This window comes from Globicephala melas, chromosome 3 (assembly GCF_963455315.2).
Source record: "Globicephala melas chromosome 3, mGloMel1.2, whole genome shotgun sequence".
In the NCBI taxonomy this organism is placed as follows: domain Eukaryota; kingdom Metazoa; phylum Chordata; class Mammalia; order Artiodactyla; family Delphinidae; genus Globicephala; species Globicephala melas.
Window position 1 is genome coordinate 20545256 of NC_083316.1, and position 72089 is coordinate 20617344.

A 72089-nucleotide genomic window follows, 5' to 3' on the forward strand; every position below is an offset into this window, starting at 1 on the left:
CTTAATTGTTTTGGGTTTGTTTTTGTAGGTCTTTTCCTTCTCTTGTGTTTCCTGACTAGAGAAGTTCCTTTAGAATTTGTTGTTAAGCTAGTTTGGTGGTGCTGAATTCTCTTACTTTTTCCTTGTCTATAAAGGTTTTCATTTCTCCATCAAATCTGAATGAGATCGTTGCTGGGTAGAGTAATCTTGGTTGTAGGTTTTTCCCTTTCATCATTTTAAATATGTCCTGCTGGTCCCTTCTGGCTTGCAGAGTTTCTGCTGAAAGATCAGCTGTTAACCTTATGGGGTTTCCCTTGTATGTCATTTGTTGCTTTTCCCTTGCTGCTTTTAATACATTTTATTTGAATTTAATTTTTGATAGTTTGATTAATAGGTGTCTTGGCATATTTCTCCTTTAATTTATCCTGAATGGGACTCTCTGTGCTTCCTGTACTTGACTGACTATTTTCTTTCCCATGTTAGGGAAGTTTTCAACTATAATCTCTTCAAATAGTTTCTCAGACCCTTTCTTTTTTCTTCTTCTTCTGGGACCCCTATAATTCGAATGTTGATGCACTTAATGTTGTCCCCAAGGTCTCTGAGACTGTCCTCAGTTCTTTTCATTCTTTTATCTTTATTGTGCTGTGAGGCAGTTATTTCCACTATTTTATCTTCCAGGTCACTTATCCGTTCTTCTGCTTCAGTTATTCTGCTATTGATTCCTTCCAGAGTATTTTTAATTTCATTTATGGTGTTGTTCATCATTGTTTCTTTGCTCTTTATTTCTTCTAGGTCCTTGTTAAACATTTCTAATATTTTCTCCAACATATTTCCTAGATTTTGGATCATATTTACTATCATTACTCTGAATTCTTTTTCAGGTAGACTACCTATTTCCTCTTCATTTGTTTGGTCTCATGGGTTTTTACCTTGCTCCTTCATCTGCTGAATATTTCTCTTTCTTCTCATTTTGTTTATCTTTCTGTGTTTGAATTCTCCTTTAGCAGGCTGCAGATTTGTAGTTCCCGTTATTTTTGGTGTCTCTCCCCAGTGGGTGAGGTTGGTTCAGTGGCTTGAGTAGGGTTCCTTGTGGAGGGGATGGTGCCTTTGTTCTGGTCAGTGGGACTGTATCTTATCCTTTTGGTGGGCAGGGCTGCATCCGGTGGTGTGTTTGGAGGGTCTTTGAACTCAGTATGACTTTAGGCAGCCTCTCTGCTAATGGGCGGGGTTGTGTTCCTGGCTTGTTAGTTGTTTGGCATGGAGAATCCAGTACTGAAGCCTGCTGGCCATTGGGTGGAGCTGGATCTTTGGTTTGAGATGAAGATATCTGGGAGCGCTCTCACTGATTGATATTACATGGGGCCAGGAGATTTCTGGTGGTCCAATGTCCTGGACTCAGCCCTCCCACCATGGAGTCTCAGGCCCTACACATAGCTGTAGCAAAAAGACCCTGCCAGACACACGGCTCAGAAGAAAAGGAAGAGAGAAAAACAAAAACAAAAACAAAAACAAAAAAATGAACAGACAGATCCCTAGGACAAACGGTAAAAGCAAACCTATACAGACAAAATCTCACAAAGAAGCATACAGGTACATACTCCAAAAATAGAAAAGCGGAAAAAAAAAAAAAATATATATATATATATATAAAGGAAGCAAGCAAAAAAACCAATAAACAAATTCATCAAAGATAATAAGTACTAAATACTAAACTAAGATAAACATAAAACCAGAATCAGATTAGACACAGAAAGCAAACCCCAAGTCTTCAGTTGCTCCCAAAGTCCACCACCTCAATTTTGGGAACATTCATTGTCTATTCAGGTACTCTTCAGATGCAGGGTTTAACAGGTTGATTATGGGAATTTAATCTGCTGCTCCTGAGGCTGCATGGAGAAATTCCCCTTTCTCTTCTTTTTTCACACATCTCCTGGGGTTCAGCTTTGGTTTTGGCCCTGCTTCTGTGTGTAGGCCACCTTCTGGTCTGTTCTGGTCAGAGTCTGTTCCCTTCCCCTGACAGGAAGGTGTTAAAACAGCAGCTGATTAGGGCTCTCTTGCTCTCAGGCCAGGGGGAGGGAGGGGTATGGTTGTTGTAAGTGGAATTTGAGGCGAGCCTGCAGGGGCAGAGGCTGGCATGACATTGCAACAGCCTGAAGTGTGCCATGTGTTCTCCTGGGGAACTTGTCCCTGGATCACGGGACCCTGGCAGTGGTGGTCTGCACAGGTTCCTGGGGTGGGTGTGGATAGTGACCTGTGCTTGCACACAGGATTCTTGGTGGCAGTGGCAGCAATGGTAGTGGTTCATGTCTGTCTCTGGGGTCTGAGCTGATAGCCATGGTTCACACCCATCTCTGGAGCTCACTTAGGTGGTGCTCTGCCTGCTGTGGGCACACTGGGAAGGAATCCCCTCTCCTCGAGCACCCCAAAACAAAGGTCTCTTGCCTCTCTGGCAGGTCCAGACTTTTTCCCGGACTTTATCCCGGCTAGCTATGGCACATTAGCCCCCTTCAGGCTGTGTTCACGCAGACAACCCCAGTCCTCTCCCTGGGGTCTGACCTCTGAAGCCTGAGCCTCAGCTCCCAGACCCTGCCCGCCCCAGCGGGTCAGCAGACAAGCCTCTCGGGCTGGTGAGTGCTGGTCGGCACCAATCCTCTGTGTGGGAATCTCTCCGCTTTGCCCTCTGCACCCCTGTGCTTTCTTTTGTGGCTCTGAAGCTTCCCCCCCACACACACACCCCATCCCCATCAGTGAAGGAACTCCCTAGGTTGTGGAAACTTTTCCTCTTCACAGCTTCGTCCCAGAGGTGTGGGTCCACTCCCTATTCTTTTATCTCTGTTTTTCCTTTTTTCTTTTGCCCTACCCACGTATGTGGGGATTTTCTTACATTTTGGGAAGTCTGAGGTCTTCTGCCAGCATTCAGCAGGTGTTCTGTAGGAGTTGTTCCACATGTAGATGTATATTTGATGTATTTATGGGGAGGAAGGTGATCTCCATGCCTTAATCCTCCACCTTCTTGAAGGTCCGATCTCATTTAATTTTTAACTCTTTATTCTTATTAAAAAGAAAATTTGTTTCTTACTGCCAAAAAATATTTTTAATTATATCAAAAAAGAAATCACTGTACTTTGAAAATTACTTTGGAACTTTGATGGATTCCTGATGATTTTTTTTTTTTTTTGCGGTATGCGGGCCTCTCACTCTTGTGGCCTCTCCCGTTGCGGAGCACAGGCTCCGGACGCACAGGCTCAGCGGCCATGGCTTACGGGCCTAGCCGCTCTGCAGTATGTGGGATCTTCCCGGACCAGGGCATGAACCCATGTCCCCTGCATCGGCAGGTGGACTCTCAACCACTGTGCCACCAGGGAAGCCCAATTTTGATGATTTTTGACAATATTTTACAGTATATAGGGTCATGGTCACTAGAATAAATATATCAGGGGAAAAATAAACTGTAATTTTGAGGTGCTCATTTTCTGCTTTTGCTTGTTTTACAAAGAAGTTGCACTTGCACAATTATTTGTAAATATTCACATTATCCATTCCCAACTTAAGATCTATTCATAATTTATATTTATGGCATTCTGAGGGCAATATTGATATTACCATTTTAATCAAAAGATTAAATTTAAATGAACATTTATTAATAAATTATCTAGTTTCTATGAATAGAAGACAAACCACGAGGCAGTAATAGCACTGAAAAAAATAAAGATTTAATACATAAAAAGCAACACAAACCATAATAGAGCATACTGTAATAAAAATTAAAGATAATGGAGAAATGACGTGACAATTTACACTTTGTTTATTCAAGGTTGACTGAGATCAATTGGCTAATGTTGTTCCTTTAGGAAATGCACATACTTTCAAGGTGTATTTTGAAGAATATTATAAAATGTCCAAGAGAATCAATAAAATTTTATTCCAATTATGTGAGATATACATGTGAAAAGTTAAATTATCACCTTTTCCTCTGACATCACCAAGGAGCCACTTGTAGATCATTGTCCTGTGGTCTGAGCAGCACTCACAGATAAAAACCATTAGCAATAAGCAGCAGAAAAATTTAGTTTGAGAAAATATTGTTCCATAAATATTATCTATCAGTCTATAACCTTTGTCTACGTCACAGAGCTTACAGAACTGGCTAATGTGGTACAAGTGTGACGTTGATGTTCCAGTAACAACATTTCCTGGTCTCTTTTTTTTCTTTAGATGCTTTAATGTTGATTTGAAATAAAAGTTAATCATTAGTATTGTTCTGTAATGCACATAGATAGAAGAGGATATCACTGAGCTATTATTAAAATATTATGTTATGAATCAGTCAAACATTACAATTACAGAATTTTTATTTTATCTTATATAATTTATGATAAGCATGGCAGATATCTAAGAAGCACTATAACCATTAAATAATGAGGGGTAAAAGATAGCTCTCTTTTGGAGTAAAATATTCAGAAAAATACATCAGGTGACATCTGTAGAAAACCATCATTGACTTAGTACTTGAAATTTTCATAAGTTTACAGTAGAAAGCATTCTTTTGAGAACTTAAATAACCGCAGAATGGAAGACATTCTTGTCATTCACAGAAGAGTATTTAAATTCAAAATGAATTTGATAGCTTCCTGACATACTCAGCATTTCTTAAATTAACAGAAAAAGATGCAATGAAGAAGAAAAACAAGCAAAAATCTGGCAAATAGTGTCTAGAAGCAAGGTCCTAAATATGAGTTATCAACATTAACTACGTTGTTAACTTTAAACAAAAATTATGGAAGATATATACTAATAATGTAGAAACAATTTGTGTAGGCAAGATTAGGGTATCAGAATTTTAGTCAGTAATTTTTGTCATTATACTAAATATCTCTATTTTGTTATAGTTCCTGCAACTTGGGATAAATCAGGATCATTTGGGCAAGTACAAAGGAGAATAATTAAAAGGTTTAAATATTAAAGTGCAAAATATGTATTTAGGATTAAGAGATTTCAGTATTCAGCCAGAAGATGAACAGTCTCTTGATAATGATGGAATGACTTATATCCTTTACAGAGAGAGAACTGAACCTCTGTGCAAACTTGAGCTTCTATGTCTGTTTATAACTAGTTTTGATTTTAGGACAGATTTCGCTCTAACTGAAGAATGGCAACAGCAGCAGCAGCTGCAACAACAACAAACAGAGAGAAACAACAATAACGAAATCTTGTTGCTCAAAACCCACACTATCTCCTGGTTGAGGTGTCCATGCCACCTACATCTGCACACTGCCGTATGTCCTCATTGAATCTGCTGGTACTCTGGCTTGTCCCACATAGCCACCAGGGAAACGCTGTCAAGTTCTGTCATATTCTGTCACTGAACACCTGTCCTGCATGACCATCAGTCTTTAAGTGCTCTAAGTTTTGCAGGCTCCTCTTTCAGACCTTAGGCATTTAATGTCTAGAGCTTGTTAACAACCACCCTATGTCTCTTTATCAGAGCCTTGGAACTCTGGTCACCCAGAGTGGACTCTGAGACAAAAACAGCATTTTATCATCCAAATAAGCATATTCCTTCTCTGACACAAGGCTCTCAGTCTGATGGCAAGCCTTTTGACACTAGCCTTCCCCATCTGAACTACAGAACAGTGGACATTGTTTGAGTGACTGTCCCTCAGGTGTCCCATGGATGGTACTAGTACCATATATTAGATGCATAGGAAGTTTTCGTTATACATAATGAACACCTTAAGACATTAAGGCTTAATTCTCTTTAGGTCCCTGGTGGGGAAATTCTAAGTTTCTAGGTCATGCTTGTACAACTTCTTTCAGGTAATTAATTCTCCATAATCATATGGAAATTGACTCTGAGAGTTGAAGGTGGTAGTGGAGGTGATGACTCTGAAATTAACTCTGCACCCTCCTTATTCTTTGCTTCCATTCTAAATAAGTGAGAGGAGTCAAACTTATTTTTCTTTGTTCTCTCTCTCTCTCTCTCTCTTTTTTTCCCAGAGATTTTTCTATCATGTTCTCTTTTCTGTGCCCGAAGAGGTAGGTTTGGGATGGACACCAAGCTCTGTTATCCTTCTAACTAGTGGAAATGGCTGTCTGCATGTTTTTTTAAAAATTCTATGGCTTTGAGTAAATCACACATGAATTCTGATAAAAGAGTTTTGGAATGATTAGGAATTACTGAAAATAAGAATATACTCGTTTAATACTGACTTGATTTTTTAGAAACATTAACCCTGTAAAGCAACAATCTGAATATAATTCTGAAGCATTCTGTAGCTTATCTAAATTTGTGAAACTCTGTATAAGAATTTACATGAATGTGTTGATGAGACCCCAACAAAATTCCATGCTGATTTTAAAACAGATCATGTTTTGTAAATATTTCCAAGAAACGGAGGACAAGTTTTCATGTATTATGTCACGTACAACCTGTGTGACCTTGACAAGGTGCCAATTCTCTTTGAGTTTTGTTTTTCTCTTCAGTCAAATAGGAATAATGACCTATTTGTCTCACAGTATATTAGAATCATAAGGCATGATTATTAAAAAAGAGATATTACAAAGTATAAATTACTTCTTAAAAAAATAACATCATTTTCCTTAAAACTCCAACTAAGGTAGAAAGTCTCCTCTTAAGCATGCTTGAACATTCAGTATCATTTTATATGGAGAAACCACCAGTAATTAGTTAAGATTTGGAATTCATTGTCACAGCTTGTACTTTCTCAGTTCTCACGCATATGAACTGCACTCATTTCCTCTGCACAGCTTGACCTTTTCTAAAATGCACAGGATTGCCTAACTGCAACTTGCATTGATGTGTTGTGCTTATAGGTAATTGAAAAAGTTCCAGCTCTATAAATTTCCAAACACCTGCATTGAAAAAAATATATCTTTAAAATTTTAGTTTATTGGATAGTACCCAAATTATTCTTAGTTCATTATTTCCTACATTTGAGAAGTGACTATTATGTAGTGTATTTCTTAATATTGCCAAGTCCATATTACATAAATAACTTTATTCTTTAAAATTATTTTTTAAAAAATTGCCATTGCATTTATTGTTTCCTAACAAATGAGAGTGAGTTATTTAAAATAACAAACTGACATAAATAAAAATTGGAGGGATGATCTACTAAAAAGGGAATATCTAAAAAAAATTTAAGTAATATATCTTAGGCATTTTCTTTCTTAATTTCTCTTATTAATACATCCTAAGTGTAGAACTCATCTTTTCTCTCATTACTCCACAGACCAGTAAAGGATAAGATTTAATTTTTAAAGAAAATTGATTGAAGGCTCAAAAGAAGATAAAACAGACCATAAACCACAATTACTATACAAGTTCAAGGAACTTTAGGGTCACTTATTGAACTACTTCTCTGGCTAGCTCCTAGCCTCATCCATCCTCCCACCCCCCAATATGTTGTGAGCCAGCCTGTGTGTTTCCACCACAGCCTTTCTGGCATCCCCTCCTAGAATTCAGATAAAAAATATTCAAGAACACCAAGTGAGCAAAAAACATAGACACGGCTCAGAAAATTTGTAAGTACCTGTTTCTTTTCTCTACCTTCTTATTACCAACCAAAATTACAATGGATGACTCAAGGAAACACACCAACTTTAAGCTATGACTTCTATTATTCCCTGGAACATCCATGTATGCAATTACATTTTAAGAAACAATTCAATAAATTAATCTCTTTTAAGTGGAAAAAAAATACCAGGTTGTAATATTAAGTTGCTATGAGCTGACACTTATCTTGCCCTTTCCACAGATAGGAGAGACATGCCCTGAGAAGAGGCAGGGAGGTAATTGCCTGCTATTTTAGATAAGATCAGCGAATTTCAAAATATACATGTTAGTACCATACATCTTATAAAAAGGGGAAACTGAAATTTCCATCCAACGTTCTTTTGAAATGGAAGAAAATGGTAATGGAACTTTAGATGGAGGGAGAAGGGAAGAATCAACTTATTTTTTGCATTTTAATTTTCAAAGCGTTAATGTTTGGGGAAAATGTTCACATTATACTTCTGAGGAAAAAGAAGCAGGTAATGAAACAGTATGTTACCGAAGAATGTGATTTTTTAAAAAAATGTTACACAGTCACACACACATATACACACAATGCACACACCCTGGCATCACAGGTCTATGTCTACAAAATGAGTCACACTTAATGTTCAAATAAGAGGACTTGTATCCCCAAGGGTGTGCTTTCTGTTGCCTGGAATCTCCACCCTTGAGGAGCCTTCCTCCCTGTGTTGGCTGCCCATTTGAGAAGGCCCACTTGAGCTTGCCACACAGCTTGTCCACTGCAGTAACTCCACGGTTTCTGCCACAATAATTTTCTCCAACTCCTTCCACAGCTGATGACTACGCCTCAGAGACTTCCAGAAGGACCCTCTGAGAAGCCAGTGCTAATGGTGTCCCTTGTGAAATCCCAGTTCTATGACAAGGATGCTGCATCCGAACTCTCCAATGTGAGAAAATGGTGCTGGATTGCATGTAGAGCTGGTAAACTGGATCTTTCCACAGCTTCCTGCCACAAATTGTCACTTAGGTTTCTAAGCAACATTGTTCATTTTCATTGCTTACCAAATTCATAAAAATTTTTTCTGCTTTTCCTTTTCAACCTTTTCCTGTAGTGTCAACCAACCAACAAAAATACTAAAAAAAAAGCAACAAAAAAAACCAACCAAACAAAAAACTAAAAAAAACCCAAACCCTTAAAAAAAAAGAAAAGAAAAACTTCATTTTCTAGTAAACAAGAAAAAGTATTTAGCACAAAGCTGTAGAGATTTATATTCTATCTAAACATTTGTCTGCTTTTTTTTTGGTCTCCTAACACCCACCCAACAAAACAGAATTTTTGAAATAAAAATAAAATGTCATTCTCAGTTTTAGAACAGAATCTGACAAATATTACTACTACCAAACCATAATACTTATAGCTATATTCAGGTTAAACATGACTTATATTCCTACTCTGAAACAATGAATATATATTTGCTTTGAATTCGTATAACAAAGGGACCAGTTCTGATCATTGTTTTTCTGAAGTAATAAAATGATCTTCCTAACTCACAGAGAAGAAGGAATAGTGAGAGAAAAGTCTGAAAAAAATATAACAGATTGGAAATTAATGCATTTATCCCTGAAATATGGACATAAGTATAATTTATATTTATTTGTAAATGTTTTACAAACACACATTAAAATGCTAAAATAATGCTATTAAAATGTGATTGCATATTTACATTCTCAAGAATCATGAAAATGTGTATGGGAGAGGGATGCTTGCAACTATTTTCTACTTATCCTATCTTATATTGCCATTCAGCATTCAAGGCAATGGCACTGTGTCATGGTGAAGGGTATACACGCTGAAACTTGAGTTTGAATTTCACCTCTAATTCTTACCATGCAACCACTGGTGTTGCATTCTTGGGCTTCTGTTATCTCATCTTAAAATAGTTATAGTAAAAGTAAAAGGTCTTTTGTATGATTAGCTGATTTAATGTATATAAAATTTTAATTAGTGTTGGAGTTTACAAGGATTATGGAGTTTACTGGCTGTGAGCTCAGGCCAGCGTATAAACTTCGGGGAAACGTGGTCCTCTGTTGACTGACTTTGAAGATGATCTCTGTGCACTCAATTCTCTTTCATAATTCTGAACATAACCTGGAATATCTGAATCGAGTTATGGTATTTTTGCTCTCTTAGAGAAAAGTAAAATTAAATGTATAATGTGTTCAGACAATTTTAAGTGCCTATAGAATTACATTTTCTTATTTATGCATTCCTTTCCAATGCAGTTGTTACAGGTGATGCCATTTCTGATACTTTAAGTTGCAACCCGGCACTCAGTGCCCTGTTTGACACAAACATTTGTTTATCTAATAACCTGTACAGACCACTGCAGCCATGCTACTGTACCCTTTAGAGACACATGCTTCCTTCTTTCTTCAGCAATTGGTACAGAATTCTCTGTATTGACTTTCAAATCAACTTTTTTTTTTTTTTTTTTTTTTTGCTTTCCCTGTGCATATTTTTGTTTTGTTTTGTTTTGTTTTTGTTTTTTTGCGGTATGCGGGCCTCTCACTGTTGTGGCCTCTCCCGTTGCGGAGCACAGGCTCCGGATGCGCAGGCTCAGCGTCCATGGCTCACGGGCCTAGCCGCTCTGCGGCATGTGGGATCTTCCCAGACCGGGACACGAACCCGCGTCCCCTGCATCGGCAGGCGGACTCTCAACCACTGAGCCACCAGGGAAGCCCTCTCTGTGCATTTTTTCTTTTCATTAGGCTGTATTACCTGATAGTCTTCAAATCCTTGAACTGATCAGGCAACGGTCTCTCATGGGTTTCCTCCCTACAGTGATCTGCAGTCAGCTGAGTTCTGCATGGGAAACTGAAAACCTCAAGGAGCCTCTGCTTGTCCAGTAGAGCAGCTAGAGCTTTTCCTGGTGTTTCTTCCTTTGGATTCTCTCTTCTTAAATTCATTCAGTGAGGCTGGCAACACACACTGGGCCCTCAGCACTCAGGCATTCATTTGGGAAACTACCTTGCAATCAGAATCAAGACAGGTGAAATAAGAGTGAGCTCTTGTGTTTGTTTAATAGTTTCTTGGGAGACATGATTAAGAAAAGCTGTGATGATGCTTAATAGTAAGAGAATTGGTAAGAAAGTAGGCATAAAAAAATACTACCTTATTCTAGTTATCTTCAGCTGTATCTGTGGTAGTCAAATACCCTATGTAGTCTTTACTTTAGGATAGATTCAGTGTAGCATATATGAATCTTTGCAAAAAAGTAGAAATTTCTTTAGGAGAACTAAAATTAAAAGTCTATTCCTAGGAACTTAGAAGTATAGCTTTTATTAAAATTCCACACTTTCTTTCCTCATCTTGGTTGCTTCTGAGATATGTACAAAGTATCTGAGGAGAAGTGGTAGTGAGAACTGAACAGGTAATGTTGCTATAACAGTTATAAACAGTAAAGGAGCTAATATATTCATTAGTGCTTTTGTTTCCAATCATATCAAAAGATTTATGCCCTTTAAGCTTTGAAGGTAAGCTAAGCTTTTCACCTGAGAGTAAAAAGAATAAAATGTTTTTTATTCTATAATTTTACATCAATCAAGCCATGATGAACATCATTCCTCTGGTGACTTGCATATTCATATAATGTCATGTAATTGCTTTTTTTTTTTTCAGTACCAGTAAGTCTTTATTCATTGTATTTTCCCAAGGAAAAGAAGGAGAAGGGAAAAGGGTCAGCATGTGTGTTATAAAATGATAGCAAATGGGAAGGGAAGTACCTGGCACAGCAAAATTTACCGTCAAATAAACACTGCCTAGATGGGGTCGCCAAAGCCCAAAGAGGCTCATTCACCTGCAGTTCAGGAATGAGGGGAAGTGATGAGGGAAAGAGCAGACAGGTACATGTTTTTCTACTCTCCCTTCCTCCACATAAATTCAAGATTTCACAGAAAGCTTTGGGTTCTAGCAGTAAACATGGAGTTACATTCATCCATCTCCTATTAAACAATCTCATGGCCACTTTGACGTTTCTTGCACCTTCATAGAAGTTCCTGAGTGACTTGGATATACATTCATCTTTCCTTTTGTGGTCTCCCAACCCCACTGTCTACATGGAAGGCCCCCTCATTGCTTCTCTCCAACCTAGAATTAGAGATTAAACTAGGTTTTAATTCATCCAAAGGCAGCAGTCTGTTTGACATGAATCACATCAAGGAACGGTCATGACTCAGGAGACTGGGAACAAGGGATGGAGAGTTCTTAACTTCTTCAGGATTTTTGCACAAATCATTTAATCACAGACACCCCACAAATTAAACAGAGGTGTATGGACTATTTTGGGGGAGCATGAAGGGGGAAAGACAAAGGGGTAGGAATCTAGTTTTTAGGACATAAGATCTTGTTTGAAATAGGAAATAGGGGAAGGGAAACACAAAAGTGTGGTTTAAGACCCCTCACTTCAAGGTGAGGGGTCCCCGAGCCTATATTTCAGATCTTTTTGCCTGGTACAGAACCTTTAGTCAAAGATACTTTGGCTATTTTTCTCAATATAAAAAGTTTGTAAACAATAAAACCCCAAAAGAACATGGAGAAGACCAACACATTATATTTACACAAACTAAGCCACCTAGCAATCACCAAATCAGCTACTTGTGAAGTCCTACAAAGCCCAGACAAATATAACTAGAGGGGGGCAGCAATTGGGGGAGACCAGAACCCAGGATCAGACACACATCACCCAATGCGTTCTACCGCATTTGCCCCGTTACAACAAAGTGAGGTAGTTTTGCAGTGAGCTCACAGCATGTAAACGAAACCCCCTTTTCTCCTTTAGCTAATCCATGACACTAATCACTGCTGCAGCAGGGCAGGACACTGGCTCTGGGAACCACAGAGAAGCCATGGCTGATGGTCTCTCTGCAAACCAAGGAGGAAAAGCCCAGAATTGTTAAAAGTTAAGGATCTTGTCCTTGCTTCATATACACATCCCTGGGCAGCTCAAGATGGGTACAGAGGCATCGTTCTTAAAACCTATCCTTACCAAGTCACATTCTTTACAAAAACACACACATACACCCTGTTGTGCATGGTAGGCCTAGCCCAATCCAGTGACGGATGCATCTGGCATGTAAAGCAAGTCCTGTGCCCTGGGATTAGAGGTCTGGAAAAGGAATCCTTTATCACATGTACAGATGACCTTTGCCTAATTTAGCCGCCCCTTTCTGCACCTTTTACCTGGCCCAGCCTCTCCTAACCTCTCTGCACCACCTTTTCCTGATCAGACCAATTTCCAATCTTTCAGTACAAGGAGACCAAGTCATGGGGCAACCCAGCTAAATCTAGTCTCCCATGAAACACTGAAGATGGTAGAGTTTCAAGAGAACACTATGGCAGAAAAGCCAGCTCTAATTGGCAAAAATGAGGTAGCTCAATTAGGCTCTATGCTCCAAATAGTCGTTCTCTCCGGTGACATAGAAACAAAAGGTATTCCTGCTGTGCAGACCCCGAGCTGCTGCCGACTTATCCCTGAGATTGCTCACGTACCTGAGAACACAGAGCAGGAATGAGGACCTTAGATTAAAATACACAAAAATACAAAGCCAGAATACTTATATTACGGAAAAAAAGTTAAAGTGCACAAGATATGTCATTCGCACACAGCTAGTGCAGTTGGCATCCTAGAGAAAGTGGAACCCAAGGTATAGTCATCCAAGGAAGCAAATAGATAAAATTGTATTGGCCCAGAATGGGGTAGGAATGAGCCTAGAAGCAGCAGGTCTACAGTTGTTCCCATAACCACCCCTTTTGCCTATCATTACAACCCACTGCTTGGGACAGTTCTCAGCACTTTATCCCAAGAGGGGGTTATGAGGAGACAACAGGTGGAAAACCCTGCCTTACGCCTGAGATATTCCCTCCCACAGAATGTAATGGCTTGTGGGTTGCGCCCATCAATCTGGTCTCATGCTTAATCTTTTCACTCTGGCTGGGAAATATTCTTCCAAATCCTTCTTTAAGAGTAAAACAACTTCCCTATCCAGGCCACTTTCAAAAGCTGAAGATTCTGCGGGTGGAGACTCAGATAAAGCATGTAGGTAGGGTTACCCACCCAGAGCCCTCATGTGCATTTGGATAGAGCATGATTGGAGTTCCTTTGCCTCCCCCCTCCCCCCACCAGGAGGGAAGAGGAGGATGTTTTGGCCCCCGGCCTGAGATATATGGTGGTGCCAGCTGCCCCCTACCCACGCTGTCCCCATGTCTCCACTCTGCTTATTGATGCCTGCTCGTCAAAACTTCCTGATCACAAAAGGATAGCCCCCCTACCCACTGTGGCTCAACTCTGGGCCTCTGGGAGCATGGCAGGGCTATGGATCTCTTCTTCCTCCTCCCGAAGGTAGGCTGGTGCTCTAGCAGAACTGGCACTTCTTGGGATGGGGTGGCTGTCTGCATCCCTTGGCATGATGGTCTAGACCTCCACAGTTGTAGCACCTGTCTCCCTTTGATCTCCTTTTCTGTATGCTCTTCCCTTTGGGCTGCCTCTCGCTCCCAATACAGAATACTCGACCAGGGCCAGTGATTCGGAGAGATTCCAGGCCCTTGTCACACCTCTTAAAGGTGAATTCCATGGCCTCACCCTCCTTTAGGCTCCGGAAGCCCTCCATGTGCAGCTTACTCTGGTGCACAAAGTCATCCACGGGCCAGGAGGCGGGGTGTTGAGCACGACCCCAGCACGGGAGGTCATGGACAGGAAGCCGAACCCCATGCACACAGTGAACAACTTAGAGGTGTGGGCACCGTGCAGCAGCTGCGGCTCCTCCGGCGCCTCCTCAGGTGCGTTGGCGCAGCAAACCCCCAAACTGCTGGCTTGACACAGAGCCCGTGGTCTTTGGCTGAGCCCGCGGCTCTGGGGCCCCTGGTCGGGCGGCCGAGAGCCCCAGAGAAGTTGGGAGGTAAGGGGGTGGCTTGGAGAAGAGGCTGCTACATCTTCCCCAGCACAACAGAGGTGGGAGAGCTCACCCATGTAATTACTTCTGATATAGACAATTGATTCATTTTTCCAGTCTTTCAAATCTGTGAATAAAGTATCTTTGGAGAATGTTGCTGCTTGCTGATTACTTTGTACTATATATTCTGAGTTACTACAGTGTTCTTCTGCATATATAGCTTTATTATAGGTTTCCTATCCTCCCTCTGCCCCATTCCTACTAGATCATTTCTCCTTAGCTTGTTATAGATATTCTGTGCATGTAGGTCTTGTGTGTGTGCATCGCATAACTCTGTCTTTTTATGTATACAGCAGGGGGAGTTGGTGATGGTAGTAGAGAGTTTCATGATGGAAAAAATAATCCTGCAGTCTTTGCGTTCAGTTCTTACTGTAGTTTATTTTACTGGTAATGAGGGATCAGAATTTCAAAGAGTCAGGGAAAGTAGAGCACGTTAATGGTAAGCACAATACAGGTATTCTACAATACAAAGAACATAGCAAAAGTCGCAGAAGTTGTATAGCACAAAAACAAGAAATGAATTAGGGAATGATGGGCTGAAGTTGAGGAAGATAACTCTGCTTCGGGAGGCAGAGCTGTCGCATGGTCTGGGGATCTGAGGCAGAGATGTGGCAGAAGCAGGACAAAGCCAACTGTGTCACAGAACCCCGGGCCAAAGCTTCAGTATGCAAATGAGCCACAGACCCTTTACAAAAGGAGCTCTCCTTTCAGGAAACCGGACAATTCTAGGATGGGCCTCACAGAGCTCAGAAGTCATAAAATTACATTCAACCTAGAAAAAATGTGGATGTCCATCACCAGGGCAAAATTTGACTAAATTACAGTGAATGGATGACTATACAGCCGTAAATAATAATTTGTTCCACATATGTTAGGATATATGGAGAATTATGCAGCCATAAATAGCAGTTTTTATCCGTATCTGTGGACACAAATAAATGTCTAAGATATTTTTTCCCAGTGGGACAAAGAAACAAGTTGGAAGGGTAATACTTTATACATATAATTATATATTTGTAAAAAATATATATATATGTCTGTGAAGAGTGAAGGAGAGAGAAAAAGAGAGAGAGGAGGAAGGAAAATAAATCTCAGGCCCTGAAAGTAGATTTTCTTGGTGAGAAAGTAAGAGGAAGCTGGCAAATTATCATATTTGAAGTGTATGGAGACTGTTATTCAATTCCAAATTCATATTTACTTTTTTATAATTTAATAAAGATTATGTGAAAATATAAACAATCAAGTATCTTCCTGATTTTATTATTTGCTTTTAGCTTTATGCATGGTCTTTGTGACATAGAACCTTTCAATTTCTCTGCAGTAAATCTGTCAAGCTTCATTCTTTCCTAGGATTTTATGTTTTAATATGTCTTCAGATTTTTTCAATATTAGTGTTTTAAAACTGAGTTTGTTTTGGCATAAATTGAGGGACATGCCTCAATGTTTGATGCTTTAATATTTGACTCTAAGCAATTGTATCAAAACTGTATACTCTGCATTCAAGTGGCATTATAACAAATATCTTTTCATAATAATCAAACTCATTCAAACTTAAACCATACATTTCTCACTGATCATATTTTTCAAATATATGCTATTTTAGTCCATTCATGTTTCTATAATAAACCACCATAGACTGTGTGACTTAAAGAACATTTATTTCATATAGTTCTGGAGGTTGAGAAGGGCAAGAATAAGGCACCTGCTGACTTGATGTCTGGTGAGGGCCCCCTTCCTGGTTCGTAGACAACTGTTTTCTTGCTGTGTCCTCATATGGCAGAAAGGACATAAAGTCATTAATCCCATTCATGAGGATTCTACCCTCAAGACAATCATTTCCCAAAGACTCCACCTCCTAACATCATCACATTAGAGATTAGAATTTCAACAGAAAATTTTTGAGGGGATACAACATTCAGTCCATAACACGTCATAGATTTAAAAGTTCTAAAAAATTATTTAAATAACCATTGAATTAAAAAATGCATACTGATTCTAGTAAGAGTATCAGAAATAATTTTATATTTAATTTATATATTCTTTTAAAACATTATTCATGTTAAGTAAATTATATGGGGTGTTTGTGTATGTATGGTGTGCATGTGCATAGGATGTGTACGTGTGTGTGTTTGTATGTACTTACATTAAAGAAAGTTAAGAACTAAGGTAGAAAATTTAACTGATTTTCTGGCTAAGGGTACATTCCCAGTGCTGATGATTTCTCACTTGGGGGATTATTAATGAATATGAAAGAGTTACCAAATTGAATTTATAATGATCTTTTATAATCTTCCATTTTAATTCTCTTCATGGAGTTGTAATTTATATTTTATTATGCATTAAAATTAATAATAGTACATTTTAGACATTTGTTACACTTGGGTTAATATAATTATGTGCTCTCCCTAACAAATGCTACCCACCACATTTCTTCAACTACCATCACCCTATGAAAAATTAACTAGTGTTTTGAAAAAATAAATATGTATCTTTTTACATAGACTAAAGTTTAATTTTAAGTTACAAAACTATGCATAGTGTTCTTTCCTTGTGTTGAAAATATAATCAATATTGTTAGTTCTTATTCAGATGAATTAGTTCTTCATAAGCTTTGATGGGTATATCACTTAGTAGATTAATGTAACTTCAGCCCATTACACATAATGGTGGTCAAATTAATTCACTAAAACTCTGACCACATTCTGGATAGTAAACCAAGGAAAGATTAATCAGCTTAGTACTGTACATCACACTACACTTAGAAGTGAATCATATGAGTGTAAATTATGCAAATTATTCCTATGTCTTTTCAAAATAGTAGCAAGTATATTGTGCAGTTTAACCATTGTAAATTCTATAATTATTAAAGTGTTTCATTACTCACCAATTCTGTTATAAAAATATCAAATGGTTACAATAAATTGTGAAATCATGTACTTTATAACTAAAGAAAGTATACTTTTATGCATTCATAAATGAAAGCTGTTTAATTGTAACTGTAATAAATAAAGGTATTGCAAATCTGTTTGGTCACATAATCCAGTAAAATAGGTTAGGAATATAATTATTTTGATAAAATTTAGGTTATTCAAAATATCATTAGGGAAGATATTATGAAATGAATCAAAAAATAAAACCATAAAACATTTTAAATTGTGTCAGACCATATCTCTATTTATGCCTTTGATTCAAAACCAAAGTACTGACAGTTTCCACTACTTCTGATTAGTTAATTTTACTTCAGAAATATATAAATGTGACAGCCTGGAACAATGGAAAGAAAAGAACAGAGTCAAGGCCCTGTGCCCCCAGACCAAATTTGTCTCCTATTTTTTGTAAAACATTGAGCAAGCTATTTAATCAAGTGAAATATTCTTAGAGTGTAAACAGAAATAGATGGATAAACTTCAAAATCTGAATAAATCGCAGAACAGTAGAGAAATGGATGAAAAACATGATTTCCCTAAAACTCTCAACAAATATCCATCAGAGAGTTAAAATGTTTTAATACTATCAACATAAGAAAAACAAACTTTGATTTCCATATTGCCTATTGATTATTCAGTATCAAATTGTATTTTGAACATATGCTGTGTTTGTGTGACACTTGTGTTTCACTATCATCTTCTCAGTCATCCCACCCACTCAGCCAATCATGTATTCATTCATCCATTTGTAACTGGACTGTATCCTGAAATGTTCATGTTTATGTTACTCTTTTTGAACATTCATATAAATACCGTTCTACCCACATTGTCTCTAGGTGTATTATGGTTGACTTACTGAGAATGCAGAGGTAAAAGCCTTAAATACTAATAACTTGATTATCGAAAAATAGACTCTTGAAAATCAAAAATAAAATGTCATGTGATTAAAAAAATGACACATATTCTTTCTGAAAGAAAATAATGTCATCAGCTAATTCTTCAGCCCCATTGGAGGTAAGATGATGAATTTGTGGACTGGGAGTTGTGAAGAGAAAGACATGAATCATGACATTAGTTTGGGCCAAGGAGCTGCAAGCAATAGGGTTTCACATGGTGATAAGGAATGAAGATTAGAGACAAAGATAGGATGCTGACCAAGATCCAACCAGCCTCAGAGAGCCCAATGGAGTTACAGTCACATATGCATACCACTAACTAACACTGGGTAAACACCTCCTGTTTCCCTTGCTGATGTTTTTGAGCTATTCTTCTCTTTGGTGTGCGGAAGACCTTCTCCCAAGAGCTGGTGTCATGTTAATTAAGGATCATGCAAACAAACTACACCTGCTGCTGAGACTTGGCTAAGGCAAGCAAAACAAAACCACTTTTTTTTTTAATACATTTGCCTTTTCCTACATCTTTTCAATCACCCAGGAAATGTAACATTTCAGTACAGCAGTGTTTTTAATCAATGAAGATTCTACTGAAGGGGAAAGGAAAATTCACAACATTTCTCTATCAATGAAACACATTCTTGTTGCTCTTTCAGTAAAAATACTTTCATCAACTTAATGTCCAAACCCTACAGGAACAGGGCACACAGTTATAAAAAAAAAAAAGAATCTTTAGCTCATGGATATTATTGCCTGGTTAGTGGAGTAAAATATTAAACTTTAAAAATATGCAATTACTCACAATTACAAATTCTGGGAAATGTTATGAAGGATGCATATAGGGTGATATCAAATAAATATGGGATAGATCAAAAGAAACTGGCTTGGGGGCAGTACTAGAATATTCTGATTTGAGGAATGATCAGAGAGTTGGGAAGTTTTGACTTTAGGATTCTCCCATGGATTCTAGCCCAAAGGTGGGGCTATGAAATCTAGGTTTTCTAAAAAGCACCAAATTACAGTGGGGTGGCAATCCGTATTAGCAAGTGAAAATAAATAATTATAAAGATGGAGTGGGACCTCAAACAAGAAGTAGTAATAAAAACTAAAAGTCAGTGGAGATAAAAAAGGTCTGGAGTTTTTTTGGAAAAAATGAGTAGTTGGTTTAGAATTGATGCCAGTATTAAGCAGGGTGCTCCAGAGAACTAATATGATATATCTATATATGTATCTATATCTATATCTGTCAATCTATGTCTAGATCTATGCACACATATATACACATATATATATTTATATGTGCATGTATGAAGAGGTTTTTTTTTTTTTTTTTTTAAGGATTGGCTCATGTGATTGTTAGGGCTGGTAAGTACAAAATTCATAAATCAGGCCAGCAATCTCAAAACTCAGGCAGGGATTGATGTTGGAGTCCTGAGTCTAAAATTAGGTAGCTTGGCAGGCTGGAAACTTGGCAGGAGCTGACATTATAGTCATGAGTAAGAATGTCTTGGGGAAAACTCAGTTTTTGCTCTTAAGGCTTTCATGTGGTTGGGTGAGGTTCACTCACATTATCAAAGGTAATCTACTTTGCTTAAAGTCAACTTGTAGATGTAGATGTTAATCCCATCTGCAAAATGCCTTCACAGCAACACTTAGTGTTTAATTAAATCACTGGGTGCTATAGCTTAGTCAAGCTGGCACATAAAATTAACCATCATATAGCATAAACGGTAAGAAGAGGAAGGTGTGGTAAGTGGTGCTTATCAAATTCAAAACAAATAGATTTTTTATTTTTCACATTTTTCCATCTCAAGTATCTAGTTCTAGTTCTGTAATGTATGTTTATATTCCCTTCAGTTATTTCCTGAAAATGCCTTTACTGCAGTCATAATGTTTTATTTTCTTTAGTCTTAGAGAACTTTCTAATTCTGTCTTATTATTTCTTAATATCTGACTGACTTTATTTCTCCTTTTCACCATAAAATTATCAAATTTTTCACAATACTTAGAAATTCTATGTACTGTATTTTTCAATATTATAGTTAAATGTTTCAGTCATCTAATTTGAATCACTCTAAATATTGATTTAATATATTAGAGGCACATTTTCCAGAACATTATTAGTTATATAAAGTAATGTAAAAATAAAACATATGGTTCTATTTTATTCAAATTAAAAGTCATAAGAAAGCATAAACACATTAAATAAACTTAGAAACAGCTTGTATCAAGAGTAATAAATAAAAACTGGATCTTTAATACACACAAGTTATATAATATTAATTACAGGTCTTCAGACCAGATATTTTTATTTACCAAATGAGTTTAGATTAAAGGTATTTTCTTCAAAGGAACAAGAAAAGAGCCTAATTAGTTATTTCACTTAGAACTAGTACAAATGTAAAAATGTGGATTTCCTAAATATCATTTTATTGTATTATCTATTAATAAATTTGCATACTGTATTATAAAGCTTACTTATTCAGTATCACATTAACATTGGTTTTATATATATACGTATATATATATATATATATATATATATATATATATATATATATATATATATAAAAACAAAGCACAGGCTGTGATCTTATCTGCATGCTTCTAGGTATGTTTCCAGAGTCACTATTCCTAACAATTGCTGCTTCCAAATTCACTTTCATATATGATTTCATAATATTATGGCCAAAACAGAGTTAAATGCCAAAAGAGTAATGTAAAAATAGTAATAAACATTTTTTGCATATTTGCTTTGTTTTGAAAATAAAGCTAAGATAGCTTCATGGTATGCTATGAAGCAGGCATCATTGTTAGCACTATTTTTCAGCCAAAGAAACAGACATTTAGAATTAGTAAATAATTTTTTATGGTTAAAAGAGGTCATGTTTCAAAGCTGAAATTGAAATCAGGTAAGCATTAACCAAAACTTTAATCATAATCGAAGTTTCCATGGTACTATAGTCAAACAAACAAACAAAAAATAAAATAAATAATTCTAGCCATTACATAATTTGAAAAAACTATTATCTAATCAAGTTTCAATAATTCCCTTTGTGCTAGAAATAATATATTAGCTTAAGTGAACAAATGGATTTGCAGAAAATTTGTCCTTTTGCAACCAGACTCTCAGTATGACCCTCATGATCCCTATTTTCTGATATTCATGCCTTTATGTGATCTCTTTCGAATGTCGGCAGAACACGTGACTTGCTTCTAATCAACAGAAAATGAGAATCATGTCAGGATATATATGATTATGTTTTTGCTACTAAATGATTGCATTTCATAAAATTGGAGAACCCATCTTGATGGAGTTTCTTTCTCTCTTCCTTGCTGAGTTTGAACAAGCAAGCAGCCATTTTTGGAAACCCTCTTGGCAAGTAACTGTGAGAGGCCTCTAGTCACTGAGGGAAGTCACTGCCTGACAGACAGAAAGATGATTGAGTCCTCAATTCTAAAGATGCAAAGAACTGAATTCTGCTAAAAATTTGAGTGAGTTTGAAAGTGGATTCATCCCTAGTCAGAATTCAAATGAGACTTCAACCTTATCCTACATGTTTATTGAAGTCTTGTGAGGTCCTAAGCAAAAGACCCAGATAAACCAATGCCTGACTTCTGATTCATAGAAAATTGTGAAGTAATAAATATCTATTGTAACAAGAGATAAATAATAGAGCTCCTTAGTTTTTCATTTTAGATTTCTCACTAAAAGTGACATTGGGTTGTCATTCATGAAGTGTCCCTCATTGTTATTTTAAAATGCTTATAAGACACTCTTAAAGATAATCCATGCTCATGTACAGAAATATACCACAACTCTGAAAACAAAACCAAAAATATGCTATATGCTTCTAAATATAATCTTTCTTGAATATAAATCATAATGACACCTGTAAACTTCAATGGCTTAAAACAATACTAATTATATGACTCATAAGTCTATGGCTGTTTTAGACATTCTCCAGAAACAGTATATGCCAGCTCCTCCCACCCCCAAATGTCAAGACAGATGATCGCACACACAGAAAAAGAGGACATAAAAAAGTTTATTACTTATATAATGAGATATTTTGGTAAGAGCAGGGCAGGAAAGGTTTCCAAGCTGGCTTAAAAATGGCTGGAGAGTGCATGGAAAGGAGACTGGCTTGGGTTTTCACAGTGGTTAGGGAGTGGCACCAGGGTGTGTTTCTTGTGTGCAGCAAAGGGCTTATATGGTTTTAAATTCTGTGAGCACCACAAGAGGGAGTACACAGATATTCTTATCAGCTTTCTGAGATTTGAGACAGAAGGGAAAGAGGAGGAGATAAGGCCCAAAAGTTGTCAGCAGCCAAATATCAAACAGAGTCAGACTCATTATTAAAATGATAGATTGAGTAGATTTTTCTGATTTCAGCTCTGATCCCTCATGTGTCTGTGGCTAACTGTAGGCAGCTCTGTTGACTGCTGATCTAGAATGGATGTCTGGAAATCTGAGCTCTCCTCCAGCATTTGTTCCACAGTAGAGGAAGAGACCCAAAAGGGAGGCTTGAAGCACTCAGATATTGAAGGCTACGGCTTAGAACTAGAAACCTGAAACTTTGTAATATACTAACTAAAATAAATCATAAGGTCAACTTAGATTCAAAAAGTGGAGGAGACTCCTTTTCTCGATGAAAAGCATTGCAAAATCAATTTGCAAGGACATGATTACAGAGAGTAGGATAATTAAAGTCATTTTTGTAAACAATCTACTATAGAGATGACTAGAGGAAAACATTAAACTATCCATATTTTATTTCATGGCACGCAAATTTGAACACATTGAATTTAACTGAAACAAGGGAAAGAGTCATGATTTACACCTCACCATTCAGTCTTCTAACCAAAAAGAATAAAATTATACTAACCAGACATTTAAGTGGCCATCTTTTTGCAATGTAAGTTGATTTTCAATCACTCAGATGCTATTTCTCCCCTGAAAGTTATTGAATAATGGTAAACAATGAATAGTGACTGAAATCATTTTAAATTAACCTATTCAGAAATGGCAATTTCCAAGGAAAATAATGCAAAGCAGAGGTAGGGGATGGTGAGATTTATAGAAATATTAATTAAATTAAGAGGTAGCAGCACAAAGAGGAGGATTCCTAGGAGCAGGGTATCAAAGGATTGCATTTTCTCATGTATTTTATCAACTCAGAGAATTAGAAAATGAAGCAGTAGTATAGTGATTTTAGTAGTATCTTAATAGTGCATGTCTGGACAATGCTAAAAAGTACAAACTTAATTGGCTGCATCTAAACCTGTCCAACAATTATAGTTTAATAAAGGATCCCACTGTAATACTAGAAGTTAAATCTAAGCCAAGTTCAGGCTTCACACGGTGTCCTTTGGGAAATACAACACTATGGCTAATCTCACTCTATCTGAAAATTAATTGTATGATACATATCACCAGGGAACTTCTGAAAAGATATTCAAACATAAAGGAATGGGTTATTTTAGAAAAGAAAATACCATCATTTGAGATAAAAGAGAATCTTGAACATGATGATTAAATCAACCTATTAAGCAGTAACATACTTAATGGTAAATCACTAGCAGCAGTTTACTAAAAAATTGAAAATAAGAAGGGAATGCCCACCACAGTTATTTAATGATGTCCTGCAAGAAGAGGAAGAACAATGGAAAAGACTGATAGATTTTGGCTAGTTGCTCTAATTAAGAGAGGATGTGACTTTCTACTTGGAAAGATTATAGGAAGCTAACGTATCATTAGAACATATACAATAAGAGTTGGACACACTACTCTGCTACAACATAAAATTATAGAAGTCAGTAACTCTCATATATATCAACGATAATAGGATAGAAATTATATGTGTTTAGAACAAGATAGAAACTAAAATAGAATGAATATTCCATTTCACCAAATAACCCAAATGACACGTTATTTCCTAAAAGTTTCCTAGAAGTTCATTCCATTATAAATATTCAATACTGATCAAAATATAATACACAATATGATTGAATACTTGTCTAAATTAATACTATAAATGATTCTGAGTAAGATTTCTATTTAAATGTACTCTATCACCATAAGCCTGTTTTTCAATTACATAAAGTTATTCCAAAATTTCAATACAAATCCAAAAGAAATAGTAGATGTCAAACATATTTGAAAAAATGCAGGCTAGTTTTACTATCTTATGTTTAAATACGTTATTTCTTTATAAAAGGTAAAGCAATGATGTACTAGAACAAAAAAATAAACCTATTAGATCAATGAAAATAATAGAAAACCTAGTTGTAGAGCATTTTGTTGAATACAAATGTAAGAGAATATCCACATACTCAGACATTCATACACACACAAACCTACACAAACACAAACACACACACACACCCCTAGAGTATAACAGTACTTTAAAATGGAGGTTATTCTTGTATGTTCTATAAATAATAAATAATATTATTGTAAAGGTAAGGGAATTCATAAAACTGTGTGATTCATTGAGTATACCAAGTCTTCAGATAATTTTAATATTCTTTACACTCTATTTTTCAATTTTTCTACAATGAATGGAACACACAATTTATACTCTAATTTCAGAAAAGAAACAATAAATACTTAAAAGTAGTTTGAAAAGTGAATTGAAAACTTAGAAGAAAATAATCATATTTGAAATACTCAAAGTGCAATTTTATTATCAGTAAAAATATAAAACCAGAGTCTCGGTGATTTTGTGCCTGAGTTAGAAAATATGTTATGCTTGCATACTTCCTTGGTATGAAAGAGTTCAACATGTTTATCTTTTTCTTTACTTATATTCAATTCACACATATACATATCAGAGAAGGGAAAAGGAAGCTGGCAAAGTGAACCATTTCCTAGAAATTAAAATAAATATAAACGTTCTGGGAATGGAAATCTTTCCATAAATTAGTGGTTCACAAGTTTGATGCAGAATTCTTTCAGAGAGACCTGAGGTCAAATGTATTTCTAAAATAACACTAAAACATTATTTTTTGTTTTCACCAATATTCTCTCATAATTGTAGAGTGGAGCTATCTAAATGCTACATGACTTTGATGGGGTAATTGCTCTCATGACTAATGGATGTGAATGGAATTGTGTACAGTATATTCTTATGTTTCCTAGAATATTCTGAAATAGTGCATAGATAGATGATACGTAGGTAGAAATATATATATATATATTTTTTTCAGAGATTAATTCAATTTTTTTTCAGAGTTCATACCATACTCTTACTAGCTATGTGCAATTATAATTAGCATGATCTCTGTAATATTATTTTCCAATAATTCATCATTATTTGGAAACCCCCAATTTTTCTGCATTTATGTGGAAATACAAACAATACATAGTTTTCTTGCCTTGCAATATTTTTTTAAAATTGAGGAAACTTATTTTTTAGAATTTTAGTTAGGATATATATTTTCTTGCAGTTAAGAATAGATGTTTGGCTTAGAAAGGGAGATTAGACGACTTGGTTTCTCAACTCACATTTGTAGCATCTATGTATAAAGTTGCTGAAGAAAGATAAAATCAGAGTCCTCTCTATTAAACATAGACATGATTTGTGCTTTAAAAGTCAAATATTGTTATACCTTTACAAAAGATACATGGAAATGTCCCTGAAGCATCTTACAATTTTTAACTTATATCTTGACCCTGAGTACACATCTTTCCAAATTGCTTTCTAATATAGCTATATTGAGGTATAAATGATGTACAAAAACCAGCACAAATTTAATGTCTACAATTTGATGAATTTGATTACATTCATGCACCGTGTATGTGTGTATCACAAAGATTAAGGAAATAAACATGTACATCACCTCCAAAAGTTTCCTCATGTTCCGTGTGTATGTTAAGAATACTTAACATGAAATCTACCCTCTTAACAAACTTTTAAGTGTTTGATCAAGCTACTCCACCATTTGTTAATTGCAGGCACTATGTTGTACCCCAGATGTCTAGAACTTATCCATCTTGTATAACTGTAACTTTATACCCACTGGACAGTAACTCTTATTTTCCCTTCTCCATACCTTGGCAACCATCATTTATTTTCTGCTTCTACAAGTTTGACTATTTTAGATAACTCATGTAAGTGGAATAACGCAGTATTTGTCCTTCTGTGACTGACTTAATTCATTTAGCATAATGCTTTACAGGTAGAGCCAGGATTTTTTTTCGTTTTTAAGGCAGAATGATATTCTTTTGTATGTGCATACCACATTTTCTTTATCCATTTGTCTATTGATGAATATCTGGCTTTTCATATCTTGTCTATCATGAATAATGCTACAATGAATGAAAGTCCTCTTTTTTTTAACGTCTTTATTGGAGTATAATTGCTTTACAATGGTGTGTTACTTTCTGCTGTATAACAAAGTGAATCAGCTATATGTATACATATATCCCTATATCTCCTCCATCTTGTGTCTCCCTCCCACAATCCTACCCCACCCCTGTAGGTGGACAAAAAGCACCCAGAACTTATCTTCCTGTGCTATGTCGCTGCTTCCCACTAGCTAGCTATTTTACATTTGGTAGTGGATATATGTCCATGCCACTCTCTCAGTTCGTCCCAGCTTACACTTCCCCCTCCCCGTGTCCTCAAGTCCATTCTCTACATCTGCACCTTTATTCCTATCCTGCTCCTAGGTTCTTCAGAACTTTTCTTTTTTCTTGAGATTCCATATATACATGTTAGCATACAGTATTTGTTTTTCTCTTTCTGACTTACTTCACTCTGTATGACAGTCTCTAGGTCCATCCACCTCACTACAAATAACTCAATTTTGTTTCTTTTTATGGCTAGGTAATATTCCATTGTGTATATGTGTCACATCTTCTTTATCCATTCATCTGTCGATGGACACTTAGGTTGCTTCCATGCCCTGGCTATTGTAAATAGAGCTGCAATGAACAATGTGGTATATGACTGTTTTCGAATTATGGTTTTCTCAGGGTATATGCCCAGTAGTGGGATTGCTGGGTCTTATGGTAGTTCTATTTTTAGTTTTCTATTTTTAGGAACCTCCATACTACTCTCCATAGCGGCTGTATCAATTTACATTCCCATCAACAGTGCAAGAGGGTTCCCTTTTCTCCACACACTCGCCAGCATTTATTCTTTGTAGATTTTTTGATGATGGCCATCCTGACTGGTGTGTGGTGATACCTCATTGTAGATTTGTGTGTGTGTGTGTGTGTGTGTCTGTGGTACGTGGGCCACTCACTGTTGTGGCCTCTCCCATTGTGGAGCACAGGCTCCAGACACGCAGGCTCAGCGGCCATGGCTCATGGGCCCAGCTGCTCTGCGGCATGTGGGATCCTCCTGGAGTGGGGCACGAACCCGTGTTCCCTGCATCAGCAGGCAGACTCTCTACCACTGTGCCACCAGGGAAGTCCCCTCATTGTAGTTTTGATTTACATTTCTCTAATGATTAGTGATGTTGAGCATCCTTTCATGTGTTTGTTGGCAATCTGTATAACTTCTTTGGAGATATGTCTATTTAGGTCTTCTGTCCATTTTTGGATTGGGTTGTTTGTTTTTATGATATAGAGCTGCATGACCTGCTTGTATATTTTGGAGATTAATCCTTTGTCAGTTGCTTCATTTGTAAATATTTTCTCCCATTCTGAGGGTTGTCTTTTTGCCTTGTTTATGGTTTCCTTTGTTGTGCAAAAGCTTTTAAGTTTCATTAGGTCCCATTTGTTTATTTTTGTTTTTATTTCCATTTCTCTAGGAGGTGGGTCAAAAAGCATCTTGCTGTGATTTATGTCTATGCCTATGTTTTCCTCTAAGAGTTTTATAGTGTCTGGACTTACATTTAAGTTTTTAATCTATTTTGAGTTTATTTTTCTGTATGGTGCTAGGGAGTGTTCTAATTTCATTCTTTTACATGTAGCTGTCCAGTTTTCCTAGCACCACTTATTGAAGAGGCTGTCTTTTTTCCATTATATGTTCTTGCCTCCTTTATCAAAGATAAGGTGATCATATGTGCATGGGTTTATCTTTGGGCTTTCTAATCTGTTCATTGATCTATTTTTCAGTTTTTGTGCCAGTACCATGCTGTCTTGATTACTGTAGCTTTGTAGTATAGTCTGAAATCAGGGAGACTGATTCCTCCAGCTCTATTTTTCTTTCTCAAGATTGCATTGGCTAGTCAGGGTCTTTTGTGTTTCCATACAAATTGTGAAATTTTTTGTTCTAGTTCTGTGAAAAATGCCATTGGTAGTTTGATAGAGATTGGACTGAATCTGTAGATTGCCTTGGGTAGTATATTCATTTTCACAATATTGATTCTTCCAATCCAAGAACATGGTATATCTCTCGATCTGTTTGTATCATCTTTAATTTCTTTCATCAGTGTCTTATAGTTTTATGCATACAGGTCTTTGTCTCCCTTGGTAGCTTTATTCCTAGGTATTTTATTCTTTTTGTTGCAGTGGTAAATGGGAGTGTTTCCTTAATTTCTCTTTCAGATCTTTCATCATTAGTGTATAGGAATGCAGGAGATTTCTGTGCATTAATTTTGTATCCTGCTACTTTACCAAATTCATTGATTAGCGCTAGTAGTATTCTGGTAGCATCTTTAGGATTCTCTATGTATAGTATCATGTCATCTGCAAACAGTGACAGTTTTACTTCTTCTGATTTGTATTCCTTTTATTTATTTTTCTTCTCTGATTGCTGTGGCTACAACTTCCAAAAGTACTTTGTATAATAGTGGTGAGAGTGGGCAAGCTTGTCTTGTTCCTGATCTTAGTGGAAATTGTTTCACATCTTCACCATTGAGAACAATGCTGGCTGTGGATTTGTCATATACGACCTTTGTTATGTTGAGATAAGTTCCCTCTATGCCTACTTTCTGCAGGGTTTTTATCATAAATGGGTGTTGACTTTTGTCAAAAGCTTTCTCTGCATCTATTGAGATGATCATATGGTTTTTCTCCTTCACTTTGTTAATAAGGTGTATCATGTTGATTGATTTGTGTATATTGAAGAATCCTTGCATTCCTGGAATAAACCCCATTTGATCATGGTGTACGATCCTTTTAAAGTGCTGTTGGATTCTGTTTGCAAGTATTTTGTTGAGGATTTATGAATCTATGTTCATCAGTGATATTGGCCTGTAGTTTTCTTTTTTTTGACGTCTTTGGCTGGTTTTGTTATCAGAGTGATGTTGGCCATGTAGAATGTGTTTGGAAGTGTTCTTCCCTCTGTTATATTTTGGAAGAGTTTGAGAAGGATAGGCGTTAGCTCTTCTCTAAATGTTTAATAGTACTCGGCTCTGAAGCCTTCCGGTCCTCGGCTTTTGTAACAAACAAGGAAGATTTTTAATCACAGTTTCCGTTTCAGTGCTTGTAATTGGTCTGTTTTTAGTTTTGATTTCTTCCTGGTTCAGTCTTGTAAGGTTGTGCTTCTCTAAGAATTTGTCCATTTCTTTCAGGTTGTCCATTTTATTGGCATATAGTTGCTTGTAGTAATCTCTCATGATCCTTTGTATTTCTGCAGTGTCACTCTTTACTTCTCCTTTTTCATTATAATTTCCATTTATTTGAGTCTTCTCCCTTTTTTTCTTGATGAGTCTGGCTAACGGTTTATGCATTTTGTTTATCTTCTCAAAAACTAGCTTTTAGTTTTATTGATCTTTGCTATCATTTCCTTAATTTCTTCATTTATTTCTGATCTGATATTTATGATTTCTTTACTTCTGCTAACTTTGGTTTTTTTGTTTTTCTTTCTCTAATTGCTTTAGGTGTAAGGCTAGGTTGTTTATTTGAGCTGTTTCTTATTTCTTGAGGTAGGATTGCATTGTTATAAACTTCCTTCTGGAACTGCTTTCACTGCATCCTACAGGTTTTGGGTCATTGTGTTTTCATTGTCATTTGTTTCTAGGTATTTTTTTAATTTCATCTTTGATCTCTTCAGTGATTTCTTTGTTATTTAGTAGGATATTGTTCAGCCCCCATGTGTTTGTATTTTTTACAGATTTTTTCCTGTAGTTGATACCTAGTCTCATAGCGTTGTAGTTGGAAATGATACGTGATATGATTTCAATTTTCTTAAATTTCCCGAGGTTTGATTTGTGACCCAAGGTATGATCCATCATGGAGAATGTTCCATGAGCCCTTGAGAAGAAAGTGCATTCTGTTGATTTTGGATGGCATGTCCTATAAATATCAATTAAGTCCACCATTTTAATGTGTCATTTAAAGTTTGTGTTTCCTTAATTATTTTCATTTTGGATGATCTGTCCATTGGTGAAAGTGGGGTGTTCAAGTTCCCTACTATTATTGTGTTACTGTCGATTTCCCCTTTTATGGCTGTTAGCATTTGCCTTATGTATTGAGGTGCTCCTATGTTGGGCACATAAACATTTACAATTGATATATCTTCTTCTTGGATTGATCCCTTGATCATTATGTAGTGTCCTTCTTTGTCTCTTGTAATAGTTTTTATTTTAAAGTCTATTTTGTATGACATGAGAATCACTACTCCAGCTTTCTTTGATTTCTATTTCCATGGAATATCTTTTTCTATCAGTCTGTAGGTGTCCCTAGGTCTGAGGTGGGTCTCTTGTAGACAGCATATATACAGGTCTTGTTTTTGTATCCATTCAGCCAGTCTATGTCTTTTGGTTGGAGCATTTAATCCATTTACATTTAAGGTAATTATCGATATGTATATTCTTATTACGATTTTCTTAATTGTTTTTGGTTTGTTTTTGTAGGTCTTTTCCTTCTTTTGTGCCTCCTGCCTACAGAAGTTCCTTTAGCATTTGTTGTAAAGCTGGTTTGGTGGTACTGAATTCTCTTAACTTTTGCTTGTCTGTTAAGGTTTTTATTTCTTTGTCAAATCTGGATGAGATCCTTGCTAGGTAGAGTAATCTTTGTTGTAGTTTTTTCCCTTTCATCATTTTAAATATGTCCTGTCACACCCTTCTGGCTTGCAGAGTTTCTCCTGAAAGATCAGCTCTTAACCTTATGGGGAGTCCCTTGTAGTTTATTTGCTGCTTTTCCCTTGCTGCTTTCAATATTTTTTCTTTGTATTTAATTTTTGATAGTTTGGTCAATAGGTGTTGGTGTGTTTCTCCTTGGGTTTTTCCTGTATGGGACTCTGTGTGCTTCCTGGACTTGATTGACTATTTCCTTTTTCATATTAGGGAAGTTTTCAACTCTAATCTCTTCAAATATTTTCTCAGACCCTTTCTTTTTCCCTTCTTCTTCTGGGACCCCTATAATTTGAATGTTGGTGCATTTAATGTTGTCCCAGAGGACTCTGAGACTGTCCTCAGTTCTTTTCATTCTTTTTTCTTTATTCTGCTCTGGGGTAGTTATTTCCAATATTTTATCTTCCAGGTCACTTATCTGTTCTTCTGCCTCAGTTATTCTGCTATTGATTCCTTCTAGAGAATTTTTAATTTCATTTATTGTGTTGTTCATTATTGTTTTTTTGCTCTTTAGTTCTTCTAGGTCCTTGTTAAGTGTTTCTTGTATTTTCTCCATTCTATTTCCAATATTTTGGATCATCTTTACTATCATTACTGTGAATTCTTTTTTAGGTAGACTTCTTGTTTTCTCTTCGTTTGGTCTGATGGATTTTCTCTTGCTCCTTCATCTGCTGTGTATTTCTTTGTCTTCTCATTTTGCTTAATTTACTGCGTTCTTTTTTCCTCAGTCTGCAGGTTTGTATTTCCTGTTGTTTTTGGTGTATGTTCCCAGTGGGTAAGGCTGGTTCAGTGGCTTGTGTAAGCTTCCTGGTGGAGGGGACTGGTGTCTGTGTTCTTGTGGATGAGGCTGCATCTTGTCTTTCTGGTGGGCAGGACCATGTCTGGTGGTGTGTTTCACAGTGTCTGTGAACTTATTATGCTTCTAGGCAGCCTCTCTGCTAATGACTGGGGTTGTGTTCCTCTCTTGCTAGTTGTAGCTTGCTGGTCTTTGAGTGGAGCTGAGTCCTAGCAGTGAGATGGAGATGTCTAGGAGAGCTTTCACCATTTGATATTACGTGGGGCCGGGAGGTCTCTGGTGGACCAATGTCATGAATTCAGCTCTCCCACCTAAGAGGCCGAGGCCTGACCCCGGCTGGAGCACCAAGACCCTGTCAACCACATGGGTACTAGTGTTGGAGGGTCTCCTGCAGAGGCAAGGAGTGGCTGTGGCTCACTGCAGGCACAAGGACACTGGCAGCAGATGTCTGGGAAGTACTCCTTGGTGTGAGCTCTCCTGGAGTCTGCCATTATCCTCACCAAAGAAACTCTGAAAGTCCTCTTTAAGGGCATCTGCTTCTTGTCTCTAGCAAAAACTACATGTGTGATTATTTGAGCTGTGAGTTAAACTAAATACTCTTTTTCCTCAAGGGAAACCATTTTTACTGAAAAAAAAATCTTGAACAGAAATCATGGTAATTCAGACCTGGGTGTTTTGCAAACACTTTACAGAGAAGACAAAGTGAGCCACTCACTTTAATGAAAACAACTTTTTCTGATCATTGCTATCAGCAAAATGAATGCTCTGGGGCAAAAATTAGAATTTTAGAAATTGTCAGCTATGGCTCCTCAACTCTGAAAGAATTTTCCATGATATAAATGGTAATATTAAGTAAATGTACATCAACTTTCAGAAGACTTGTATAACTATTGAAGCAATATTTTCCAAAGTAACAAGGGACAAAATTATACTTGTGTATTAGGTCCACTTACAGTGCAACATAGACATTGATTTCAGTAGAGTATGACAAGTTCATTGGTATGGTTTCATATTTCACTTATACTGTTTTAGCTTGGATCAGGATGAATATGCACAATGATCTCAGAAGCTAATTAATTGCTAATCCTTTCCTGGATTTCATCCTTTTTTGGATTTCCTTTATATCCTTTGACTAAAACATTTTGTAACAAATTGAATGCAGAAACAGATACAGGAGTCAAGTTATCTTCTATTAAAGCAGACTTAAAGATAGGTGCAAAAACATAAAACAATATCATTCCTCTGAGTAATTTACTGTTGTTTTAGAGAACATCATTTTTTTAATGTGTTGATTGTGTTAGGGATAGAGTAGGATAAATTAAATAGTCAGTTTACAAATCCCACTAGGGGATTAAGGACAGAAGGGAATTTTAAGAGAGTTTGGGAGACTGTTGTAAGCTAATGCCCACTTGAGAAAAGAATCTAGTAATGTAACAACAATCTACACTACCTTGAAGAAGACAAGGTGCATCCAAGCTCCATATACACTTCAAGTCACAAGTCCTGATAATTAAAACACAAGACAATACATATGGGGTCTGAATCTTGTTACTTGAATTCAAAGAGTTAATAGTCCTGGAAAAGTAGCACTTCTGATGTAGACAAGATAAAAATATAGGTGAAAGGGGAAAGAAACTAGGTGAAAGGGGAAATTATACCAAAATCTGAGATAAATTACCATATTTTGGTATATGTTACCACCCTTTTGCTAATATACGTATGATTTAAATAGCACCATGACAGTCCCCAATATACCATATAGAGCCAAAGGAGAGACTAATGATGTAAGCCTTGACGTCTGCCCAAGAATGAGGAAGAAGGTGGTCTTCTCCTCTCCCCGCTTTTTCTTTGATTATAAAAATGTAGCCCTCTTTGTTCTCCAGGCTGCTGCACTCCCTTGCCAGCCCGCTTGTATCTCTCACAAGCATCCTATGCTAATAAATTCGCCCTTTGCCTGCTGCTTTCCCTCCCACTGAGTTCTTTCAGTAACCAGACAAAAGAACCTGAGCTTCAGTAAATCCTGACATGAGGTGAGCGGTTTTAATCAAAAGACAGTGGGTTCAAGTCCCCTTCTAGCCAGGGATCATGGGTTCAAGTCCAAATCTGAGGTGCGGATGGGTTAAGTTCCAGCCTGTGGGTCCGAGTCACAATCTGAGTTTTGGCTGGGTTTGAGTCCCACACGAGAAGGAGTGCAGTTTCATTAGTATGTAATGGGTTTATTTTTGGTATTCTAAAACTGATTCATAGATCAGTTTTTAAATCATAAATTTAAAAAGTTTCTCACGTTTATTTACTAATACAATACAAATCATATATATATACATATATATATCTCACATTAAAAATCATATCTTTGGGATCATTTTTTTCTCTTTAAGAATATAAAAAGGTTCTGAGATAAAAAAACTTTCAAAACTCTAATTTAAAGGAATATTAACTGAGAGAATTTTATACATAAAAGATTAAAACAACAATAAAAATGACATAAGCCAAGTATGCATAGACATTTTTCCATATCTCTATTAATTATATATATAATGTCTTGGTCAAAAAGCTGTTATATCATTACTAAATGATTCATAATAAATATAGAATAATTATAAAATGAAGCTATAAGAGTAAACACATACACACCTGAAATGCTCTTGCAAATGATATAATTTGTGAAAGTACTATTCAGTTATACCTCATATACATATATACTCTAAAATTCATAAACTACAAAATTACTTTAAGATCACTTTTATTTGACATTTGACTGGCATAGCCTTTTTTTTTTAAAAAAAGAATAAAGGTAAAAATGTAAAGTCAAAAGTAATTTTCTTGTAATTTCCATTATAGATGGCTAAAATATACCAATAGTATAATAATATGTGTATAAAAATATTATGCATTTAGATTATTTTGAATGTAGAAATAGTTAGCTTTTACCAAACACTGAGTAGCTATTAGAGCCACAAACAAGGTATCAAGTTTGAAGAAAGATCAATCACCATTTGGGTATGGTTTGACCTTCAATATATTGCTCCCTTTCAGACTCGTCACACTACCCACTGCTGCTCTCAGTGCAATAGTGTGTGTAAGTCATGTTTGCTATAGAATGGCACCATTCCTCTATATTCCCTCCAAAATTCCAGCGCATTGTAGAGGATCCAGTTTTCAGACACTGCTGCAGCTTTGGCTGATAATACAGATATTTTTTATCTTCGATAGCACTGCCCCCAAAATATTTTATTCAAAGAGCTAAATTTACCTTTTGTTCACTTTTTATCGTAGATCTTTCTACCAGCAAGAGACACAGGCATAGGTCTGATAATGACTGTGTACTAAGGGAAAAGACAATCTGAATACTAAGTTCTGAGCATCTTAGAATCATTCCTTTGACACCTGCCCCTTTGACACTCTTCCTTGAAAGAAGCTTGTGCTTTGTTTGGGCGTTTTTCATATAATGAGTCATTGCTGGGTTGGTCTTTCAGTTATTCATGTCTAAACAGTGACCCTAGTGAACTAGTGGATATTAAATTTCTCCAAAATTCTTGTATATACCTAAATTCTTGGTAAGCACAGTTTACACTTAATATTTAAAAGAAATAGAACCCAATTACCTCCAGCCACTAGGAATAAGTGATTTTGGAACTTGTGTTTTAGTGAATACATAAGTGCATTAGGTATTTGTTTTATTAATTTTTTATGTGTGAAAAATAGCTCTCTAAAGCAGGTATGATTGCCCTTGATAAAACATATTTGTTGTATTTTCTTCACTTTGTTGTTGTTTATGGCTGTTATTTGAATTTTTTTTATGTTTTGATTTGATGATATCATATAAGATTTTTAGATTGTCTAATAGTTTAGAAGACACACTGATCTCTTGGATCATCTTTTTGAACGTTATTTTACTAAAAAATGGGTACATATCAAGCACCATAAATGATAGCTACTCACAGCAGGATGTTCAAATTTTTTCTTTATTAACTTATCAAATATAAATTTGAAACATAAAATAATGTATGTATCGTTAATATAGGTTATGAAGGAAATAATACAATAACTTCTCTGAGTTCATCATGAGAATTAGGAAATCACTAGTACCATGGAGGTTATTACTTCATAAATTATATTAATGCTAGATTTGCTTTGCCAATATTCTGGTTAGTGCTTTTGAATTCATCTTCATAAGTTAGATGGTTCTATATAATTTATTTTCATTGTACTATTTTTTTCAAGTAACAATGATAACGTCTTTTAAAAGGATGATTTATGTGAAAGATAAGATGATATAAAATGGGCATCATTTTTCCTTAAGAGTTTGATGAAATCTGGGAAGATATTCACCTTGTCCTAGCTTTTTTCTTTGTGGAAATCTTCCTAAGTACTTCTTCAGTTTTTTTTATAATTGTTCTGTAGCACTTTACTTATTCCTAAATTAGTTTTGTTAAATTCTTTGGGTACTGTTAATCCCTCTACTATGCAAGAGATGGAAGAAAGGCCCATAAGTGATAACTAGAATAAAAACAATTTTTAACCACTTTATTGAGATATGATTAATTACAAAAAGTTGTACATTTTTAATGTTTACACAGCTTGATGAGTTTGGAGATAAGTATATATACCCATAAAACCATCAACACAATCTATACCGTAAACATATCTATCACCTCTAAAAGTTTCTTCCTGCCCTCTTGATTTATTATTATTTCCTTTTTAAAAAAATCAGTGCCCACCAGAGTCTTTGAAAGAATAGTTCTCAATTCTAACTTTGTATTAACACATTATTTTATCAGTATTATAACCTGTAGTTTTGGTGAAATAAAACATATACTTATGAGAGAATAGTTACAGTGAAAAGCAACATATGATTACAGTTTCCTATAAGCGTGATAATAATACTGTAAGCATTTGAAAAAGGGTTATATTACAGAGACAATCAGGTATTTCCATATTTACATTGTGGGCATTTAAAAATGTGCTGATATGATAGTGATGTTTCCTCGATCTTCATTAAAGACAGTGTTTCTGAAATGGAACATAAGTATCCTGCTGGCTATGATGGGAAAAAATCTGTGTTCCACTTCTGGGTACATGCTATTTTTGTGAAGCTGGTCAAGATGCTACCTCACTCTGTAAAATCAGCAAATAAATACTGTAATAATTACTATGTATCTCATTGTTATATCACAATATCTGACAAATATGGCATTGATTATGTATGTATTGTATGAATGAATAACTGAATCTCAGGAAAACTATTGATACTTTTCACTAAAACATATGGTATACTTATTGATTATATGAAATGTGTTCATGTTTTTCAAGTGCATCATATCAGTGTAAACAAAGTGAGTTTATTACTCAGTCATTGAAATGTGGCACTAGGCCGATACAGTTTTCTCAGCTTTCTCTGGTTTTAAGATTTGGAGTCACATGTCTAATAAACCAATGGCTAAATGAGGCTAGAATTTGCCTCTCTACTGGTAAACAAGATTTTAATTCAAAGTTTCAGATTGTATTATTCAGGTACATGGGCTTATTAATATACACAAATTATTATACTTATAGGATATACTTATAGGACTCGGACGCTTCAAATTGGCCTATAGTATAAAAATAAATTCAGAGCTTATGCATATGCTTACCAAACTTATAAATAATAAGTTTAAACCAGATACCTACACATGCAATTCAGAGGGGGGCCTTTGCATATAGTAGTGTAACAACCAGGCAACAAGAAGCTGACAGTTCAGGGGTTGGTCATTATGTCCACCATTTTAATAAAAGAATGTTGAGTCAATGGCTGTTTTCCACTTAAATTATCTGAATTTCAAATCGAGTTATTTAAAATCATTAATAAAGAATGTATGCCCATATTGTTTGTACATGTTGCCTGGATAAATTACAGTGATTATGAAGCAAGTTCTCTAGATTTTAACTAATAGTTAAAAGAAAAACTTTTCAAACACAGGTATTTATATTTAGTATTTAATCGATTCTAATGCTATCTAAATCCAGAAATATTACTTACAAATTCTCACACATACGGCAAACATACTAGCATGGTTTTGATTTTGTTATTTTCAAATTTATACTATAATTGAATGTAAATGAATATTAAGTCACTATATGTCTAGCTTCTTAGATTTTCCTAAATGTATCTTAACCATGTTAGAAATTAAAGTTAAAAACAATTGATTTTTTTTTCCATGCAAACTGGAATTATGTAAAATAGTTTATCATTTTAAACTGCTTGTTTCCAGTTTGTTCTTCTTGAGTACTAGTTTTTGTTTTTTGGGTTTTTTTGGTATGTATATAGCAAATTTCAGATAATATTAGTTAAGCTTAAAATAAATTTTGAATTCATTTTTCATATTCTGTAAAAGGCTTTATAAAATTATTAGGTACTACTGAAAATAGACTGAAATATCAAGGTACTGATGACTATAAATCACACTGATTTCAGTTTTAAAATAACATATTTTGAATTAAATTTTTATGTTTATTTTTATATATACAAACCTCTGTACAAGAAACACACACATATTCAGTCTCACATTCTCTCGTGTACAATACGTATATATGTACATCTAGATGATTTAACAAAGATATGCTTTACTATTGTTATTCTTCAGCTAAATGAATGAAATTTAGATTTGTTAAACAACATCAAAAACAAATTTTTTTTTAGCAGAACAAGCAGCACATTCAAACTAAGTTCTGCCTACTAAGAACTGAGTCTTTCACTGCCTCTTCTTAAAATCACAACTGTGTTAAATTTGAGGTAATATTTGATTTTGTTTCTGATTGATTCAAACACTATAGGATCTTATTTTAATCTCAGAGACTCCATTGTATTAGAATTTATTGCTCACATTAAAAAGTACAGGAAATTACTTGAATAAAGATGAGGGATGTAGTATTATAATAATGAATATTATGTGTTTCTAATCCAAAAATTGACAGTTCCTTTTAAATACATTTTGGGGCTCTGTAATTAGCTTAATTCACAAGAAAGGTAGCATACTTGATTTTTTTCTAAGTAAAGCAGTTAATTTAAGTGCATTGGACTTTTAAAAATAGATTAAAATACTTCTTATTCACTTTTCTTAAGACACTTCTTGATTTCTTTTCTTCTTCTGCCCTCCCTTTCCCTTTCCTCCCCTCACTTTTCTTCCCCTCCTGTCTTCTCCTTTCCTCTCCTCTCTTACTTCTCCCTAGTTAGATATCAGCAAGGGAGTTTTTATGTGTTTCTATAGTTAAAATGTTTGCGAGCAATTCTAAGCTGTTACTGAGTGTTAATTTATACAATTGAATAGCTTCCAAATAGCCCAGCAGACATGACAATTTATTTCAGTATTGGGAGAAACTACATTTTTTTGTCCTAAGACTCCAAAGAGGAATATAATGGTGAATAATTAAGTGCAGAACATGGTCTATAGTTAGTAAATCAATTTATGGACTGTTTCTTGAACCCTAAATTGAATATGCCACGTAAATATAAAATGTTTCTCTTAAAGACTTAAAAATCAAAGGTTAAAAAAGATAGTCATCATTTAAAGTAAAAAGTAGGAGGCATGTCAGCACTGCTCAAATCACTCAAATATATTTTAGTACTGTTTTTTTCAAATTCATGACAGACAGAATATTATTAAAAATATCTTCAAATCCTGCCCTACTTTCTGGGACCAACTGCTTTTAAAAATCAATGCTAGGCTATCTTTTCTGGAGAAAATACATGTAATCTCCCCATTTTGAATAATTCTCTCTCTCTTCCTTCCTTTTGATTTGCAGGAGGGGTCAAATCAGTTTATTGATTCACAAAGTTTCTTCTAATAAACCAACTGTTCCCAGTATCACTGGTGTGAAAAATACACTCCGTTATCACTTAGTACTTGTTTCCTTTCTTCTATGGAGGCCCACTTCCTTTGTCCACACCCTTTCCCCTCATCCTCCCCAAGGGTAGTGATTAATTTTCATTAGGTAAAAATAATCATGGTCATTCCTTTCTGGGTGCTAGTAGTTCATTTAAAAGTGGACATATAATAATGCCATTCTGGCCAAAGATCACAAGGTAGAATCTGCAGGGGGATCGCTGGGGAAAATTTCTACCTTTGCACAAAAGTCAAACTGCTGATGAAGGCAGAGTAGAGGATGAAAAAAATCCTGTGTAGTGGATGGATGTCTTTTTTTATGTCTCTTAATTAACCTACCTTTAAATAGTCATACCTTCAGATTTTGAAGTAGACTAATGAATGTCTTACTGTTCAAACCATTTGGAGTTGGGATATTAATACGAACACCCATCAATATCCTAAATTGATAGCATTAATCAGGAATTGTATACATTTGGATCCAAGTAGGATCATGTTGTTAAAATGTAATAATTATAAACTAGTCCATCCTCTTTTAAAATTATATTAAATTTTATGTTAAATTAAGTTGAAACATAATGTAATGTTATTTTTAGATTTTTAAACTGTGTTTACTCCCAAAGCAAATGTGTTCTAATAAAAGTAATTACTCTGGGAATTTTTCTTATATAAAGTTTATGTGTTTTCTGTGATAACCCTTGATTATGAAGTGCATTTCAGTCTTCAAGTTTGCTTTGTTTTGCCATTAATTTGATTAAAATAATAAAGTAAAAAAAAAAGATTATCCAATAATTAAAATGAACCAAATGAATTACAAAACATTTTTATTAGATCAAAATTATCTAAAACGTCAATGGTTCCATGAGGATTGCAAATGATGTAAATTATAATTTCTGGAAGCATCAGAAATAAAATCCAAACATGTCAGGCAAGATTTCTACACACCCAGTGCCTGTACAACTTACTATCTGATGCTGATGGTTTATAATACGGATTACCTGCAGGAAACCTGCCATATGATTTGGGAGTAAAGTGTAGCTTAGTAACCTTTTTTTATTGTTCCGTTGTTTCAGTTGTACTTCTCTGATTAGGGACCATCAAATTGCTCCTGGGTTTTAGATCAATAAAACTCTTTGGGTTCCTACCCCAGAGGTAAAGAGGTAAAAGAATATTTCTTCTCTGAATATTTTGTAGAACTATTTCTACATTCCACTTGACTTCAGATAAAAGAAAAACTGGTCTATAAAAATTGCTTTTTAATATTACAGAATGAAATGCCACTTAAAGGGCTACCTTTCCAAAGACAGCCTCTGAAAATGACCCCTACATCCTGTGTGCTAAAAGAAATCACCCTCTTTTCTGCAATGAAGAATTTTATTAATCCCCAAAGTTTTATGATCTTTATTTTCATCATATTCTCCACTGTATTCGTGGCTTTATTCTTAAAAATCAGGACAGTGCTCTGAAACTGATAGCTGACATTTACTTGAATGAAAAGATGCATCATTTAGTGTGAACTTTCATTTTGATCTTTCCATACCCTGATTCCCTTCCAAACATTTCTTTTTCCTTTTTCATAGACTTGAAACCAGTATTTCCTGAACAAGTTCATTTCTTAAGTGACTCATCTAAGAAATAAAATTTATTTATGCCCTAGGTGTCCAGAATATAAACATTGCAATATTAACTATTTTTTTCTAACAGCAGAGTGATTATAAGTAAAGATCTAGAGCATGCACTTAGACTCTGTGACATTCTGCACTTACAATATATAGTTTAATGTGGATGAAATTTGCAAAGCCTGAAGGTTAAATTGACATTTAGATGCCAGATACAGTCTATGGGTGCTATATTCACACAATAAAAAGATGAAGTAAATATTCTTTTTAAAAGAGAATGGTCAAGTTCTATAGTTTCTTCCACCCTACTTTAATATGTATAATAGCCTTCAGTTTTTCCATTTAGACATAAAGTCAATGAATATATGACTACCACTAACATAATTTTCCACAGCACAAATCTATAATTCAACAACTGGCATCTATTTGGAAGAATAACTGGCACACTCTGAAGCCCTGGACAGAATGTCTGTGACTTTAATTAGGCACCTGATTTAAGGAGTTTAATGGGGTTGACAAAATATTTTGGACCCAATAAGTTTGAAATGTAGATACTTACCTTTTTTTAAGGCTCCACTTTTGATATACAAAATGTAAATCATTATTGCATAATTTCTTATTTTTGTGACAAAAGATAGATATATCAAAAATAAAGAGAGGTTGCTGAGGGATACTTTTATACTATATCTTATATTGTTATTGCAATTCTGCTTGTTTTTACTATGATACCTATTTTCAATTTATTTCTTTTCATACATATATTTTTATATATACTATTCACTGAATGAAGACATTTAATAGAGTTAAGATGAAACTGAAAAAGTTATTTATGTTTATAATAAACACAGAGAAGGAAATGTTATAAATATGTATACAATATTACCTTGCATATAATGATAGACACAGAGAAGATAGTATCTTAACCTATACTTCAACGTAGACTTAATTATCATCATAGTCATTATCATACTACCTACTTTTCATTGTGTAAAATAAGCTTTCACAACTTAAATTACTAAAATAACTCAAATTAGTTCTGTTCTCTGACAAGTGCTGAAACATTTCAGCATAAATCACTGTAGAGTTCTGGAGGCTCTTCCTCTGTTCTGGGGGCCCAATTTGAAGTTTCTCATAAGATAGTGGATTCATTCATTGTAAGATATACACATACAACTAATTAAATTCCAGAAGTTTGGTGAAAATCATGATGAAGTATCTGTTTTCCTAATCCTTTTAAATAAACAAACTCCCTCAGTCCCTCAATCACATCCTCTCCAATTATACTGCTTATATTTCCAATACTCTCACTCTCTGGAATTCTCATAATATTCATTAGTTTGTAAAATTTTGCCCATTTTGGCCTATGAGGGCAGGAACATTGTCCTTTATTATTCACTATTGTGTCCATTATTCACTTTTAAAAGCTTCATGTATCATAGGTTTAAATGGGGAATGGTAATGGTGTTCCATAATACTAGGCATAAGCTTTTGAAAGATGTGTATTCATAATCTCCAGTTATTCATAATCTCCAATAATCTCCAAAATACGTGTTCTATGTTTTATAATTATTCAAATTTTATAGGTTTTATGGTTTACTTAAAACTTACTTTAATTGCATTCATTTTAATTATATAATTATACTTTGCCAATGTTTAATTAAATAATTTTAAGTAAATGTTTCAAGATGTTGATTATTATGGGGTGCCTTTTAACATTTTTATTCTGATCCCTGTCCCTTTAAATGTATTTTGTACACGTTAGGATGTTTAACTGATATATTTTAGGGATATTAAAGTAGTAATATACATTGGAATGTGTAAAAAAATGGTTGTTAGGTACCCTATGACCCCAAATTATATTTAAAGAAAAACTAACAACCAGAAAATGTGGCATCCCTAACCCACTCCTCTTGTGGTGTTAAAAAAAAATAGAATACTTAGTTGAGATATTTTTTAAATAAGGAGGACAATATACCTTCAACGTATGTTTTGTTCAGTGGAGTGAGTGGTTCAAGTAAATTCGTATATGAACACATGAGACAATTCAAATTTTTCCACTGTTTTGAAATGATGATTTCCACATTATATTGAATGAGTGTCAGAATCTTCCAAGTTTCTTCTGAGTTAGTGAGTGAGTTTTATTCAGCCATTTTTAAAAATGTTAAGTAAGTCTCTGGTTGTTAAGTAAAAGCCTCAGTGCCCTAATACAGTGAGCTTAGAAGGAAAGAATGAACATAATAGACATGTGTTGAACAAATTCCTACAAGGTTTTCATATTTTCCTACAAAAATCCCATTTTTTAAATATACTAAACCAGAAGTCTATGTTTTCTACATTAATTATGGCTCATGATAGTGTTTTGAAAAACAAAACACTTCTTAAATTGAATCCTGATTAAGACAAGTATTCATCATACAACATTTATTTAACAATTTTTATAAAATGGAAGAAGTCTATTTATTACAGGTTATAATGATGACGTTGAGATCCATAAGTAAAGTTTTAAAGCAAAACTGTATTTTAAGAAAATATTAAATTGATTTCACAGTCACAGAAAACTATCTGAAGTAATATATCAAGAAACATGATAAATAGCAATATTACATTGAGGAAGTTGTCTTCTGGTCTGTCACAGAGGTCATTCTTTGCCTCCATCTGATTTAATATCCTGTTTAGCATTTTAATTAAGAATTTTAGAAGAGCAAGTAAATGGAATATTAATAAGGTTCTCATATGATACAAAATGGAGAGGTGTTACAAACTATGTCAAAAACAGAGAAACAATACAAATAGACATAATGAGGTTAGTAGTGGGGATAGTATTGAATAAAATGAAATATATTTGTAAAAGAGATGAGTTAATGTGCATTTCACAATTCAGGCATGTAGGTATAAAAATTGTGTAGATAAAGAAGATGAACAAAGGGAAAAGTCGTGCATGTGGAATGCTTGAACATATTGTAATGTTCATTATACAAATATGTTACCTGGGTTCAAATATAGAAATTATGGTCTAAACTAATGATTGCAATACTAAGTCCAACCTAACATTTGCAAGAGTATAAGATCCATATATATTTGATTAAATAATTAAAATATCTAAACAAGCTAAAGCCATTAATAAATAATGTTCAATTCTCCTACCTTGAAAACATATCTTTACAGTCATTGAAAGGTCAGGTGTGAGTTTCCAATCCTCACTTTCAAGAATTCTGTCCTGGAACATCATGATATGAGGAGAGCCAGCACTCTGAGCCTCAGTGCCTCTGGGTCTGTACCATATATAAGAAGGGGCTTTGCACTTGCCTTTGTGGACATCCGCACCTCACATTTTAGCACTTTCCAAAGGAGCAGCTGCATAACTTTCTCTCAGGCCTAGGAATTAACTCACCAGTACCATGGTTTGCCCTCAGGGCAACACATTTTGGGACAAAGCCAATGCCAGGCCTAGAGATGAGCTCAGTTTTGTGGTAAGAAGTCCAAAGTCCTGGGAGCCTGGACTGTGGTCTACAGAAGTGACATGAGATCAGGTGTACAAGAACCCTATTCTATAAACGCCTGAACCAGTGGTACAAGATACAGTTAGAAAAAGGCCAGAATATATATTCCATATCAGAGCCAAGCAAATTAACTCTCTTCTGAGCATTTGAAAATTGTACTGTGTGATACAATAACATACAGAAGACACCATTATTGCAACATTCAACTACTCAGCTGACCAAAGGCAGGGTATTAGGAATTATAGAGTGGCTGATTTTGTAGAAACTGCTACCTACAGAGCAATGGCAGGAACATATACAGTTGACGCTTGAACAGCACAGGTTTGAGCTGTGTGGAGTCACTTATATGTGGATTGTTTTCAGTATATATGTACTACAGTACTACATGACCCAGGGCTGGTTGAACCTGCAGATGCAGAACCACAGATACAGAGGGCCTACTGTAAAGTTATACTTAGATTTTCAACTTCGCCTGGGTTAGGACCCTTAACCCCCACAGTGTTCAAGGGTCAACTGTACCTTTAATAGATTACAATTGAGAAAGCTGAAAATTCGTACTTTTAATTTAAAATCTCACGGTCACAAAGTGTCTTAATTTGGCTTTCCTGGAAACAGAGGCTGATACAGGGTTTTAGTTGCACATGGTTTTTTGAAGGAATTCTCTCTTCATCTCAGGAGAAAGTGAGTGAAATAAGCAGAAGAGGGCAAAAGTTGGATGAGATCATAGCAGGGGAGTAGCTTCAGTTTGATTTCATGAGATGTCCCAGAGCATGAAGAGTCCAACAAATTGGCCTCAGCTTGAGGCAAGAGGAAGGCGTTAAGTACCCCTGTCAGCCAATCATTGACTGTAGTTGCCCCCTGCAGCGAGCATAACCTATTTTATTTGGACAACAGTAAACCTTTGAAAGGAAGGAAGCTATGAACCAGTAAGAGACAACCCTTAAGACAGCTAGGATACACTGTCCTAATAAAAGGGATCTAAATGCGACATCATTAGTCTCCACCATGGTCAATGCATTGTACTGCTCAAATCTGCTTCCTTCTCACGTTTAGTTCATTTCATCCAGGCTAAAGGTTGGTCACAACTTAAGAGAAGTTTTACAACAGAAAAGTTATTGCAATGAACTGCAGCACATGCTGCTGCAGTTGGTCTAAGGCTGTAATTGATACGTATCATCTAATTTTTCTGCTACCCAATCAAGACCCCTCTTACATTTAACTAGTACTTCTACTGGTCTTTGTGGTTGCATAGTGGAAATTCTGATCCCTAAGGATTCTGAGCCTTGGTTACTGTGTATTTATCAGGTGTGTCTATTTACTGACCCATTTACAATTAAAGTTAAGCAGAGAAGTACCAAGAAATACCCACAGGATCTCCTGACTGCCGTGTACCTTTTGCCCTGCCCTTGTTATGGAAACAGCAGCCCTCATGATGGTCACAGTTAATTATCTTTGGTAGTCACAGTTAATTACCTTTGGTAGTATAGTAGCTTCCTTCTGAACCAGTTGATCAACTGCTATAAAGAGCCCAAAGACACCAGACAGCAGTTATAGCTTTAAGCCTAGTTAAAATCTTAGTGTATTTCCTTGAGGAAGTGACTTACTCTACACTCAAAGAATCTAGAGGAGACAGGAAGCACAAATTAGTCACTGGAATGCTGGTGAGTTGAACCACTGCTACTTCCATTCTTTCATTTCCAGACCCATGTACTCCATCTATTGGAAACAACACACTGTATCACAGCCATTGCTTTAATGATTATTCCACATTCTGAATGACAGCATCTCATCCTTTCAGAGATTCATCTTCAAGTTGGCATTTCAGCTGTTTCTTCAAGAGGCTGTGAACCTGCTTTATCAGACAAACAGCTTCAGGACAGTGAAGTTTGTGGCTGAACCATGGTCATGTGCACGCTGCTGCAGTACTTTTGCTGTTAAGAATCCTTAGTTTGAGGATATGTTATAGGAAATCCCACATTAGTATGTATTTAAGTAGTGGAGCTGGCTGAACCACAGCACAAATGGAAAGCAAAACTATTTCTAGAGTGAGTGACAATTCAGGATAAGTCATTGCCCTTTCCAGATTCTAAGGAGTTCATTGTAACCAAATTGCCACCAAATAACTGGTCCTCCTACTTGAGGGATTGTGCTGTACTGTGGACTCAGCATTGTTCTCTGGTACTGACAGGTCAGATACTCAGCACCAGCAAGAACGACATCAAGCTGGTTTAAGATTGCGAGCTGCTGGACCTCCATCTATACTACCATGGCTGTTCCATTCATGATCTATGGCATAAGCACTGGGATGCCCAGTGAGGAAGACTGGCTGAAATTTAATGACACTTAATTTAATAAGGTGTCTTGTGCACTTGGTGGTTTAATGCCTCTTCTGAAGTTGATGCTCTCTGAAGGGAATTGTCTCTTGATGCAAATATTCACACAGTATATTTTGTGTCTTATAGGTCCATCCACATGCCTCTTGTATATACTTTCCTCAGGACAATTCTCTTTCTATACAAAGTGGATGATCAGTAACACTGCCCAAACTCTGCCTACTGAGAATACACCCTTCACCACTGTCTTTCAGGGCCAAGCTTGCTTAGTATTATAGAATATAAGCAGACCATGACATGCACACCCATACTAAGCTAATTTATCCTTGCATTAGCCTTGGGCTTTTCTATTCTCCATCAGCTAGGTATAGGAAATCCCAGTAAGGTCATAGATGTCATTTGACAAAAAATTATCAGTACAATAGTGGAAAATAACATGGGAGTTTGATCATCTTTTGTGCAGTTTACATGTGCCCTCTACACCCCTTGAACCCAGTTCTAGATTGACCACTTCTAGTCTATAGCCTTCTGGGCTCACCTGAACTTAAACTTAGTGGTCAATCCTGACTGCTTGGTATATTGATGTAAAGTTTCTTGCAAGGAGATACTTTTCAAATGGTGCATAATTATCTTCTGGAGATGGCAGGTCTTTGTGCCAGAACTCTAAGGATCAGTGTGTGAATCTCTTATTAGGCCTTGTCATTGGTTTCACCAGCCTCACTTCTTACCACATATACCTCTCATACCTTGGGATCAGTTTATTCACATGGCCTGAGTGGCAAGGCTGCTTGTACTGTAGTGTCAACTTGCAGCAGAGACCTTTCATGCTCAGAACCATATTCAAAATAAGCAACCCTTCATGTAACCTGATAAATAGATCTTAGTTTCAGAGTTTTCTTGCAAGCATTAAATATACTGCCTGCAAACCTCAAGGAAGTCTACCATGTGTTGTGTTTCTTTTAAAGTGGTAGGAAGTACTGATTGTCCTATCTTGTCTTTAACTTTGCAAGGGATATCCCAGCATGCCACAAAAATACTAAAACTCCCGAAATATCACATCTGTGGTAGGCCCCTTAGTATATTTACGGTTTATCTTACACCATACTTACAACACTTAGATATTCTGCAGAACATCACATTGATCCTCTATATTTATGATATAATATTAATTAAACCTGATCAGAGGAAGTGGCAAGTACTCTGGATGCCTTGGTAAGACACACACACACACACACACACACACACACACACACACACATCAGCATAATCTTTTGGACAAAACAGCTCCCCTTTATATAGTTGCAAATTAGTAAGAGTTAGTACAATTTCTAGAGAAAGGTGCAGCTGTGAGATTTCATCAGATATCACTGAATCACTCACTCCACTGAACAAATCACTGACATGCTTGTCTATGTAGAAAAATCTGAGAAAATAGACAAAAACATCTCCTGGAAGTAGGCAAGTGTAGCAAGTTTGTAGGATACAAAGTTAATATACAAAGTTCATTGCTTTCCTAAAAAGCATCAATAAACAAGTGGAATCTAAAATTGAAAACACAATACAATTTATATTAGTGCCCTTCACAAAAATTAACTCAAAATGATCACAGACTGCCCTGTAATGGCAAAACTATAAAAGCTGGAGAAGGTAACATAGAAAAAAGCCTAGATGACCTTGGATTTGACAATGACATTTTAGGTACAACACCAAAGGTAATAATCCATAAAAGAAATAATTGATAAGCTGGATTCCACTAAATTAAAAACTTCTACTCTGCGAAAGACAATGTCAAGAGAATGAGACACTAGCTACAGACTGGGAGACAATATTTGCAAAAGATACATCTGGTAAAGAACTGTTATCTAGAATATACAAAGAACTCTTAAAACTCAATAATAAGAAAATAAACCATAGGACCAAAAATGAGTCAAAGACTTTAACAGACACCTCACTGAAAATAAGCATAAGCAAATATGCTCCACATCATATGTCATCAAGAAAAATGAAAATGAAAACAGCAATGAGATATCATTACACACCTATTTGAATGGCCAAAATCCAGAACACTGACAACACCAAATGATGGTGAAGATGTGGAGCAACAGGAACTCTCATTCATTGCTGGTGGAAATGCAAAATAATACAGCCATTTTGGAAGACAGTGTGCTAGATTCTTACAAAACTAACATACTCTTACCATATGATCCAGCAATTGTACTTGTTGGTATTTACCCAAAGAGTTGAAAATGTATTTTCACACAAAAACTTACACAAGGATGTTTAACCCAACTTTATTCATAATTGCCAAAAACTTGGATGCAATCAAGATGTCCTTCAGTAGATGAATGGATAAAAAAACAGTGGTACACTCAGACAATAGAATATTATTCAATGCTAAAAAGAAGTGAGCTATCAAACCATAAAAAGACAGGAAGAATCTTAAATGCATATTACTTATGCCTATGTATATTACTGATATATAATATTGTATATACAACATAATTATCTATAATATGATTATATATTACATAATATATACTATTATATATTATAATACCATAAAATATACATAATATTCATAAGTGTAGGAAGCCAGTCTGAAAAGCTACATATTGTATGATTACAACAATATGACATTCTGGAAAAGGCAAAACTATGGAGAAGGTAAAAAAGATCAGTGTTTACTAGGGACTGGGTAGAGGGAGAGATGAATAGGCAAAGCACAGAGGATTTTTAGGGCAGTGAAAATACTCTGTGTGATACCATAATGATGGATCTATGTCATTATATGTTTGTCCAAACCCAAAGAATTGTACAGCAACTAGAGTGAGCCCTAAGGCTGACTATGGTTTTGCCAGATTATGATGTATCAATGTAGCTTTACCAATTGTAACATATCTACCACTCTGATGAGTGATGCTGATAATGGGGAAGAGTATGCATGTGTTGGGTTAGGGGGTATGTGAGAAATCTCTCTACCTTCCCTTAAATTTTGCTGTGAACCTAAAACTATTCTAAAAGAAAAAAGTATTAATAAATAATGTATTACCAAGCTGGCAGTTAAATTTATTTTCTAAAACAGTGCTAGAAAGAAAATATTTATAAATATTATAAACAGAGAAGGCAAGACATACCTTGTATTAAGGGGAAAGGTGTTACGTGTAATGTCACTATTGTACTAGCTAGACTAAAATAAGATTTTTTAAAAATCAGAGTGAAAAAGTTTCCAGCAACATTTATTTGTATCCTACATATCAAATATTACTTGATAACATGTACTTACACATATGATAACTTCCATGGACTATTAAAATATGCTTAAACTTTCCTATGACAATCAAGATTTTATCATTATAAGAATGTTCAGGGGGCTTCCCTGGTGGCACAGTGGCTGAGAGTCCTCCTACCAATGCAGGGGACACGGGTTCGTGCCCCAGTCTGGGAAGATCCCACATGCCGTGGAGCGGCTGGGCCCGTGAGCCATGGCCGCTGAGCCTGCACATCCGGAGCCTGTGCTCCGCAAAGGGAGAGGCCACAACAGTGAGAGGCCCACGTACCGCAAAAAAAAAAAAAAAAAAAAAAAAAAGAATATTCAGGAATATATGTAGGTGTACACCTTTTAAAATTAGAACAAGTGTTTTTTTCAGGACTTTTATATGATTACTTAAAAAATGAAGTGTAAAATCCCTTATTTAAATGTAGAAATATATTTTTAGCTTCAAGTTAATTTAATGTAAAAAGAGTAAAATTTTACAGAAAAATTACTTTTTCAGATGCTACATAACAAATACCAGTAAAATTAATAGCAGACCTGTATGACCTTTACAACTATTATAATAATATTGGACTTTTGATGGCATTCTCTTGGGCTTATTTTAACTTAATTCTTAAATATTCTTGGTTTCAAATGCCCAATCATTCCAACTTTCATAACAGTTTGCAAAACTCTTTCATAAATGAAACTTTTTATCTTTAAAATATCAAATAGTGAATAATAATGCAGGATTGATTTTGCTTTTGTTTTAAAAAATATTAACTTGACTTATGAATGAATAACATAAATTGAAAACTGTATATAACCATATAATTTCATCCTCCCAAACAAAGAAAACATAATTCAAAACAAACTTCTCCAAAATTCCAGACTCACATAGCATTAAATTTTTAAAAAATGAATCTTTTATTTCACGACCCTGAGCCGTGTGGCTGACAGGGTCTTGGTGCTCTGGCCTGGTGTTAGCCCTAAGCCTCTGAGGTGGGAGAGCGAAGTTCAGGACATTGGACCACCACCAGAGACATTCTGGCCCCACTTAATATCAATCAGCGAGAGCTCGCCCAGAGATCCTCACCTCAACTCTAAGACCTAGGTCTACCCAACAGCCAGCAAGCTCCACTGCTGGATGCCCCATGTCAAACAACTAGTAAGACAGGAACACAACACCACCCATTAGCAGAGAGGCTGCCTAAAATCATACTAACTTCACAGACACCCCAAAACACACCACAGGACGTGGCCCTCCCCACCAGAAAGACAAGATCCAGCCACACCCACCAGAACACAGGCACCAGTCGCTTCCACCAGGAAGCCTACACAAGCCACTAAACCAACCTCACCCACTGGTTACAGATGCTAAAAACAATGGGGACTATGAACTTGCAGCCTGTGAAAAGGAGACCCCAAGCACAGTAAGTTAAACAAAATGAGAGAACAGAGAAATATGCAGCAGATGAAGGAGCAAGGTAAAAACCCACAAGACCAAACAAATGAAGAAGAAATAGGCAATCTACCTGAAAAAGAATTCACAGTAATGATAGTAAAGATGACCCAAAATCTTGGAAGTAGAATGGATAAAATACAAGAAACATATAACAAGGACTAGAAGAACTAAAGAGCAAATAAACAATGATGAACAACACAATAAATGAAATTAAAAATTCTCTAGAAGGAATCAATAGCAGAATAACTGAGGCAGAAGAACGGAAGTGATCTGGAAGATAAAACAGTGGAAATAACTACCCCAGAGCAGAATAAAGAAAAAAGAATGAAAAGAACTGAGGACAGTCTCAGAGTCCTCTGGGACAACATTAAACGCACCAACATTCGAATTATAGGTGTCCCAGGAGAAGAAAAGAAAAAGAAAGGGTCTGAGAAAATGTTTGAAGAGATTATAGTTGAAAACTTCCCTTAACATGGGTAAGGAAATAGTCAAGTACAGGAAGCTCAGAGAGTCACATACAGGATAAATCCAAGGAGAAACATGGCAAGACACAAACTATCAAAAATTAAATACAAAGAACAAATATTAAAAGCAGCAAGGGAAAAACAACAAATGACATACAAGGGAATCCACATAAGGTTAACAGCTGATCTTTCAGCAGAAACTCTGCAGTCAGAAGGGAGTGGCAGGACATATGTAAAATGCTGAAAGGGAAAAACCTACAACCAAGATTACTCTACCCAGCAAGGATCTCATTCATTTTCAATGGAGAAATTAAAACTTTTACAGACAAGCAAGAGGTAAGAGAATTCAGCACCACCAAACCAGCTTTACAACAAACACTAAGGTAACTTCTCTAGGCAGGAAACACAAGAGAAGGGAAAGACCTACAAAAACAAACCAAAAACAATTAAGAAAATGGCAATAGGAATATACATATCTATAATTACCTTAAATATAAATGGATTAAATGCTCCAACAAAAAGACATAGACTGGCTGAACAGAGCTGGAGGAATCAGGCTCCCTGAATTCAGACTATACTACAAAGCTACAATAATCAAGGCAGTATGGTAGTGACACAAAAGCAGAAATAGATTAACGTAACAGGATAGAAAGCCCAGAGATAAAGACATGCACATATGGACACCTTATCTTTGATAAAGGAGGCAAGAATATAGAATGGAGAAAAGACAGCCTCTTCAATAAATGGTGCTGGAAAAACTGGACAACTACATGTAAAAGAATGAAATTAGAACACTCCCTAACACCATACACAAAAATAAACTCAAAATGGATTAAAGACCTAAATGGAAGGCCAGACACTATCAAACTCTTAGAGGAAAACATAGGCAGAACACTCTATGACAGAAATCACAGCAAGATCCTTTTTGACGCACTTCCTAGAGAACTGGAAATAAAAAGAAATATGAACAAATGGGACCTAATGAAACTTAAAAGCTTTTGCACAGCAAAGGAAACCATAAACAAGATGAAAAGACAACCCTCAGAATGGGAGAAAATATTTGCAAACGAAGCAGATGACAAAGGATTAATTTCCATAATATACAAGCAGCTCATGCAGCTCAATATCAAAAAAACAAACAACCCAATCTAAAAATGGGCAAAGGATCTAAACAGACATTTCTCCAGAGAAGATATACAGATTGCCAGCAAACACATGAAAGGATGCTCAACAACACTAATCATCAGAGAAATGCACATCAAAACCACAATGAGGTATCACCTCACACCAGTCAGAATGGCCATCATCAAGAAATCTACAAACAATAAATGCTGGAGAGGGTGTGGAGAAAAGGTAACCCTCTTGTACTGTTGGGGAGAATGTAAATTGATACAGCCACTATGGAGAATAGCATGGAGGTTCCTTAAAAAACTAAAAATAGAACTATCATATGACCCAGCAATCCCTCTACTGGGCACATACCCTGAGAACACCATAAATCAAAAACAGACATGTACCACAGTATTCATTGCAGCACTATTTATTTTTTTATTTTTATTTTTTTACATCTTTATTAGAGTATAATTGTTTTACAATGGTGTGTTAGTTTCTGCTTTATAACAAAGTGAATCAGTTATACATATACATATGTTCCCATATCTCTTCCCCCTTGCATCTCCCTCCCTCCCACCCTCCCTATCCCACCCCTCCAGGTGGTCACAAAGCACCGAGCTGATCTCCCTGTTGCAGCACTATTTACAATAGCCAGGACATGGAAGCAACCTAAGTGTCCATTGACACATGAATGGATAAAGAAGGTATGGTACATATATAACAATGGAATATTACTCAGCCATAAAAAGAAACGAAATTGAGTTATTTGTAGTGAGGTGGATGCACCTAGATTCTGTCATACAGAGTGAAGTAAGTCAGAAAGAGAAAAATAGATACCGTATGCTAAAACATATATATGGAATCTAAAAAAAAAAAAAAAAGTTCTGAAGAACCTAGAGGAAGGACAGGAATAAAGATGCAGACATAGAGAATGGTTTTGAGGACATGGGGAGGGGGAAGGGTAAGCTGAGATGAAGTGAGAGAGCAGTGTGGACATATATACACTGCCAAATGTAAAATATATAGCTAGTGTGAAGCAGCTTCATAGCACAGGGAGATCAGCTCGGTGCTTTGTGACCACCTGAGGGGTGGGTTAGGGAGGGTGGGAGGGAGATGTAAGAGGAAGGGGATATGGTGATGTATGCATACATATAGCTGATTCACTCTGTTATACAGCAGAAACTAACACAACACTGTAAAGCAATTATACTCCAATAAAGATATTAAAAAAGATTTTTTTAAATAAAGAAATAGACAAAAAAAGAACACTTGTCATCTTTAGTCTCATACTACTATATATATAGATATATATGTATATATATATCTATATATATACATATATATATTTTTTTTTTTTTTCAGTATGCGGGCCTCTCACTGCTGTGGCCTCTCCCGCCGCGAAGCACAGGCTTCGGATGCACAGGCCCAGCAGCCATGGCTCATGGGCCCATCTGCTCCAGGGCACGTGGGATCCTCCCGGACCGGAGCATGAACCTGCGTCCCCTGCATCGGCAGGCAGACCCCCAACCACTGCGCCACCAGGAAAGCCCTCATACTACTATTTTTAAAGGTTGACTTTTAGGCAGAAGAAAAATAATTTAACATTGAAATTTTGAGACGCAGGAAGGAATAAAGAGGAATAGAAACTCTAAGATGTGGCACTTCTAAATGAATACTACTGTCAAAACTTTATGGAGTTTAATTATACTTACATAACATTACACAAATATACAGAGATACATACACATATAAACATATGCAGCTATATAGATAGGTGTAACAGAAAACAATAATAGCATATTCAATGAGGGAATGGAAAACAGTTAAAATGTTCTAATATCTTTCAATTTTTCAGGAAGTTAAAAAAACTCATAGATGCATGTTATAATCTATAATTAACCTCATTAAGAAAAGTAAAAGAATGTATAACTACAAAATCATATAGAACTGAAATTCAATTTTTAAAAATACAAAAGAAAGAAGATTAAAAAGAAATATGGTACAAGTGGGGCAAATAAAAGATAGTATTACTCAGATACATAAGTCATTACCTCCTATTCAATGAAATAAATTCTCCAATTAAATTGGCAAAGCTTTCCTAAGGGAATATAAAACATGACCCAACCATATGTAATTTATACGAAACTAACTTTACTAAAAGATAAGAAAAATGAGTAATTAATAGAATGGAGAAATATAGCTCATGGACATTAATCAAAGATGGTTTAACTCTTGAAATACCTGATCCAGAAGATGTTAAGGAGAAATTCAACTAGAGGGAAAAATGGGTTGTGTCTTAATGATTAAAAGTTTGTTCCAAAAAAAAAAAAAAGTTTATTCCACTAGGAAATACAACAGCTTTGCATGCTCATGGTCCTAATATATATATAGTAAATATTTATATATATGTTTGAAATAACTAAAAGATAAATATTTAAGCATATAAAAAAGTTAGATTTTTTACCATGCCTCTCTTAAAAACTCACAAAGCAAGTATATTAACAAATTATAAAAAGATGGATGACTCAAAAAACCTAGATTGACATATATTGAATAACGCACTCCACAACTAAAAAGTACACAAATGTACTCAGAATAGTTACTCTAACTGACTTTTCTTCAGCCATATAGTAGATATTATCTAATTATAAATGTTTTAAAACATACAGTTGTGATCTCTATACATAGTGGAACTAAGCTAGAAATAAATAGCAAAAAGTTAACTAAGAATAAATCTACAAATGTTTGAAATTAAACAAAGCACTACCAGATAAACCATAGATGAAAGTACTCAAATATAAATAGAAAATATTTTTAGCTGAATCATATTATTAATCTCATTTTATAAGGCCAATGTAAACTTGATTCAACAACCTGTGAAGGGCATTTTAATTCTTAAAGATAAATAGATGAAATATCCCTGAGAAAATATTATCAAACCTAATCAGATGATACACAGAATGGTGACTAAGTCATGGCCAATTTTACTTTAATTTCAAAATACAAGTTGCACTTACCACAAAGAAACAATGTATTCACCCTATTAATATTATTAAAAATAAATGTTATTATATCAATATATGCAGACAAAATTGATAATTTTTAACATCTATTTGTGTTTCAAAAAAAATCTTAGGATATTCAGACCCAAAGAAATATTTTTTTAATCTGGTAATAAGGTATCAGTTACTGACCTATATTACATAATTTTATCAGCAGTTTGAAAATTTTCCTTTAAGATCAGGCACAAATAAGGGTTCAACAATCTACAAATTTTATCAGCATTAAACACTGTACACACAGTCTTAGTCTTTGCAATAAGGAAAAAAAAGAAATCAAAGGATTGACAAAGACATATAACTACATAGAAGTATCATTATTTTCAAAAATTGTGACCATAGAATCAAAATAATCTACAATTAAATTATAAAAATCAACAGTAAATACATGATTTCAATAAAGTCCCTGAATTCCAAGTCAATATACAAAAATCAGCATTGTTTTTCCATATAGTGGAAACAAAATATTAGAAAATAAAACTGTCAAAAATAACACTATTTATCGTCAATAATATTGGGGGGAGTGACATCACCAAAATGATGAAATGGGTTGTGTTTGACTTCATTCTCCCTCAGAAGAACAACTAACAACTGTTAAAGAAACAAGACACCACTGAGAGAACCCTAGAACACAGGGGTGAGGATGGAGCACCACCCCTTCCTTACAGAGATCAAGACAGATTGCAGTGGAAGGATAAGTGAAGTGACTACACACTGACCACACTATCCCTCCCTGAAGCCAGTGCAGCAGCATCACATGGCCTGACGTCCCCTGAGCCTCCAGTACCTCCAGTGGGAAAAGAGAACCCAGGAGGAACAACCAACACTTCCTAGCTTTGGGGTTGCTTTGTGGGAGCCCCTGCTCTGGTCTCATACCACAAGGATGGCAGGGGAACCTGTGGGTTGCAATTACTGGGAATCTGACTGTGATGGAGAAAGGGGGGAGGGGCTTGCAACAACCAGCACACAGATCTTGGTTGACAAAGTTCATACCTGCAGTGCCCAAGTAGTAAGTAATCCCAACCAGTGGGTTTGCTCATCTGCAGAACCAAATCAGGGGTACATTTTGACCAGGAAACTTGATAGGATGCAGATCTGCCTGTTCACATCTTCAAACAAGGAGCTTTGCTGGCCCTAGAGCCTGGGATGTCTATACCCAGGCAAGAAGCTGAGTCACAGCCACACCCACTTTAGGGAGTGTCTTCCCACCCCATCTAACTAGGGGGGCTGGTGACTACTCCTGGAAGCTGTGCAGCCCAATGGTGCTCAAGCCATGAGAAGGGCAGGCAGAGTTGATCATCCCCAGAGCAAATTCAGTATCAGGACTGGAGTATTCCTGTGCTATGCCTAGGCAAGGGAGTTAATTCATAGTCAAGGCTAAGGATAGCTCTGGGTCTCTCCCAACTAGAAAGAATTTTTTGGGAAATTGATAGTAACATGGAGTGGATCTTCACCCTCCTGCCTAGGCAAGGGAGCTGAGACACAGCTCCACTCACTGTGAAAAGTGTCTTCTGGCCCTATCGGACCAGAAGAACTGGTGACAACTCCTGGTACATGTGTGGCCCAGTGGCACTCAAGTGGAAAGGCAGGCAGAGCTGATAGTTTGCAAAGCAAAGCCAGCGGCTTATTCAGCCAGAGAACTTGGGGAGGGGGTCATCTTGAGTTAAGACGACAAAGAGCTTTAATGGCTTTGGAGCTGCTTCTGCTGCACTCATTTGTAGCCCCACTCATTTCTGGGTAGCCTTAAGCCTGTCTGAACAGGAGACCTAGCTAGAGAACTCAGGAAACTGCGTAGGCCATTCAATAGCCCTATGTACAGTAGTCTAACAGACATATACAGAATCCAATAACAGCAGAACACGCATAGAGCATATTCTAGTATAGACCATAGTTAGACCACAAACTTAGCCAACTCAAGAAGATTGAAATCATCCCAACTATCTTCTCTGCCGACAATGACATGAAACTAGAAATCAACAACAAGAGGAAAACTGAAAAATTCATGAACACATAGAAATTAAACAACATTCTAGTGAACAAAAATGGATCAAAGAAGATACTAAAGGGTAAATTAAAAAGTTTCTTGAGACAAATGAAAATGGAAATAAAACATACCAGAACTTACAGAATATAGCAAAAGCAGTTCTAAAAGGGAAGTTCATAGCAATAAACATCCACATTAAGAAGCAAGAAAGATCCCAGATAAACAAACTAAGCCCAAAGTTAGTAGAAGGAAAAAAAAAAATCAGAGCAGAAATAAATAAAATAGAGAACATAAAAATAATAGAAAACACTAGCCAAACTAAGAATTGGTTCTTTGAAAAGATAAACAAAATTGACAAACCCTATTTATATCAACCAAGGAAAAAAGAGAAAGAACCCAAACCAACAAAATTATAAATAAAAAAGGAAACATTATAATGGATACCACAGAAATTCAAGGAATATTAAGAGGCTACTATGTACAACTGTATGTCAACAAAGTGAGCATCCTAAAAGAAATGAAAAAAATTCCCAGAAACATTCAACATACCATGACTGAATCCAGAAGAAATAAAAAATCTAAATAGACTAATATCTACTAAGGAGATTGAATCAGTAACCAAAAATCTCCCAACAAAGAAAAGTTCAAGACTAGATGACTTCACTGCTGAATTCTACCAAACATTTCAAAAATTAACACCAATCCTTTTCAAACTCTTCCAAAAAATTGAATAGGAAAGAACAATTCCAAATTCATTTTATGAGGCCAGCATCATCCTGTCACCAAAACCAAAAAAGGACACTACTAGAAAAAAAAACTATAGGCCAATATCCCAGATGAATATAGATGCAAAGATTCTCAATAAAATACTAGCAAACAAAATTCAGCAGAACATTGAATGGCTCATTCACCACAATCAAGTGAGGTTTATTCCTGGGATGCAAAGATGGTTTAAAATACACAAATCGATAAATTGGTACATCCCATTACTAAAATGAAAAAAATAATCACATGATCATCTCAACAGATGCAGAAAAATCATTTGACAAAATTCAACATTCATAGATTTTAAAAACTCTTAACAAATTAGCCATTGAAGAAGTATATCTTAATGTAATAGGCTACATATGGCAAGTTCACAGCTAACATCATACTAAATGGTGAAAAATTGTAAGCTTTTACTCTAAGATCAGGAATAAGACAAGAATGCCCACTCTCACTACTCTTATTCAACATAGCACTGGAAGTCCTAGCTAGAGCAACCAGGCAAGAAAAAGAAATTAAAACTATCAGAATTGGAAAGGGAGAAGTAAAATTTTCTCTATTTGCAGATGACATGATTTTATATATAGAAAATCCTAAATATTCAACCAAAGAACTGTTAGATCTAATAAACGAATTTAGTAAAGATCCAGGATTCAACACTAACATATAAAAATCAGTCTTTCCATACACTAACAATGGATTTCCTGAAAAAGAAATAAAGAAATTGATCCCATTTACAGTAGTGTGAAAAATACTTAGGAATAAATTTGACTAAGGAGGTGAAAGATCACTTTAAAAACTACAAAACATTGAAAAAAGAAATCAAAGAAGATACAAATAAAGATAAGTTATGTTGTATTCATGGATAGGAAGAATTAATATTGTTAAAATGTCAATACTGTCAAAAGCCATCTATAGATTTAATGCAGTCCCTATCAAGATTCCAATGGCATTTTTTTTTTACAGAAATAGAAAAAACACTTCTAAAGTTTACATGGAACTACCAAAGACCACCGAATAGCCAAAGAAATCCTGAGAAAGAAGGACAAAGTACGGGGCATCACAATTCCTGATTTCAAGCTATATTATAAAGCTACAATAATCAAAAGAGTATGGCACTGGCATAAAAACAGACAAATACACCAGTGGAACAGAACTGAGAGCCCGGAAGTAAACAAGCATAAAGAGTCAACTAATACTTGTCAAGGGAGCCAAGAATACTCAGTAGAGAAAAGACGGTCTGTTTGATAAATAGTGCTGTGATAATTAGATATTCACATGTAATATAAAGAAACTGGACCCATTTCTTACACCACTCACAAAAATTAACTCAAAATAGATCAAAGACTTAAGTGTAAGACTTGAAACTCCTAGAAGAAAACATAGGAATAGACTCCTTGCCATGGGTCTTCATAATTATTTTTTGGATATTACATCTAAAGCACAAGCAACAAAATAAAAAGTAAACAAGCAGGACTACATCAAACTAAAAAGCTATTGTACAGCAAAAGAAACCATCAACAAAGGGAAGAGACACCCTATGAAATGGGGAAAATATTTGCAAACCATATATCTGATAAGGGGTTAATATCCAAAGTATATAAAGAACTCATGTAATTCAATAATAAACATAAAAACAACCCCCACCTCCAAACCCCAAATAACTCAATTAAAAAATGACCTAAGAATCTGAATAGACATTTCTCTAAAGAAGACATATAAAAGGTCAATAGGTTAATGAAAAGATGCTCAAAATCACTAGTCATTAGGGAAATGCAAATTAAACCCACAGTGAGATGCTACCTCAAACGCATTAGAATGACCATCATCAAAGAAATAAATGCTGGCATGGATGAGGAGAAAAGGGAAACCTTATGGACTGTTTGAGGGATTGTGAATTTGTACAGCCACTATGTAAAACATATGGAGTATCCTCAAAAAATTAAAAATAGAACTACAGTATGACCCAACAATTCCACTTCTGGGAATATATCCAAAAGAAGCAAACACTGATTTGAAAAGATATCTGTAACCCCATGTTCATATCAGCAATACTTACAATGTCCAAGATTTGAAAACAACCTGAGTCTGAGTGTCCATCAATAGATGAATGGATAAAGAAGTTGTATACACACACACACACACACACACACACACACACACACTGGAATATGATTCAGCCATAAAAGTGGGGGACATCTTGAAGGCATCATGTTAAGTTAAATATGTTAGATGGAGAAAGGCAAATACAGTATGAGCTCACTTATATGTAGAATTTAAAAAAATAAAATAAAAACTCATAGAAAAAGAGGTCAGACTTGTGGTTACCAGAGGCAGAAGGTGAAGGGAGGGGGAATTGGAGAAAGATAGTCAAAAGGTACAGTCTCCACTTATAAGTAAGTACTAGGAATGTAATATACAGCTTGGTGACTATAGCTAATACTGCTATAAGATATGTAGGAAAATTAAGAGAGTAAATCCTAAGCGTTCTATCACAAGAAGAAATTTTTTTTCCTTTTCTTCTTTTTTTTATTGTATTTGTATGAGAAGATGGATGTTAGCTGAACCTAATGTGGTAATCAATTCACGATATATGCAAATCAAACCATTTTGCTGTATACCTTAAACTTACACAGTGAAGTATATCAATTATTTCTCTATAAAACTTGAAGAAAGACATGGAAACAATCTAACAGAAGATGTGCAGGATCTTTACAAAGAACATTTTGAAATGTTATGAGACATTAAAAAGAAATAAAATGTTAAAGGGTTTACAAAGTATATGAATCAGAACTCAGTATTATAATGATAAGAATGTTACCCAGATTAGGCTAGAAATTTAAAAAATCCCAAATAAATCCCAGAAGCTTTTTTTTTTTTCCAGAAATGGACTTGGTGATTTCACAATATGCATGGCAATGTAAAAGAATATGATCATCCAAGACAATATAGAAGTCCAACAAAGTCAGAGGACTTCCTTTACAAAATTGCAAGATATCCTATAAAATTACAGCAAATAAGGTTATGAGGTATTGGTGCAAGAAGAGACAAATAGACCCACCTATGCAACAGAGATAAAAGTCCAGAAACAGATTGATGCACGTATGAACATTTTGTTTATACCACACGTGGCATTGTAGAACAGTATGGAAAAGACAATCTTTTCAAAGAATGATGTTCTGTCAACTGGATATTTATATATCTATAAAGAAATACAGAAAACTTATCTCCTGCTTAACAAATAAAATTATTTTTAAGTGAATTGTAGATCTGAATGTGAAAGTAAACAAAAAGCTTCAAGAAAATAATTCAGGGAAATAATTTCATAATCCTGACTTAGGGAAATATGACTTAAGTGAGACAAAAAGGCAGAAACTATAAAGAAAATGATGGTAAATAATATTACATAAAATTAATTTATTCTGCTCATGAACAAACATCATTAAGAGAGTAAAACAGTATATTTCACCTGTAGTTTTACACAGTTAATGTGTTATATTCATATAAAGAAATACCATACAAAAGTAAAAATGGGAAAGTAAGTTGCATACAATCAGATGGTTCTCAAAAATACATTAAGGCAAAGAAATCAGATACTGTGGGATGCATACTGAATATTTTCATATATATATTAAAAAAGAACAGGCAAAACATCTACAGTATTAGAAGTCAGATGACAGTTTCCTTGGGGATGGGAGGACAAGGTAGATAATGGGAGGGAGAAAAGCGAGTCTTCAGTGTTGTTGGCATTGATCTATTTCTTGACCTGGGTCATGGTTAAATATTAATACTTTTACTATTTACTGAATTCTACACCTAATGTCTTTTATACTTTTCATGTGTTTTACTTCAATAAAAACTAAATTAATAAAATATCAAAAAACTGCTATTTTCCCGACACTGTTTTGCATCCCTTTATACATAGTAAGTCATTTAATCCTCCCCAGTCTCTTAGTTAGATATTATTGTGCTTGATTTAAAGATTAAAACATAATTAAAGACTATGAAATAAGACAGAGTATTTAAGTAGCTTAATGAGGAAGTTGCTGATCCAGGATGTACATCTAGATATCTGGCTGCAAAATCTGTATTATTAACTAGAATTCTTTCCTCTATTTCAAATTCAAGCTTTGCATAGGTGGAAAGTTTCCAGCCTTCAAATGCAGCAGTGTTTTATCTCTCATGGCTACCAAGCCTCAAATAACTCACTACAGGAGAAAGGTTTCAGGTCGTGATTTTCTCAATCTATACCACCTACATATATGTAACACTTTGTGTTTACATATGCTTATTGCTTTTTTACAATGATATCTCAAATATATTACTTTTAATACATAAATTTAAATGACTCATACAGAGTCACTAATCATATTTGAATAATTATTATTTTTGTATTTAAAAATCAACATATGGAGTATGGCCCTGAGAATACTAAGTTTAAAAATTCAGTGCATTATATAGTGAAAAGTTGGATGAATCTCTCTTTCCCAATAACTCAATATTTTGAACAGGCTACCTACAGATAAACTTAGTGCCTATGTTACAGTAAATTATTTTGTGGGTTGATGATTCATGGAGGTTCTGAGATTAATAATATGGACCATACTGTTTTTCCATTAGCAAGTATAAATATAGTTTTTACATATCTGTGTGTGGCTCTAGCTCTGCATACCTATGTGATTGGAGAAATAAAGCATCTAACTTTTGTGATTTCATCTATATCTTTGACAAGGTCTAACTAAAAAATGTTAAAGATAACTGCATGTGATATTAGTCTTTGTAAAATCAATGTATCATATGACAGCAGTTTCAGCACGTTGACACTAGGCGGAGTTTATATTTAATTAATAACATTTGACTTGCAAGGTGTATTTTTCAAATACCAGGTTCCCCCCATTGTCTGAAAGTAGAGCAGTCCTATGAAATCTTTCTTTAGCCAAAATGGGCTACAGTGAAGAAGCAGTTACGTTAGGACACATCTTATTAATGGATATACAAAATAAATTGAGATAAAGCACACATGATCACAGACAGAGTTCAAAGCTATAGTGGCTTGATGCTGAGATGCTAAGTGTAGCTCCTGGGGAAGGAGCTTTGCGATGCCATTCTCCCCAGGGTGCACACTGCCTCTATTACAGAGGCCCACTGAAAAACAAACATTGAACACTTTTTCTTCTTTTTTCATAAAATCAAAAATCCTCTTCAGATTTCTTTTGGTTAGTAAAAACAGGTAGTAATTTAAGTCTTTCATAAAAGTGACGTGGTATAAAGAGAATTTTCGAAAAGCAAGACATACCTGTTCTTTGGTTTTTAGAGAATCTTAAAACAACTGTTCCTCAAATATTTATTTCTGATTTTATTAAAACTTAGTTTTTAAAAATCAGCAACAGTCAACATCATTATAATTAACTTACTTGAGAGGAAAAAATAAAAGTATAAAAAAATAACTGCATGACTAACTCCCAGCAGAACCTGTTCTGAGTACTTTAAATTAGCTGTGTGATCTTGGCAAGATATTTCACATCTCTGGGACTCTCTTGGGGTAGAATTAAGTTAGTGTTTTAAAAATATATTTAATAGTAGAATTATTTTCAAGGAAGAAAAAAGCACACAATTAAATATAGCTGCTTTGATTGAATTGGTGTAGGGTTTACTTGCTTCTTCCTTTCCTGATCTTCTACCTAATATAATGTTCCAAGTCCTACTGTTGAAACCAAATTTCTATAAGATGCTCTAAAAAACATTGATCTTCATCTTTCTCTGAAGGCCTTTAATGAAAGATTGCTGCTTTTCCTAGATCACTGTTGGTCAAGCCTGTCAATTTAAGCATTATCTGGAGGCCTCTTTAAAAAAAAAAAATTCTAATGCTCAGGTCCTATCTTGGACCACATAAAACTGAATCTGTACAAGTGGACCCCAAACATTGTTATTTTAAAAACACTGCCCTGTAATTTAGAGGCACAGTGAATGTTGAGAACCACTACACTAATAGCTTTAACTCAATTCTCCTAGAAGTCTGACTCTTTCGGGAACCTCCATAAATAACTTCAGCAATGATTATATTGGCAAGTATACGTGTGGTGATATAGAGAGGGCATCATACCTCTTATGCAACGTATGCCCCAAATTAGAATGTCGAAAGGCTTAGCTAAGATTGTGGTCATCCATGGCCAAGTAAGCCATGCTGATAGTGGGGGTAGGAAGAGGGGGCTGAAACCCAAATCTTTTTCAGAGACAAAATTGACAACTGTTTTTTCCTACTCCAGTTACATTTATATGCTGCATATCCAGTTATTCAATTTTGCTCTATTTTCCTGCTCCTCATTCTTTTTCAGAAAGATTTTTAAAATACAAGTTTAAATACAATAAAAGGTATTAATCACTGGGTTTTCCTTATATTTAGGTTTTAAATGATTTTTATGACAAAATTTTAAGAACATATACTATAAAGGAATAAATGCTTGCTTTAATCACAAAATGTTAAGCAAATTTCTTCACTTTGGATCATATTTTTCACTTCACTTCCATTTTCAAGTGAAAAAATTGCTCTTCAAAAATAATAAAATTGCCTTCAAATACATTGAAATCATTACATATTGAACAAGAGGATAATAAAATCAGATGTCAAAATGTTAAGTACTATTATTCACACTGATATATGAAAATATGAATATAAGAACTTAATCTTAATTATAATAGCTTTAATTTATAGACCATCTTTCAGTAGCAATATAAACTTGCATTTAAAGCAATCACTTTTTAAAGGTTTCAAGCACACAGAACATTCCCTTAAAATTACAGTGTATAAATTCATTATACCAGTTTTATGATTTCAGATGTGCATAAAAAAATCACAGAGAATACTGAAAGATTTGGGAAATTATAAGTAGTATAAAGTATAGGGTGGTGAAACCAGATTCTATGTTTCTTTTCTTTTTTTTTTACATCTGCAATAGATGCTAAATATCATTAAATTATTATATCATTTAGACAGTAAATATGGTCTTTTTTTTTTTTTTTTTTTTTGCGGTATGCGGGCCTCTCACTGCTGCGGCCTCTCCCGTTGTGGGGCACAGGCTCCGGACGCACAGGCCCAGCGTCCATGGCTCACCAGCCCAGCCGCTCCGCGGCATGCGGGATCCTCCCAGACCGGGGCACAAACCCGTGTCCCATGCATCGGCAAGCGGACTCCCAACCACTGCGCCACCAGGGAAACCCAATATGGTCTATTTTTGCTTCTTTCCAATAGAATACATTTGATCACAATTTTTTTTTTTATACAGCACGTTCTTATTAGTCATCAATTTTATACACATCAGTGTATACATGTTGTCCCAATCGCCCAATTCATCACACCACCACCCCGACCCCCCTGTGGCTTTACCCCCTTGGTGCCCATACATTTGTTCTCTACATCTGTGTCTCAATTTCTGCCCTGCAAACCGGTTCATCTATACCATTTTTCTAGGTTCCACATATGTGTGTTAATATACAATATTTATTTTTCTCTTTCTGACTTACTTCACTCTGTATGACAGTCTCTAGATCCATCTACGTCTCAACAAATGACTCAGTTTCATTCCTTTTTATGGCTGAGTAATATTCCATTGTATATATGTACCACATCTTCTTTATCCATTTGTCTGTCAATGGGCATTTAGGTTGCTTCCATGGCATGGCTATTGTAAATAGTGATTCAATGAATATTTGGGTGCATGTGTCTTTTTGAATTGTGGTTTTCTCTGGGTATATGCCCAGAAGTGGCATTGCTGGATCATATGATAATTCTATTTTTAGTTTTTTAGGGAACCTCCATACTGTTCTCCAGAGTGGCTGTATCAGTTTACATTCCCACAAACAGTGCAAGAGGGTTCCCTTGTCTCCACACCCTCTCCAGCATTTGTTGTTTGTAGATTTTCTGATGAAGCCCATTCTAACTGGTGTGAGGTGATACCTCATTGTAGTTTTGATTTGCATTTCTCTAATAATTAGTGATGATGAGCAGCTTTTCATGTGTTTCTTGGCCATCAGTATATCTTCTTTGGAGAAATGTCTATCTAGTTCTTCTGTCCATTTCTGGATTGGGTTGTTTGTTTTTTTTAATATCGAGCTGCATGAGCTGTTTATATATTTTGGAGATTAATCCTTTGTCTGTTGATTCGTTAGCAAGTATTTTCTCCCATTCCAAGGGTTTTCTTTTCGTCTTGTTTATGGTTTCCTTTGCTGTGCAAAAGCTTTGAAGTTTCATTAGGTCCCATTTGTTTATTTTTGTTTTTATTTCCATTACTCTAGGAGGTGGATCAAAAAAGATCTTGCTGTGATTTATGTCAAAGTGTGTTCTTCCTATGTTTTCCTCTAAGAGTTTTATAGTGTCCGGTCTTACATTTAGGTCTCTAATCCATTTTGAGTTTATTTTTGTGTATGGTGTTAAGGAGTGTTCTAATTTCATTCTTTTACATGTAGCTATCCAGTTTTCCCAGCACCACTTATTGAAGAGGCTGGCTTTTCTCCATTGTATATCCTTGCCTCCTTTGTCAAAGATTAGTTGACCACAGGTGCGTGGGTTTACCTCTGGGCTTTCTATCTTGTTCCATTGATCTATGTTTCTGTTTCTGTGCCAGTACCATATTGTCTTGAATACTGCAGCTTTGTAGCATAGTCTGAAGTCAGGGAGTCTGATTCCTCCAGCTCCGTTTTTTTCCCTCAAGACTGCTTTGGCTAGCCGGGGTCTTTTGTGTCTCCATACAAATTTTAAGATTTTTTGTTCTAGTTCTGTGAAAAATGCCAGTGGTAATTTGACAGGGATTGCATTGAATCTGTAGATTGCTTTGGGTAGTATAGTCATTTTCACAATAATGATTCTTCCAATCCAAGAACATGGTATATGTCTCCATCTGTTGGTATCATCTTTAATTTCTTTCATCAGTGTCTTATAGTTTTCTGCATACAAGTCTTTTGTCTCCTTAGGTAGGTTTATTCCTAGGTATTTTTTTCTTTTTGTTGCAGTGGTAAATAAGAGTGTTTCCTTAATTTCTCTTTCAGATTTTTCATCATTAGTATATAGGAATGCAAGAGATTTCTGTGCCTTAATTTTGTATCCTGCAATTTTACCAGATTCATTGATTAGCTCTAGTAGTTTTCTGGTGGCATCTTCAGGATTCTCTATGCATAGGATCTTGTCATTGGCAAATAGTGACAGTTTTACTTCTTTTTTTCCAATTTGTATTCCTTTTATTTCTTTTTCTTCTCTGATTGCTGAGGCTAGGACCTCCAAAACTATGTTGAATAATAGCGGTGAGAGTTGACATCCTTGTCTTATTCCTGATCTTAGAGGAAATGCTTTCAGTTTTTCACCATTGAGAATGATGTTTGCTGTGTGTTTGCCATATATGGCCATTATTATGTTCAGGTAGGTTCCCTCTATGCTCACTTTCTGGAGAGTTTTTATCATAAATGGGTGTTGAATTTTGTCAAAAGCTTTTTCTGCATCTATTGAGATGATCATTTGGTTTTTATTCTTCAATTCGTTAATATGGTGTATCACATTGATTGATTTGCATATATTGAAGAATCCTTGCATCCTGGGGAAACTCCCACTTGATCATGGTGTATGACCCTTTTAATGTGTTGTTGGATTCTGTTTGCTAGTATTTTGTTGAGGATTTTTGCATCTATGTTCATCAGTGATATTGGTCTTTAATTTTCTTTTTTTGTAGTATCTTTGTCTGGTTTTGGTATCAGGTGATGGTAGCCTCATAGAATAAGTTTGGGCGTGGTCCTTCCTCTGCAATTTTTTGGAAGAGTTTGAGAAGGATGGGTGTTAGCTGTTCTCTAAATGTTTGATAGAATTCACCTGTGAAACCATCTGGTCCTGGACTTTTGTTTGTTGGAAGATTTTAAATCACAGTTTCAATTTCATTACTTGTAATTGGTCTCTTCATATTTTCTATTTCTTCCTGGTTCAGTCTTGGAAGGTTATACCTTTCTAAGAATTTGTCCATTTCTTCCAGGTTGTCCATTTTATTGGCATAGAGTTGTTTGTAGTAGTCTTTTAGGATACTGTGTATTTCTGCAGTGTGTGTTGTAACTTCTCCTTTTTCATTTCTAATTGTATTAACTTGAGTCCTCTCCCTCTTTTTCTTGATAAGTCTGGCTAATGGTTTATCAATTTTGTTTACCTTCTCAAAGAACCACGTTTTAGTTTTATTGATCTTTGCTATTGTTTTCTTTGTTTCTATTTCAGTTATTTCTGCTCTGATCTTTATGATTTCTTTCCTTCTGCTAACTTGGGTTTTGTTTGCTCTTCTTTCTCTAGTTCCTATAGGTGTCATGTTAGATTGTTTATTTGAGACTTTTCTAGTTCCTTGAGGTAGGCTTGTATTGCTACAAACTTCCCTCTTAGAACTGGTTTTACTGCATCCCATAGGTTTTGGACTGTCGTGTTTCCATTGTCATTTGTCTCTAGGTATTTTTTGATTTCCTCTTTGATTTCTTCGTGATCTCTTGGTTCTTTAGTAATGTATTGTGTGTTTGTGTTTTTTACGTTTTTTTCCCTGCAATTCATTTCTAATCTCATAGCGCTGTGGTAAGAAAAGATGCTTGATATGATTTCAATTTTCTTAAATTTACTGAGGCCTGATTTGTGACCCAAGATGTGATCTATCCTGGAGAATGTTCCGTGCGCACTTGAGAAGAAAGTGTAATCTGCTGTCTTTGGATGGAATGTCCTATAAATATCTATTAAATCTAACTGGTCTATTGTGTCATTTAAAGCTTCTGTTTCCTTATTTATTTTCATTTTGGATGATCTGTCCATTTGTGTAAGTGATGTGTTAAAATCTCCCACTATTATTGTGTTACTGTCAATTTCCTCTTTTATAGCTGTTAGCAGTTGCCTTATGTATTGAGGTGCTCCTATATTGGGTGCATATATATTTATAATTGTTATCTCTTCTTCTTGGATTGATCCCTTATCATTATGTAGTGTCCTTCCTTGTCTCTTGTAAAATTCTTTATTTTAAAGTTATTTTATCTGATATGAGTATTGCTACTCCAGCTTTCTTTTGATTTCCATTTGCATGGAATGTATTTTTCCATCCCCTCACTTTTATTGTGTATGTGTCCCTAGGTCTGAAGTGGGTCTCTTGTAGACAGCATATATATGGGTCTTGTTTTTGTATTCAATCAGTGAGCCTGTGTCTTTGGTTGGAGCATTTAATCCATTGACGTTTAAGGTAATTATCGATATGTAGGTTCCTATTCCCATTTTCTTAATTGTTTTGGGTTTGTTTTGTAGGTCCTTTTCTTCTCTTGTGTTTCCCACTTAGAGAAGTTACTTTAGCATTTGTTGTAGAGCTGGTTTGTGGTGCTGAATTCTCTTAGCTTTTGCTTGTCTGTAAAGCTTTTGATTTCTCCATCGAATCTGAATGAGATCCTTGCTGGGTAGAGTAATATTTGTTGTAGGTTCTTCCCTTTCATCACTTTAAGTATATCACGTCACTCCCTTCTGGCTTGTAGAGTTTCTGCTGAGAAATCAGCTGTTAACCTTATGGGAGTTCCCTTGTATGTTATTTGTCATTTTTCCCTTGCTCCTTTCAATAATTTTTCTTTGTCTTTAATTTTTGCCAATTTGATTACTATGTGTCTCAGCGTGTTTCTCCTTGGGTTTATCCTGTATGGGACTCGCTGCACTTCCTGGACTTGGGTGGCTATTTCCTTTCCCATGTTAGGGAAGTTTACAATTATAATCTCTTCAAATATTTTCTCTGGTCCTTTCTCTCTCTCTTCTCCTTCTGGGACCCCTATTATGCGAATGTTGTTGCATTTAATGTTGTCCCAGAGGTCTCTTAGGCTGTCTTCATTTCTTTGCATTATTTCCTCTTTAGTCTGTTCCACAGCAGTGAATTCCACCATTCTGTCTTCCAGGTCACTTATCCGTTCTTCTGCCTCAGTTATTCTGCTATTGATTCCTTCTAGTGTAGTTTTCATTTCAGTTATTGTATTGTTCATCTGTTTCTGTTTGTTCTTTAATTCTTCTAGGTCTTTGTTAAACCTTTCTTGCATCTTCTCGATCTTTGCCTCCTTTCTTTTTCCGAGGTCCTGGATCATCTTTACTGTCATTATTCTGAATTGTTTTTCTGGAGTGTTGCCTATCTCCACTTCATTTAATTGTTTTTCTGGGCTTTTATCTTGTTCCTTCATCTGGTATATAGCCCTTTGCCTTTTTCATCTTGTCTATATTTCTGTGAATGTGGTTTTTGTTCCACAGGCTGCAGGATTGTAGTTCTTCTTGCTTCTCCAGATTCTATGTTTGTTGATGGAAAAAAACAAACTCTGGCATTTGTCCTTCTTTATAGATTAGTAGAAATTCCCTCATCCCAATTCGCAACTGCCCTGTATCAAACATCTGAGAGAAACTGTCCACCATTTTGTCTCCTCACAGGTGGAGGTCATTCTGTTCTGAATGACCTTCAGAAATCACTTTGAAATGAAGCCAGTGTAAAGAAATCATACCATAGAATTTTTACCAAATTCATTGATTTTTATTATCTTTT

At 35.4% G+C, this 72089-nt stretch overlaps 1 pseudogene; it reads right to left on the reverse strand.

The window, feature by feature from the left end:
- Positions 1-13930: 13930 nt before the first annotated feature.
- LOC115853257 (protein lin-28 homolog A pseudogene) lies at positions 13931-47355 on the reverse strand (annotated as a pseudogene).
- Positions 47356-72089: the final 24734 nt, after the last annotated feature.